We start from the raw sequence: 61,332 nt of genomic DNA on the forward strand, positions 1-61,332 counted from the left end.
TGAGGTAGGCCTAGCGACAAATAGATTTGGAGAACTTTAGATGCCAACAAATGCCTCATTTCATAATATGAAAAATAGACAAATCCCAAAACGACACTAAGATAATAAAAATAAGTCACTACTGGCACTTGGCCTTATAACATTTTAGGAAAGCAAGTAAATCTAGCCTATTTGGTCCCACAAGGACCTTCCCCAGATTCGATCTTCCTGACTCCATCGTACAGGTCCCCCAGCTCGCGCAGACCCAGCAGCAAGTAGGCTTTGGCTAGATGTCCTCCTTCAGCTCCTTCAGCGTTCTGGCAATCCTCAATCCTCTTTATGACTTTACCTTCCAGCTCCACTATTTCTCGCTCCAAATATTCCAACTTCCTGTTTTGAAGTGACTGTCATTCCTTTCCATTCTTCGATCAACCTCACATTCCTCTCATGTATTTCCCGGTGCTCATTGACCCTCTTGCACAGCCTGTTGTATTTGACTTGAGCTTCAGCTTCTTCATCTATGATTCTATTCCCTCGACCGGCTCCTGGCATTACCATTCCTTTTAGATTGTCTTCTAACCATGCCGGGTAGAGAGGTTCGCACCCTGCATGATACCTGTCAGGCTCAATGGTCTTCTTTTCCACAATGATTTTGCAGTGCCACATGTGCTGGGCTTGGCACTTGTAAGGAACGTCGTCGTCTTGAAAGTCTACTCTGAAATGACTCATCTTGGCAACCCTTGGTACAACCTGTTTCATGCCTACTTGCCTCATAACTCGGATAGGGACATAAGGTTATATCCCTCTCAACCCAATCAGCACCAAGTGTGGAGCGTCCTTGGATCTGATGATGAATTCGTCTGTTGGGAACCATTCAAATATCCATTGCACTTGCTCCTTGATCAGATTGTCAAATAAATCCACCCACTCTTTGGCACTTTCCTGAGCAAACCTGTCCAAAATGTAGGTCATCCGCTTGGGGTGATGGAAGGCAATATAGTCATTCCAAGCCCTTCCGGAAATTCTTGGCGATACTGGCCCCTTTGAAGATGTTCTAATAACCAAAACTGCAGCAACAGGTTAATACCCTCGAAATGCTTGACCCCTCTTTGACAGCGCTCCAGAGCCCTGTAGATGTCGGCTATGATCATGGGGACTATGGTGTATGTCTGTCCATTGATCCCTTCCATCAAAGTCTTGGAGACCATGGCCAACCTAGTGTGGATTCTTTCCCTTTTCATTGGGAATACTATAAGGCCCAAGAAGCACACAATGAACACGAACACTCTGCCCTGGATGTGGCCTAGAGAAGTGAGAGAGAGCTCGTCATGGAAGGTCCGGTATGACTTGCTATGGCCATACAGATATTCGAAGGGTATGTAAGATTCCTTCAGGCATCCGAAGTCAGCATTTTTCTTCAGCCCCATCATCTTTAAAAACCCTTTCCCAGTACGGTTCTCCGGCACCAATAACCCGGGGCTATCCCAAGTCAATCCCGCAAGCCCTCCAATTTCTTCTAGAAGTGGTGTCGTTTCTATGTCACCAAAACGGAACACAGCCCTTTCGCTATCCCAAAACAAAGTGGCAGCCTCGATCAACCTATTGTTTGGCTCAATGTCTAGTAGAGAAGGTATATTGCCCAGGTGCTTTCTTACGTGTTTCTTGTCACTTGAGGAAAGGTCCTCCCACCATCTAGTAGCAAAGGTGGAATGTTGCTAACCATACCGAATCTGGGGACCTCATGCCTTATTTTCTGCAAAACAAAAGGGCTAGTCCCTTATTCCCCACCAGACTCGACTATTTATACATTCATGATTAGCATATTGGCATTTAGTTCTCCAAATTAATACACAGAATGTGGTTGTGTCCGTTGGGATTATGGAAACCCCGGTGGACTTTTGGATAAGGCTTTGTCTTAAAGGATTGTTATGTGGACAACATATTAATCCAGCTAGGTTTGACCATGATGCATGCACAATTACGATTAGAGTAAGGTTACTATGGGGGTCTAGACTGGTACCCTCAAGCGGACAACTTGAGGGGGAAAGGCACGGAACCATCGACTGCACCGCTGATCGACTAGTTTTACTGCAAATAAGACTTTTCGAATTTAAGGGTAATAAATTGGAAGAGCGCAACCACTCATCAAGCGTTGCTATGGGATTTTGATACGCACGAGTGGAATATGATGTGGAGTATATGTAACAATAATAGTATGCTATCAAGTATTTGCACATAAGAAAATAGTAAATGCAGTATTTGAATAATTGAAAGATGGTTACAGAAGAAGAAAACAAAGAGACAAGTCAGTTTTAGGGAAATAAAGAAGTCATAAATGCTTAAAAAAATAAACAGTTAAATTCAAGTAAGGGAGAAGGGTATGTGGGATAGAGCATGCTTAAACTGATTCACAAAAAATAAGTTCGTTATGGTAAGATCCTAAACACATCTCCAGCGGAGTCGCCAAGCTGTCGCGCCCCCTTTTTTCCTCCTCACGGAGAACGTCCGGGTTTCGACATTTCATGGGGGAATAACTCTTTTCCTTTTGGAAATTGGGTATTTGAAGAGTCGCCACCTAACGAATTATGGTTCATTAGGGCACCTTGAGCTCATGGACTAGTTTGCATTACCAGGGATTTAGGGTAAGGGCTCAAAATAACCTTGAGGGAAAGGTGTTAGGTACCCCTAGCGGTCCACAACGGTGGGTCCCGGCCGAACTTATACTTATGTGAATTAGTCAAATAAACAGATAAAACAGTTTTACCACGTACTTGCTAGTAAAGGCATGTTTTGACTCATGTATGATTCAAGTAATGAAACAAAGGGAAAAGACTTGAACAAGTGGCACATATATAAAGGAAAGTAAAATTTATTTAAACAATGGGAATTGGGAAAGAGGGGTCCTAGGTTGGTTAGCCTATAGGATCATACCCACACAATGCCCGGTAATCACTCCTCAACGAGGGGCTACACGTGACATTAGCGCGTAGTCATCATATCCCTACTACCCAATTCCCTCCCCTTGGTCATAGCCTAAAGCGTTCTAATAACCTTGAAAAATACCCTATGCGTGCACTACCCGTCCCTTCCTCGTGGCCCTGGAGGTATTAGGACCTCTAATTTTAGGTAGTTCTTGACTATCCTGAGGTGTTTAAAGGAGAAAAGTCTAGGCGTCAATCAAAAATAATTAGGACTGCATTTAGAGAAGGAACAACTAAAGGCTCACATTTACCTCCACAAGCAGGACAAATAAGTGCACGTCTCAAACAATAGTTTCAAGTATTAAGAGAAAAACCCTAGAACATGATATCTAGGTGAGCAAAGATTATACGGTAGTGAATTAAGGCCAAAGTGTCGAAGAACTGAATCCTACTTGCCTACTAATTCCTTTTTTTTTAAAAACCTGTTGAGTATGAGCATTCTCAGATAACAAAATGTTGTTTTATAGTTGCAGGATTTTAATCACCCTATAGACTTGCTAAGCGCATAACAGTGATGTCCTAAGAGCATGATATCTATATTAAATAGAAATGCAGTAAAACGACAACTTGAGATCCTATAGGCATGCTTTCTAGCAGTATTAATTAAGGCAGTGTTTGAAAACTTATTAAAGAAGCGGACAGATTAATTAATTAAGCCGATTCAGGATAAACAAACGTATAGGCATGATTTCTATAGAGCTGATTTTAACCCTGTAGGCATGATCTCTATTATTAAAGCCATTTTAGATCCTACAGGCATGGTTTCTAATTGTGTGGAAATAAAACGAATATAACTAACACATTTGGATCAACATGGACCCTATAGGCATGGTATCTACCCAATTTTACCCACAATATATATACTACCCTCCCTTTTTCACTAATCACCCCGCCGTTTGTTTACAATAATTATTACAGACCAATGAATTGAATAAAAAATTACATAAATAAACAGAAATTAATCTATAGGGAGCCTGCAGTAGGCCCAAATAATTTTCAAGTCTCCAGTACTCTCAAATGCCAAAGTTCCATAGCCAATTTCATGTCCAGGTGTGTCAGAGTTCCCAAAAGACCTCAAGGATCCCGGGCAGTGCTCACACCTAGACTTTCTCAAATAGTAACTGATTATTATGCAGTGTGGAAGTGCAGCCCTGATATGCCAGAGTTCAGAGAGATCTCATGGGTCTCAAGGCAGTACACATATCAGAGGGGCAGAACCTAGTAATCTAAGAGTAAAGTGAGAGTGCTTGACATAGTTTTGAAAAGGTTTTGAAAATAGTACAGAGATGACTTTAGGAGTGAAAAGGTTTTCTGAAACAGGAAACAGTTTAGTGGTAAAGACAATTTGAGAAGAGTACCAAAACTCTTTTGAAAACAGCAGACAATCAATTGGTCATAAAACATCCAGATTCAAAAACACTCAACAAACAGATCTCACATGGGGATAAAGGGATTAGGGTACATAAGAGTCGCATTGGGGGTACATGGATAGGGTACAGAGGAAACATATAGTCAACAACTGCATAAAACACTTAGGGTCTTAGAGACTTAGCAGGCTAGTCATGGATAGTAAATAGTTAAGACATAAATCACAGATGTAAAACAGAAAAGCCCAACATGATTACATAATTAGGGGATTAAACAGATATTCATAAACAGACTAGATAAGTATCAGATAACTAGGTGAAGTGTAGACATGCTAATCATACATTGTACAGGACAGAGTTTAGACATGCTAGGCAAAGAAGTAAGCAGGAAGACAGGTTGAATTCATAGCGGATGAACTAGTGCAGGAATGAAACACATAGGGTTTGGATTTCAAAATTTAACTAGAGACATACCAGTTGAAGAAAAGAATGCAGAATATAAAGCAGATGTGGTCCCAATGTCTAGCCTTGGCTTTCAGCCGGCTAGACCAGTGAATATTACAAGTAGCAGAGGAGAGAAGAGAGCTTTAGAGTGTAAGTGAGAATAGGAGGGAGTTTATATAGTACTCAAAAGCTTAGCAAAATAAGGTAAGGGATCAATTAAGCAACAATTAGAGAAATTCAGGGAATCAATCACATGTAAAATCAGTAAGTCTTCCCTTTAATCAAGGGATAATTAATGGTAAAAGCAGGACATATACTTAAGGAAGGAAATCGAGTACAGAGTAGGTAATCAGGGGCGAATGCACAAGGGTTTCAATTAAGGAAATAATCAGTAAGAATCAGCACAATAACAAATAAGGCAAGGGAAAATTAATTAAGGTAAGCAGTTCAATTAAACCGAGTAGAGAGGTAAGAATCAAAATTTGTGTTAAGGAAAAGTGTTCAAATCAGACCCGGAAATAAGGACTTCAGAATAATCAAGGGTTCAATCAAAGAGAAAATCACGTAAAGAGTTAGCAAGTATCACAAACAACTTAAATAAAGCAAGAAATAATAGTCAGAATGAACATAGACATAGAGGATCAGTAGAAAAGTTGAACCAAGAACTTATTAGAGGCATATTAGGACAAGAAAGCCACGAGACATTCAAATGTCTAAAGAGAAATCACAAGAACCAAGGCAAGAACACAGTCGGTACACCAGTACTCAGAAACCAAACAAAAAATGTCAAAATTAGGGGTTTTAGTATAAACAAGTTAAGGTTGTAGCAAACTTACGAAACCAGGCAAAACACATAAGAAGTAGAAGATCAAACACTCAAAAATTACCAAATGTTTTGGAAAAGAAGTTTCAGGAAATCCTAGTTTAGAGAAAGATGAAAAATCACTCAAAAATCATACGATTCTTGTAAAGAACCACAAGGTTATTGTAAAACTCATATGAAATAAGTCCAAATCATCTCAGATCTGTGCAGATCTAAGAGGTTCAGAAGAAAGAAATTAGGGTTTCGAAGAGAACAACACAAAGGTGAAGAAACATGCTTAGAAACCCATACATCATAGTTGTTGTAGGACGATCTTACTCGGAATCACGCTGGAAAAGCCTGAAACAGGCGAGAAAGGGGCCATAAATACAAGCCAACTAACCCTGGTCCCTTGAGGACCCTGGAGATGGCAATACCAACGTGAGAGAGGCTACTAGAGGCCTGGGGTGGTGAGAAACCACCATAGATAGCCATAGATGAGTGACGGCGTGGTTTGATTATGGTTAGGGTTGAGAGAATTGGAGAGAAGAGAGGGATTTCAGGGCGGCGGATGGTGGGAAATGAAAGGGTTTGGGGGGTCGTTTGGGACTAAAAAAGGAAGGGGTTGTTTGTGGTCGTTGATCTCTATGATCAACGGTCGAGATTGAACGGGTTTTGGGGGCGGATCGGGCGTTAGGGTTTGGGCTGGGTAAATTTAAATTGAAATTGGGTTGGGTATTGGGTTAAATTAAGGCCAAAATTGTAATAAAATAGGGCCAAATTTTAAATAGCCATTTTTAATAACTAAATAATTTATAAAAAATAATAAATGAATTCAAAAATATCTTTGTGCACTAAAATGATTTAAAATAGTCATTTAACATTTTAAAAATATGGAAGACCATTTTATGCATAAATAATATAATTATACATTAGTATGGGCTATTATTGCAAAGATGTGCAATTTAGCCTAAAAATATAAATATGATTACAAAGATGCACTTAAAATATTTAATCACTATGTCGGCATAAATAATGAATTTAGATGGCTAAATCATCATAAAAGTAATTTGAAGGATAATTATTGGATATTTTATAAATAAAAAGAGAAGAAATAAATTGATTTGGAGCTTTTAAAATTATAGAAAAATTATAAAAATGCTTATGCATGCTTATAACTGCATATGTGCTATTTTGAAAATATGTATATGTATTAAAAATATATGAGGAAAAATTAGGTATCAACAGTATTCATAACCTTACTTCCTATGTTTAGTTCAGTTATCAGTTATCAGTTTTAGTTTCAGTATTTACAGTTCTTTCCTTAAGTTGTTTTACATACCAGTGCAATTCAAATGTACTGATATCCCTTTTTTCCCGGGGCCTGCATCTCGTGATGCAGGTAACGATTTACAGGTTGACGACTCTGCTTGCTAGGACATCTCGTATCAGCTATTGGTGAGCCAAGTCTTTCGGGGCATTATCCCTCCCTTTTCCAGTCATTATAGTATTTCAGTTAATAAGGTATACCGGGGACCTTGTCTCGGTAAACAGTTAGCATTTCAGTATTCTTTAGAGGCTTCGTAGAATATAGTTCAGTCAGTCAAATGTTAGCAGGATTTTATGTGTTAGCCTTGTCAGCTACTCGTTTACACTTGCAAACTTTTCAATTATTTTCCGCATCTATGATATTCCAGTCAGACATTATAGCAGATCATCATGGTGTATATTTACATCTAGTTTACATTTATACCACATGTTGATCCAGCCATACAGTTGGTTCGCTCGGTCACATGTAGTCAGGCACCGAGTGCCGTGTTACGCCCAGGCCATGGTTCGGGGCGTGACAAAGCTTGGTATCAGAGCCTAGGTTTAAGAGTCCTAGGGAGTCTATGAATTCGTGTTCAGTGGGGTCACTTTTATGTGTGTGTGCGCGCCACACATGTAAACAGTTAACCACCAAGACATCTAGGATTGTTTCATTTCTTTCGTACTCTAGATCGTGCAGTTAGAGCTATGCTTTCAGGAATCTTTCTAACTCGTGCAAATCGCGTATTTCAGAAAAATGCCTGCAAAAAGAATGTACACCAGGAGGGCCTCATCTACTAGCTAGGGGGCTACGACTAATGTTGCTCAAGAGGAGGACACTCTGGCCCAGGGGGTTGCATCGGGCCTAGTGCCTAGTGCTTCAGACATGGATATCAGGGGAGCTATCCAGTTGCTCATCCAGATTGTTGCTACTCAGGCTCAAAGGTAGGGAACAAGTGTTGTTCATGACACGGGTAGTTCCAGGTCCAGGGAATTCCTCAACATGAAACCTCCAATCTTCACAGGGTCAAAAAAAGATGAGGATCCACAAAACTTCATTGATAAGGTTCAGAAGATATTTCGAGTAATGCATGCTACAGAGACTGAGGCAGCAGAGCTTGCTGCGTACCAACTGAAGGATGTTGCCAACACTTGGTATGAAACATGGGAAGAGTCCCGAGGGGAGGATGCAGCTTCTGCAAACAGATGCGTTTCTTGATCATTTTCTACCCATTGAGGTCTTGGAAGCTAAGGCTTTGGAGTTTGAGTGACTCAAACAGAATGATATGAGTGTGAATGAGTACTACCTCAAGTTCGTCTCTCTGGCTAAGTATGCTCCGGAAATGGTTCGTGATATGAGGGCCAGAGTTAGGCGGTTTGTTTTGGGGCTTTCAGATGACTTGTTTGCTAATGCTAATATAATTGCTCAAAATAATGACATGACCATCACTAAGATGGTTGCCTTTGTTCAAGGGAACGAAGACAGGTTAAAGGAAGAAGAGCAGCTACAGAGAGAGAAGGACAGGGAATTCAGCAAGAGAGCTAAGTCTCAGGAAATTTCAGCCATGGGGGATCTCAAGTAGGAGGCAATCGCCAGTTCTTCAGGAAATCAAAATCAGGACCTGCTCCATCTTCAGCTAGTGCACCAGTGCAGAGGTCCAAGTTTAACAAGAAAAACCAAAATTTCAGAGCGGCAGGCTCACAGTCACAGACTAGTGTGGGCTACAGAGGCCTTGAGTACCCTACTTGCAACAGGTGTGGTAAGAAGCATCCAGGGGTGTGTCGTTTGGGCACAAATGGTTGCTTTGGGTGCGGTCAGCAGGGCCACTTGTTGAGGGATTGTCCATCAACAAAGCAGAACAATGTAGGCAATGTAGCTCAGTCCACTAATTCAGCAGCCCCTCATAACTCTCAGGCCCAACAAGGGCGTGGTGCAGCAAAGTCTAGTAATGCAGGCGGTGGTCGAAACCACTTGTATGCCCTGGCAGACCGTCAGGATACGGAGGCTCGGGGAGATGTCGTCACAGGTATGCTAACGATATTCACTTTTGATGTCTACGCTCTTATAGATCCGGGATCCACCCTATCTTATGTAACTCCATATATTGCTAAGAAATTTGGGATAGAACCACAAAAGTTGTGTGAACCTTTTGAAGTATCCACTCCAATTGGAGAATCAGTTATAGCAAGATGTATCTATAGGGGATGTCCAGTCAAAGTGTATCATCGTCTTACTGTGGCAGAATTAGTAGAATTGGAGATGGTAGACTTCGATGTGATCATGGGTATGGATTGGTTAGAGTCTTGTTATGCCACAGTGGGTTGTAGAACCAAAATAGTAAGTTTTGAATTTCTCGGTGAACCAGTCTTAGAATGGAAGGGTGATGCAGTAACACCTAGGGGTAGGTTTATTTCCTATCTTAAAGCCAGAAAGATGATCTCCAAAGAGTATATCTATCACCTGGTTCGAGTTAAGGATGCAGATGCTCAGATTCCCACTCTCCAGTCGGTACCAGTTGTAAATGAGTTCCCAGAAGTGTTTCCCGAAGATCTTCCCGGAGTCCCTCCCGATAGAGAGATTGACTTTGGAATTGATCTACTCCCCGGCACTAAGCCTATATCTATTCCACCTTATAGAATGGCTCTAGCAGAGTTGAAAGAGCTAAAAGTCCAGTTGAAAGATCTTCTAGATAAGGGATTCATAAGGCCAAGTGTCTCACCTTGGGGCGCACCGGTCTTGTTTGTTCGAAAGAAGGATAGGTCTTTGCGCATGTGCATTGACTATCGTCAGTTGAATAAAGTCACCATCAAGAACAAGTACCCTCTTCCCAGAATAGATGATTTATTTGATCAACTTCAGGGTGCCCAGTGTTATTCCAAGATTGACCTCAGATCGGGATACCATCGGTTGAAGGTTAAGGAAGTCGATATTCCAAAAATAGCTTCAGGACTCGGTATGGGCATTTCGAATTTTTGGTAATGTCATTTGGTTTAACGAATGCACCGGCAGCTTTCATGGACCTTATGAATAGGGTCTTCAAGCCCTATCTTTATTTGTTCGTTATTGTGTTTATTGATGACATCTTGATTTATTCCTGTAGCGAGACTGACCATGCAGAACATCTCAGAATTGTGTTGCAAACACTGCAGGATCACAAGCTATATGCAAAATTTTCTAAGTGTGAATTTTGGTTGAAATCAGTAGCCTTTTTTGGCCACGTCATCTCAGGGGAAGGCATGAAGGTAGACTTTCAGAAAATAGAGGTAGTGAAGAATTGGCCTAGACCCACCTCAGTATCCGATATAAGAAGTTTCTTGGGTCTAGCAGGCTATTATAGGCGTGTCATGGAGGGATTTTCTTCTATCTCGTCCCCTTTGACTAGATTAACTCAGAAAAAAGTCAAGTTTTAATGGTCGGACACTTGCCAGAAATCAAGGAGTTAAAGAAGAGATTGACTTCAGCTCCAGTATTGACACTACCGGAAGGAACCAAAGGGTTCGTTGTTTATTGTGATGCTTCAGGGGTTGGTCTTGGGTGTGTATTAATGCAGCTTGGTAAAGTCATAGCCTACGCATCGAGACAACTCAAGGCTCACGAGAAGAATTATCCGACTCATGATCTTGAATTAGCAGGTGTGGTGTTTGTGCTTAAGATCTGGCGCCATTATTTCTATGGGGTGCATGTTGATATTTTTACAGATCACAAGAGCCTCCGGTACATCTTCAAGCAAAGAGAATTGAATCTACGTCAGAGGAGGTGGCGAGTTACTTAAAGATTAAGATATTGATATCCTCTATCATCCGGGAAGGCCAATGTTGTAGCCGATGCTCTCAGCCGGCGTTCTATGGGAAGCTTAGCTCATGTTGAGGCAGACAAGCGAACTATGATGAAGGAAGTCCACCGCTTAGCAAGTATAGGAGTTCGACTTTTGGACTCCGAATATGGTGGCGTTGTTCTTCAGAACAGGGCTGAATCCTCCTTAGTAGCCGAACTGAAGGAAAAGCAGTTTAGTGATCCCTACTTATTGCAACTGAATGAGGGAATTCACATACACAAGACTACCGCTTTTGAACAAGGGGGAGATGATGGTACTTTGAGGTACAGAGGCAGACTATGCGTTCCAGACGTAGATGGGCTCAGAGAGCGGATTATGTCAGAAGCCCACAATTCCAGGTATTCTATTCACCCAGGTTCCACAAAGATGTATCATGATCTTAAGGAGAATTATTGGTGGAACGATAAGAAAAAGAACATAGCAAATTTTGTGGCTAAGTGTCCAAACTCTCAGCAGGTGAAAGTCGAACACTAGAGGCCTGGTGGTTTAACTCAGAGCATAGAAATTCCCATTTGGGAATGGGAGATAATAAACAAGGACTTCATAAAAGGTCTACCTCGCTCGTTTCAGAAGCATGATTCGATTTGGGTGATTGTAGACCGACTTACCAAGTCAGCTCACTTCTTGCCAGTGAAGACTACGGATTCGGCCGAGGATTATGCCAAGTTGTATATCCAAGAAATATTGCATGGGAAACCTTTGTCCATCATCTCAGATCGTGGTGCTCAGTTCATAACGAACTTTTGGAAATCCTTTCAGAAAGGATTGGGGACAAGGGTGAACCTCAGCACCGCTTTTTATGCTCAGACAGATGGCCAGGCGGAATGCACCATTCAGACTCTTGAGGATATGTTGAGGGCGTGTGTTATCGATTTTAAGGGTAATTGGGATGATCATCTACCCCTCATTGAGTTTGCTTATAATAACAGCTATCACTCTCGCATAAAGATGGCGTCGTACGAAGCTCTGTATGGGCGAAGGTATAGATCACCAATTGGTTGGTTCAAAGTTGGCGAAGCGAAGTTTTTAGGACCCGATTCGATCTATCAGGCGATGGAGAAAGTCAAATTGATTCAAGAGCATTTGAAGACGGCTCAGAGTCGCCAAAAGTCCTATTCGGACGTGCGGCGTAAGGACTTAGAGTTTCAAGTGGATGATTGGGTGTTTTTGAAAGTTTCGCCTATGAAAGGCGTTATGAGATTTGGGAAGAAGGGGAAGCTTAGTCCCCGCTATATTGGGCCATATAGAATCATGCGAAAGATCGGGTAGGTGGCTTATGAGTTAGAATTGCCACAAGAATTTGTTGTTTTACACCCAGTGTTTCACGTGTCTATGTTAAAGAAATTCATGGGAGACCCTTCTCTTGTGGTTCCTACGGAGACTATAGGGGTTAAAGACAACCTGACTTATGAAGAAATTCCAGTGGTTATCCTTGATCTTCAAATCCGCAAGCTCAGAACTAAGGAAATTACTTTAATGAAAATGCTTTGGAGGAATCAAAAGGTTGAAAAGGCTACGTGGGAAGCCGAAGAAGACATGAAGTCCAGATATCCCCATCGCTTTGAAGAGCAAGAAGAGAATATAGACGGTAACTAACCTTCTCCTTCAGACCTTATATTACAATCTCCATGTCTTTCAGTGTTTAGTCAGTTTAGTAGCCATTCAGTCTAGTACCTATTCAGTTCAGTATCTCATCAGTTCAGTAATCGAGTATTCATTCAATTTAGTATGAAAGTGTTAATGAATGTTCATGTTCCCACCAGACACATTTAAGGTCCGGAGTTAGCCGAAGATACAGCAAGGACAATCATTCGAGGACGAATGATCCCAAGGGGGAGATAATGTAACACCCCGTAAATTTAAATCGGTTGTGGATGTATTAAATGAGTATTAACATGATGGTAATAAATTGGTTATGATAATAAGTGTACAAGGCATATCATAAGCGATTTGAGGTCCAAGGAGAGACCTAAGTCTAAGCCAAGTTGGAAAATTACATGATAGACTAAAATTCCAAATGAGTACGCACAAGACCACACTTTGGACGAGCATATCTACAGATATATAAGGCTTTAGGAGATGAACAACCTATCAAATAAAAGGTCTTTGAGTCTAGTAACGCCTCAAACCGTTCTTCATTTGGACTTTCCTACAAGAAGTTATGACCAAATTACCTAAGTCTGGCGGAGGACTGGCAGTGAAGTGCTGCCATAGCATCTGAGCTCCTGAGTGGAGGACTGCTCGGATGCGAACCATCCACGTCCGTGTCCGAAATCTGGGCTTATAAACACAATTTCGGGATTTATTTTCCCCATTCTATTTGGACGACCCTTGGGGTTCTTCTTCACCCACTCAAGAGCACCAACTCCTACCCTCTTCAAGGTAAGCAATTCCCATTATCTTGGTGTAAAATTCCATAATTTCTACACTAGTATTGATGAAATCTACACATAAAATACTTAGATCTTCAAGAGATTTCTTCAAGAAATCAAAGGAGGATTTTGCAAAATTTCTTCCAAAAAGGTAATCCTACACCCTTAGACTTACATGTATAGATTTATTAAGGGAATATGAGTATGAATAAGAAATAGAACTCTTGGTATGGTAACTGGAAGTCATAAATTCCCAATTTAATTACATAACTATTGTAGAGATAGAATAGATGATTATTTAATGGAACTTTGTTGGTTGGGTGTAGATGGATGGTCACATATGTGATTTTGGAAGTTATAAATTGGTTAATCATGATGGTGGGATAAATTGTTGATGAATGGTGGTAGTTGGATGAACTAAATATATATGGTGATGGGATGTAGAGATTTATGCCTACAAGGTGTTTGATAATATGCCTAAGTGGCTTAAGTTATGGAATTTGTTACTAATATTGGTTCCATTGGATGTTGCTATTGTAGATTGAAGGTTCTTAGTGTTGTGGATCATTGTAGTATCACTAAGGGGCGAAATTGAGGTATGTGAGGCTAACTCTTTACGTTTGGGAATGTCTATGATTCTCCCTACGTCCCATTCATTATGACTATTACTAGTTTCCTCAGAAAGTAATTATGCCTTAGTTCCATGAATAGTAGTAGAACTTATATTCTCTAGATGGCATAGTTTCATAATCATTCGATATTCTATGAGTTTCAGTTATGACAAATCAACTTATTATGAATACACATCTCATTCTAGTCCTATTCATTATTCCAGTATCATGTAACTCGGTATGGTTCATTATTTCAGTATCATGTATTGCAGTATGATTCTCAGTTCCTGATTCTAAATTCTTGAATGTTGAACACATGTATTTGGGCCTGAGGTTGTAGTTTATGCTTTATGCACCATTGGGCCTGAGGCCGTAGTTTTGTATACGTATACTTGGGCCCAAGGCCGTAGCTTGCGCACACACACACACACACACACACACACACACACATATATATATATATATATATATATATATATATATATGGCCTGAGGCCGTAGTTTATCAGATAAACAAGTTGTTCATCATTCAGAAGAGGGAGTATTCATAACCTTACTTCCTATGTTTAGTTCAGTTATCAGTTATCAGTTATTAGTTTCAGTTTCAGTATTTACAGTTCTTTCCTTCAGTTGTTTTACATACCAGTGCAATTCAAATGTACTGATATCCCTTTTTGCCTGGGGCCTGCATCTCGCGATGCAGGTAACGATTTACGGTTGACGACTCTGCTTGCTAGGACATCTCGTATCAGCTATTGGTGAGCCCCAGTCTTTCGGGGCATTATCCCTCCCTTTTTTCAGTCATTATAATATTTCAGTTAATAAGGTATACCGGGGACCTTGTCTCGAAAAACAGTTAGCATTTCAGTATTCTTTAGAGGCTTCGTAGACTATAGTTCAGTCAGATGTTAGCAGGCTTTTATGTGTTAGCCTTGTCGGCTACTCGTTTATACTTGCAGACTTTTCAATTATTTTCCGTATCTATGATATTCCAGTCAGACTCTTTAGCAGATCATCATGTTGTATATTTACATCTAGTTTACATTTATACCACATGTTGATCCAGCCATACAGTTGGTTCGCTTGGTCACATATAGTCAGGCACCGAGTGCCGTGTTACGCTCAGGCCATGGTTCGGGGCGTGACAACATGTGTAACAAGTTCGGTAAATATGATGTGTATGTACCGGCTTAAGGGGGAGTGTTAGATATGTACATAATGTAGTCTTGTCCCACATTGGAATGGGAGTAGTATGTCCTTGTATAGTATAGCTATAAATAAGGACCTCTTGTATTGTATTGAACACACAATATCAATATCAATATCATATATTCTCCCGTGCCTTTCTCACATATGTGAACCATCTTTGGTTGGCCAACATCCTAGATCATATTGCCCCTGCATTGGCACCAGCTCTAACGCACAACATGCAAGCATAGTGGCAACTTCCTCCACACTTCAACCCACTGCACAACATGGATCTTCTTTACCAACTTCCATTCTACACCCCACAAGAAGCGATCAACTTAACTCCACTCCTCTACTCATGGCATCCAGTACCCCAACAGTTTCCAGTTCCGATGGATATCCATCAAGCTAAGAATCCCCACCACCACAACAAGCTAGAACCAGAAGATCAAGAGATGGAAGAACAAGTAGCGTAATCCCACCACTATAAATAACATCATTCATAGAGATTTCAAATATCAAAGAAGCCAAAGTCATGTTATTCCAAGCGCTAGAGGACACAAAATACATTTGCAGATGTCCAGTAGCTCTTTACAAATTCTCTTTAGACATCAAGCCCCCCCCCCCCCCCCAGAATGTAAGCAACAGGGAACTTTGTAGTGATTCTAAGCCCATCTCTGAAGGGGAACAATCTTCCCTCCCAGTCGAGTCAATCCTCTCTCCAAAACCCATCCAATCTATTCCAAATGAATCAAGCCACTAGCTTTGTAATCTGGAATATTATAGGAGAAAATAACGATGACTTCAGATGCAGCTTTAGGGATCTCATTGATAATCATCATCCTTGCATGGTAGCACTTGTGGAAACTAGAATGTCTTCTCATTTACCCCTCAAAGACAGCTTCAACTTCTCTAACATGCTAGAGGTCCCAGCTCAGGGACAATCTAGGGCGATCGTCATTCTTTGGGATAACAACATCATTAACATGCTCAAATATCTTACTCAAATCAAAAGATACATGCAATGCTTAAGGTACTCCTTAACCATGATCCTTGGCTTTCTAGTGTAGTTTACGCTAGCACTATTTTTAATAATCGCATTATACTTTGGAATAATCTCAAATCCATTGCTAATTCTTGTAAGGGAAGTTGGTGCCTAGGTGGTGATTTTAATGATATTCTTTCTCAAGATGAAATATAGGGTGGCAGAACCATCAACCATGCTAGGTATCACACCTTCTCTCCAGTATCAACTAAATTAATCTTGATTTGGGCTTTAAAAGCCCCAAGTACACTTGGTCTAACCTTAGGCATAGAAATTGTGGTCTTATTCTTGAACGTCTAGATAGGTGCTTTAGCAATAACCTTTGGCTAGAAAAATACCCCAACACTAATATCACTCACCTTCCTAGAATCTACTCGGATCATAACCCCCTCCTCATTAATCTTAATAACATAACTAGGAGGAACTGCCAAAAGGATTTTAAGCTAGAAACCTATTGGTGCTCCCACCCAAACTTTGTTAAAATAGTCCAAGAAAGTTGGCACGGGAACAACTTTACTGAGGCTTCTAGTAGATTTAGAGAACAAGCAAGGAACTGGGCTAGTGACACTTTTGGAAATGTGATCTCTAATAAAAAGAGGTTACTTTCCAGGATCAATGGCATCTAAAGCTCACCCCATTATCCTACTAGTTCCTTTCTTAAGAACCTTGAAATAAACCTCCTTGATGATTACAATAACCTTCTTAAGCTAGAAGAAGTTCATTGGAAAATTAGATCGCGCATTAATTGGCTCAATCAAGGCGAAGCTGCCACCAAAGTTTTCCATATTAGTGTCTTAAATAGAAGGCGTACTAACCGAATCAACTTTTTTAAGGATGCGGAGGGAAACTGGATCACAAGCCAAAATCGAATCATTGATCATGCGGCTAATTATTTGAGAGCCTTTTCCAAACAGATCATACATATACAAGGTTCAATGCCATCACTCACCAACCCTTGTCCTTTAGTAACGGAGATCTCTCATCCCTAGATAGGCCTCTTTAAAATCATGAAATCATTAAGGTCGTCTGGTCCATGAAACCATTTAAGGCACCTGGGCCGGATGGCATCCACCTTTTCTTTTATCAAAGAAATTGGAACCTTGTTAAAGTGCCCATCCTTGTTGTCACAAAGTCTTCACCACCCAAACATTCTTTGACATTATTAACCATATACTCACTTATGCCATATCCCAAAAATTTCCAATGCTAATGACCTTAAAAATTTTCAACCTATTAGATTATGCAATACTATCTACAAAACACCAAGATTATTATCAATAGAATTAAGCCATTCCTAGGCAAACTCATTAGCCCTTTCCAATCAAGCTTCCATAGGGGCAGACGAGCAAGTGACAATGCCATTATTATCCAGGAAATTATCAACCACTTCCCCAAAATAAAAGGCTCCAGAGAAAAGCTCCTAGTCAAAATTGATTTGGAAAAAGCGTTCGATAGATTGGAATGGTCATTCATTTTTAGAGCCCTCAATTTCTTTAAGTTCCCTCCAAAAATCACTAAGCTAATCATGACTTGCATTTCTACCTCTAAAATTGTTGCTTAGTGAATGGCTCTAAGACCAAATTCTTCAATCCCTCAAGAGGAATTCGACAAGGAGATCCAATGTCCCCCTACATATTTATCTTGAGTATGGAGCTCCTTTCCACTTATATAAGCTACCAAGTGGACATTGCGCTTTACGACCCCATCAAATTGAACCATTCCAGCCCCCTCTCTCTCATCTATTCTTTGCAGATGACCTCACGTTAATGGCTGACTCGAATGAAAAGTCTATTCGCACAATCCACCACTGCCTCTCTCTTTTTAGTCAATTTTCAGGGCAAAAAGTCAACTACTCTAAGTCTAAGATCATTTGCTCAAAAATTGCAACCAAAATTTGAAAAGCCTTGCCACCACTATCTTAAACTGAACATTAGTGACAACTTTAGAAAGTATCTAGGCTTCCCCATACTTAACAGTCTCCCTAAGAATTCAGACTTTCGATACCTTATTGACAATTTGAATAATCGCCTTGCAAATTGGAAAACAAATTTTCTTTCTTTGGCTGGAAGAGCCACCTTAATCCAAACAACTCTGAATGCTCTTCCTAACCACACTATGCAATATTTCCTTCTACCACCCCTTATCCAGAAACGCCTTGACAAAATCCAAAGGGATTTTCTCTAGGGCTCTACCGGTCTATCTAGGAAAATTCATTATATTAAATAGGATAATGTTACTCTGCCTAAGTATAAAGGAGGTCTAGGAATCCGTAAACAATCCCATGAGAATCAATCTCTCCTAGCAAGCCTTGCATGATGATTATTCACACAACCCTCCTTTCTATGGGCTCGTGTTCTAATAAATAGTTATAGTAATCGCACTAAGGCTAAAAATTTCTCATTCATTTAGCGCAATGTTCTTACTGGTTACAGTGGCGGAGGCAGGATCTCCACAAAGAGGGTTTAAAAAAAATTATAGCTAGTGGGAATTGAACCTATGACCTTAAGAAGGTTTTGAACCCCTTGACCACTAAGCTACACTTTTGGGTTGTCTTAAGGGGGTTCAAAACTTAATATATAGAGGTACATATTTTGCCTAATATATACAGTATAATTTTTCGGCAAAGGGGGTTCGGGTGAACCCCCTTCCGTCCCCCTAAATCCGCCCCTGACTGGTTGGAATCTTTGCTCTAAAGGAATTGCGTGGAACATTGGTAATGGCACCTGTATAGATTTCTGAAACTCAATTTGGCTCCCCAACAACCAATCTCTCCGCAGTATGGTTGCTGGGCCCTTATCCCTTCATGAAACACACCTGAAAGTTAGTGATGTATGGAAAATTACCCACTGGGATCTCTCCCAAATCTCCTTTGAACTACCCCCAACCTATTAGTAACCTTATTCTATCCATAAACCCAACCCTCTATAATAACTCAATTGATACTCCTTATTGGTTCTTACCCTCTGATGGAACTTTTTCCACAAAATTGATCCCTTCTCCACCCCTATTATAATCTAACAAATTGCACCTCCTTTGATTGGATCTAGCAGCTTAATACCCTTAACAAAATCAAGTATTTTCTATGGCAATGCATGCATAACAGACTTCCTACGAAATCCTACCTCAACTACATTGGCATGCAAATTGACCCCATCTGGACTCTTTGTCGTTAGGATAAAGGAACTATCACCCACATATTCCTCTATTGCCCTCATGTAATACATTTATGGAACGATATTGGCCTAGACATAAACCTTCTAGACATCGAATACCTACCCTTTACTCTTTGGCATTTATGAAACAACAGAAATAATAATGTATTCAACCGAATCAACAATACCCTCTCTAGTCATCTCGTCTATGTACGAGCTTTAGAATACAAACACGGTGCCACCAACCCCCCAAATAGACTCCCAGTTACCCATAACATAGATTCGTTGGCAACCTCCCCCTACTAACTTCATTAAATTAAATATTGATGGTTCCTTCCGCAATAAGCATAAAATAGGTGGTATTGGAGGAATTTTCATAAACTCTCAAGGAGAATGGATCCTTGGATTTATTGGACCTACCCCTCTTTCCATGGAGCTTCAGGCCTTAAAACATGGCATTCAACTAGCAATGGAGAATAATTGGCCACACTTAGTAATTGAAACTGACGCGGTTAACATCATTGACCTCCTGGAATCAGACATTTATAATCCTCATAACAATATTATCTCTGAATGCAGGTACTGGATAAGGAAGTTGGAGAATCCACCAATCCAACACATCTACCGTGAAAGCAATCAGGTGGCACTTGAATTAGCGAAGCAAGCATCAACTCAAGCTAGCACTAACTACTCAGTTGTTTTCTTACAAATGCCAGAATCACTGAAGGATTTAGTTTTATCTGATACTAGTGTCACTACTACTACTAGAACTATTAGTATTAATGTTAATGTATCAAATAACTTAGCATTGTTGGACTCGCATGCCTCTACTAATTTAGCAGTCACTAGTCTAGCAACCAGTAATTCCCTAGCTAACCTAGACTATGGTCCGATGAGGACCCTCTCATGTATCAACTCTTAATAGTGTTATATATAATATTTTCTGTTTTCATAAAAATAAAAATGTGTTCTCCTTGACAAACAAAAAAAGGTTTCTTTTTTTAGTTTTCCGTCCGGAAACCAGTACCGACATCGGAGTTCGACTAAATCCAAATTGGAGTTCGCTAAATCCAAAAAAGTATTCCTTAACAAAAGTGACCTTATACCTAAAGTTCTAATATGGTTAAGGATAAAAAAGCATTTACCACTCTGTCACAATCTTTATTGGTTTCATGTTCTATCTCCAATTTTTAGTACATTTTTTGAAGAAAATTTATGTTAATCCCCATCCCCTTTTTCATCTCTTTCGCAATTTTAACTATTAGTTTACTGGCCCAATTAATTCAGATTACACCCCATAAATGAATCTTAATTTCTAAGTAATTAAATTAAAGTAAACTATGTGGCTCAACAACAGTAATAAAGCAGTTCTTGATTATTAATTCTGGCTTAATTTCTTTTTAAGGTTGATGAATGATGATGCGTTTTATTAGTAGGAATATGAATAACTGCACTCATGACAAATGATCTTATGATTTCTAGTAATTTTTTCCTATAAAATATAAGTGTTTACTCTTGACAATTATTTAGGAAATGGCAAAGAAAGAAAGCCAATGACTTATTATTTCATATTCCTTAACCAATGCTATATGTTTCAACAAAATACTTCATGTCGTGCAGAACAAATAGAAAGTATCACTAACTTAGTGAAGATACAATAAACAAATTAATGTCAACCAGCATAGTGGTGAAAGTTTTGGCATAGACCTCTTCCTGTATATTAATAAACGGGAAAAGGGCCTAAACTAACCCTATTGTTTGATAAATGGTTTACTTATAGGCTACGTACATCTATCAGTTCAAAAATACATATTCCATCCATCTATTAGTCCAAAAGTACATACTATGTTAATTTTATTGATTAAAATAGGAATTTTTACCTCCTATAGCAAAGGTTAACACCTTATTTATTTTAAATAAATACTATTTAAAAAAATTATATTCTATAGATACCTTTTAAGGTTTATAACAAAATATTTAATTTTGGTTACCTCCTAGCCCTAAGCCACTAAATACGCTTATCAGTTACACTATTTTCTTTCTCTCTCTACTTTGATACATCCCATTCTCTTCCCCCATCCCATTAAAATATCCGATCTCCTCCTCCTTTCACTGGATTTGTGCAAAGCCCACTTCAGAGCAGGTTCACTCTCTGCTTTAGTCGATTTGTGTTTTGTCTTCTTCTATTTGGGAATTTAGAGTTCTATTCGACAGAATCAAACCAACTTCATCAATCCAGAGTAATTCCATGTCGCCTTTCTTTTTCTTTCTTTTTGCTTTGTCTTCTTCTATTTAGGAATTTAGAGTTCTTTTCGACTGAATCAAATCAATTACATCAATCCAGAGCAATTCCACGTGACATCCACGCCACAACTTTATCTTTCGCAATGAAGAAGAACATTTCTTTTAATATATTTCAATGTAATTTCAACGTATTACGCTGTATTTTCATGTATTTATTGTCTTTTTTTCCATTGTAATTCAATGTATCTCGCTGTATTCCATGTATTTTATTGTATTCTCTATCTTTTTTTCATTGTATTTCAATGTATCCCGCTGTATTCTATGTATTTCATCGTATTCACTGTCTCGCTATATGCCATGAATGTATTCATAATTTTTTTAATTAATATAATTTATGTATTCAGATGTATTATATAATTTCTCTGAAGATTGCTATATTTTTGGGGTAATTTTCGGTTGAGAATCTTTTTTATAACTGAAAATACAAAATTTGTGTGTTATAATTGAGTTTGTTGAGTTATATTAGGAGTCTATTATGTTAATTGATTCACTTTCCGTTTTAAAAATAGTGTAATCCCCTATTTCACGCCGTGAATACAGTCGAATACAATAATCTGTCAAACTGTAATCCCATGTTTCACTCCATGAATACAGTCGAATACACTCGAATACAACAACTGATTAGTTGGACTTCCCTGATTCACAACTATTTTTGCTACTGTATTCATGAATACAATAGCTTAAATACATCTTATAACCACATAAAAGGTATCTATAATCCGTAATATAGCAAATGGTATCTATAGATGGCTAATTACTACTAAAAGATAGTGCTTTATGAAAATTTCCCATTAAAATATCCCTATGTTTAACGGCAGACCAGCTGGACCTTCAAATTAATGTGTCGGCGTCTTTTTACTGGGCCACGTGACACTCTTATCCAAAAACAAATATGAGTAAAACTAAAAAAGCTAGCATCAATTGTTTCAACATTTTTCAAATTAGGGATCAGCTGAATTGAATAAAACTCAAATCTAAAAATCAATTCGGGAAAGCAAAATCATAGAATTCAATTCTTTATTTTGCTTATTTTGCCTTTATGTTGATATATATAAACAAGCGGTTGCATGAGGAATAGGTCAAAACAGGAATGTGGAACTTCATCGTTAAGGAACTAAATAAACACTTTGGTCATCGTTTACAGGAGATTTGGGCTGCTGTTGAAGGAAAATTCGAGGAATCCTCCGATGAGTTAACCATTTGGACTTGTAGAGAGCGAAAAAAGATTATAAAGAGAGAAAGACACAATGTTTCAGAAATGGCGGAAGAACGACATTTGATTGATTTTTTTTTAGACTCAAATCATGCTGATTAGTCCATATTTCTACTTGTATAACTCGAAGCTCTTCAAGTATCAAATTAAATTTATAATTTCAATGCTTTATGCCCTCATCTTTTGTACTACAATCTGTTCGCGAGGATCTTGGAAGTGGCGAAAAAGAAAAGATATCAGTGAGGAAAAGGGGTAGACCATAGAAGCCATGGAAGGATAAAACAGAGGAGGAAGAAGAAGCCGGAAAGGTTTTTTTTAAACCTGGATTGTAATAAAAATTAGGACAGGTTCGATTTATGGGACGGGTACTAAACCCATATGTGTTGTCTGACCCAAAATGTCACGTGACCCAATAAAAATATGCCACCTCATTAAATAGAAGGCCCACAAGTTATGCCGTCAGTCGCGGGGGGTAATTTTGTTAATAGAATTAACGTGTACGCTTTTTTGGACGAATAGATAGACGGAGAGCAACTATAAACTATTTAGTGAACGATAGGGATAGTTTTGACTATTTTCCTATTAATAAACAAAAGATACAAACGAGTAGCCTTGAAACGTGAATTTCGTTACGATTTTTAAGTTGTTCAACCATGATTGCTACATTCAAAAGATAATGAGACAAACAACTGAACAAGGTATGTCAATTCAAACACAATATTAATCTCTTAACACATATTGCTCTCCGATAATAATGCCAAAAATTTAATAATGTCTAGACGAGACTACAATGTGACTTTAATCTTTTGTTAATTTTTTTGGACGAATAGAAGAGACAAAGAACTAAATCTTTGTGGATTGTGGCAGCAAAACCACTGCAATGCGAGTTCAAGTCATCATTAATATACCTAAGGTGAGTTAGGTTTATATTCCCAGCGAGCAATATGAGGGTGAAAATCAAGGCAGCCCGATACACTAAGCTCCTGCTATGTACGGGGTCCGAGGAAGGGCCAGATAATAAGGGTCTATTGTACGAAGTCTTACCCTACATTATTGCAAGAGGTTGTCTTCGCGATTCGAACTCGTAACCTCCTGGTAACATGGCAACAACTTTACCAATTGCGCCAAGGTTCCTTCGAATCCAAATATAAATTGCATGCCGCCAACATTTCCCATTGTGGGTATCTTAGGTAGCACTAAATTTCCCTTTGTATCAGTTATACGAAATCGTCTTTTTTAGATATAGAGATGATCATGGAGGCGGCAATGAGAAAAACATAGGATAGAAAGCTCTATTTGATTGAAGGGACAGCTAAAAGGCTAAATCCGGCTAAAAACAAAAATAAGAGATCAAGGAGCCCTTTCCTCTTTTCATAATGAAAAAATAGGAAAGGTCTGCTCGCGCCCATTTAGAGCAGATGGAGATTCTCGGACGGGGGAAAGCGGCACTCGACATCTATTAAACAAGACCAAGAACAAAGTCATACCATGCCTCGGGCCTTGTTATATAGTAACAAAAGAGTTTCACTTCTAAATCCAAAGGGGGATAGAACCAAATAAGAACGAGGAAAAGGCATGACCAAAAGAATTGTGTGAAATAAGTGAATTTATCCAGTTGAGGCATTCTTGATTGATTGAGACAAAACGATTCCCTCAATAAGCTTAACTCCATCATGGAGGCGGTAATAGTAGCAATGGTGGTAGGGAAAAAAATTTAGTGGTGGAAAAACAAATAGAATGAGGGATAAAATGGGTTAGGAGTGTTGAGATGGCATGCCACGTGGCATTCACCTCGTCTAATGCTAGTGTCACGTAGGATTGGATGTCCACCTTAGACAACCTTAATACTTAACAGATGAAGGGTATACTTAAACCAATAGTATAACGGCAGGGATATATTTAGGTTGAAAGTAGAACGAGGGGTATAGTTAAATCTTTTCTCATAGTACAAGGGTATATGTAACCTTTTCCGAAAATTCTATATGATTGATAAGAATGCAGATAACATAGTGTGCGTGTATATATTATATATATCTACCGGTTATTTTTAATTAGAGCAATTGAGTAGGCAGCTATTTACATTAATTCTTCTATAAAAAAATTCCCAATTAAAAGCCTCTTCTCAAGTACATTGGACTGTCTCACACTGAATTTAGTACAATTAGAATCAAAGTCACTAAAGTTAGGGCAAAAGTTCCTGTAATCTACAAATTTTGTTGTTTTAATACAATATAATTTAGTTCACAACAGTAATTGTTCAATTGGGAAGTAAAACACTACAAAATCCTAGCAGTTAGGCACCACATCAGCACCTTATAACCTATGTTATACGGAGTCCGCGGAAATATCATTGGGTGCGTGTCAAATCCCCCAAAATTAGTGTATTTTTGGAGGATCGAACATGGGTGTGACAGTATTTTGGAGAGTCTGTGCCACATAGCTTATAACAGCATTCTGACAAAAATTCCTACCAACAAGTTCAAATTAGACTCTTGAGACCAAAGCTTGGATTTTAGAGTACACAACTATTGAAGGATACACGTCCCTCTGGGGACATCCAACAAAATTGGAATGATGCAGAGAAGATTAGCATGGCCCTTGCGCGAAGGATGATACGCACAAATCGAGAAAAAAAACAACAAAAAGGCAAGAGAAAAAGATGCATATCAGCCCTAAGTTGTAGCCTGGTGTCTAAAACAAAAATAATCTCAACATATGTTTTTGGTAACAACGTTAAAGCCTCGAGCCCTAAGTTGCTTACTGTGAAGGGGAGCCTTGGAGCAATAGTAAAGTTGTCTCTGTGTGACCTATAGGTCACGGGTTCAAGCCGTGGAATCATCCACTGATGCTTGCATCATGGCAGGCTGCCTGCATCACACACCCTTTGGGGTTGGGGCACTTCCCGGACCTTGCGTGAATGCGGGATGCTTTGTGCATCGGACTGCCGTATATGATGTTTATTCCTATCTAAGTGTCTTTCTTGTTGGAGCAGCACCATTACTAAAGAAGAGTTGGGAGTTCATTTATTAACTTAAATAGAAATGAGTCCCAAATTAGAAAGATTGATGAAGACTGTAAACTTTATAGCAGTAAGTGTCGAAAACCATAACGAAACACTTATAGTTAGGAAGTGAAACACAACTTTATTAATCAATTGAGAGAATAAATCTGTGTAAAAGAAAAAATCAAATATATGGCCAAGGAGACAAGCTATTGAATCTAATCAATTCATTTGTCTCAACAACCTAGAACCAAAATTCCAAGACAGCATAATTTATACTCAAGTCTTCTAGAATTATGGACACCAAACAAGCGACATGAAAGAATTAATAGAAAAAGAAGAAATTTTTTTTTATGACCAATCAATAAAAGCACAAATTGATACAAAAAGAATGTGATTGCAAGAATCAGAAGTGCGCTTCACAGCCATTCAACCACACAACCAACAAATATAAGCTGTCAAATATATAAAGTTATTAGTTTATTTTTTTAATTTGTTATTACTCCAGTAATATATAATCTTATTAGAGCATTCAAGCCATTACAAGTACTTAGAAGAGGGGCATATATTTACTGATACTTTAAGAGCCCGTTTGGATTAGGGGTGGGCGTTCGGGCAGTTCGGATTGCATATGAAATTTCAGTTTGGATTTTCACTTTTTGGATTGACAAAATGACAATCCAAATCCAATCCAAATAAGTTCGGATTGGATCTGATTTTTTAAGTTCGGTTTCCGATTAATCGGTTTGGATATTTTGGATTTTCGGTTTTGAGCTTATAACTTGAGATGTTTCTTCTTTTTACAAAAATGAATATCCAAATGAAGTACTCATGTTAAACTGCATGAAAAGTTCTTCATTTTCACCGCAATCATCCAAATGAAATATAAAAGCAATGAAATTATTATATAAAAAATAAGAAAAAAAATACAAACGAGACGTTAATACGACAGATAAGAAGTAGAAATAGTAAAACCATGTCCAAATAGAAAGTACTCTCATAATAACTTAGTAATTAATATTGAATATATATGATAATATCTAATGCGTAGAGTAAGGAACTTATTACTATTGACATATGGATAATGGACTAAATATAAAGTATAAGAATTTCAGATTTTCGGATATCCAAAAATTCGAAGTACCAAATCCAATATCCAATCCGAAATCCAATAATTTTAAAAATTAAATCCAAAATCAAATCCGAAATCCGAAAATCCAAACCAAAAATCCAAGAAATTCGGATTTCGGGTTTGCCCAAAGTATGCCCACCCCTAGTTTGGATTGGCTTAAAAAAGTGGCTTTCCAGCAGAAATAGCTTTTAAGACAAAAAGCAATAAGTTGGGGTTGCTCAGCTTATTGCTTTTGGCTTGTTTTAAGCAGTTTTTAACTTATTTTCAGGACTTTTTAACTTTGCCAAACACTGAAAAAAGCTAAAAAGAGCTTAAAAGCTGATTTGACCAACTTAAAAGCCAATCCAAACACCCCCTAAGATTTACTTTATCCTTATAAAACAAGCAGTCAAGAGCCAGTTATACTCTATGTTCTAAAGCCCATTAAACTCAATGGACAACCAATTATAAGCTATGTTGCTCGGACTCTTCAAAAATATCAACGGATGCGTGTCGTTCCATATGAGACAACTCATATTGCAGTAACATTGAACAGTCTGGGCAAAATTCCATTTGCAGCTAGCTTTCTTTTGTTGCAAAGACCTAAATTAAATAAACAAAAGGTGTCTTGCCTTTTAGATGACGGTATAATAAGTTCAACATGGTATCAAAGTAGGCAGACATTAAAAGATCGCCTAAAATAATTTGAGTTGTTCCACAATATTTGAACCAATCTTTTTATTTATAACTTTCACAACTTTCAAGAAGTCAATGTTTTGAACATTTTAAACTTTGATGTGATGTTCTCTTTGTCAAATAACTTTTCAACCATTACTAGTTAGTTTTACTATCACTAAAATAATATAAAAGTCAACTTAACATCCCAAACTTTGCCTCCAATCAAAAAACCATCATATAAAATGAAAAGATCGAGCAAATACAAGTGTCACCTAAGTTGCTCGGATACGGGTGCGGTTATTGAGTGCGGATCTAGAGGTCGGATCCTTCGAGAGGTAAATTTTAAGATTCTGCGATATGGATCCTAGTACGGATACGAGTGCGGGGATCGGGCTAAAAATAATTTAAAAATATAAAAATATCTCTAAAATGAGAATTTTTGTGGCATACTCACGTATAGCTTGTAAAGTTTAGATTTTTTTTTAATTCTCAAGTTGTAGAAAGGATTGATTTCCTAGATAAGGTATGCTGTTTTCTTAAAATTTACCCTAGTTTTGGTTCTGATTTCTGGAATCAAATTGTATCTCGTCTCGAATTTTCCCGTCCATTGTGGTCAAAGTACCCAAAATCGTTTGACCATATCCGGTACAGATCCCATACCCACACCCATACTAGTGTCGTGTCGACACGGGTGCGACACATAAACTGCCGTATCGGAGCAACATAGAGTGTCACATCTCTGACTATTTAAGCGTTTAAGATGAGACAGTCACACACTTTAACACGAATCACTTTTACTTCTATAAATTCAAAAAGCAGCATATATTGTTGGAAGATGAGTTGAAAATGTAAGGATTAAAGAAAAGAGAAAAGTTTTGAGCTTTGTTCATCACCCACCTGAATCCAGCCCAGTGACTACCGGGGAAAAAATCAGTTCTTGATTCACAAGACCAACAAAATCTTCTAATTCTTGTGGTGAATTGTTCAGAATTTTACAATCTGTCAAAAAGGAAGCAGTGAAATAAATAAAAGTTTAAATTTTTAAACGACATGATACACAAAGTAGTTCATTGTATTTCAGCATATGGGCTTTTGAAACAATAAGAGAAAACAGAAAAAAATTCAGGCTTTGTTAATCATATACGTGATTTTAGCAGTATGACCACCAATATGGGAGAATAAGCAATTCTTGATTCAGAGAACTAACAAACAATTCCTCAATTTGGTGAACTGATTGAAACCATGAACTGTGAAGAGAGAAGCAATGAAATGAAAATTAATGTTAATTATTCTAAACGTGTATGTGGACTGCCAAGTCAGCATTTTTCGCCGGAAAAATTTTGTTGAGTGATCACAATAGAATAGTTAAATGACTTTCTTATTACAAATAAAAGAAAAATAATGTTACTTCATAATTTCACATAGTTTAGTGACCATAAGGAATTGTAAGTCCCATTACTTCACTCTCTGAGAATTTATTTGTTCACGCAACCAAGAATTGTTAAACATAATATTCAAGTTTCTAACCATCTGGAATATTGTGTATACCGATACAATATGATTATACAAAAGAAAGTATTATTTTAAAATGGATTGAGAAATGAATGCCGATTTAGTTGAAATTGCATATTCATAACCCTAAAGTAGATTAAGGATCTATTGGCCGTTATGACTTTGCTTAAGTCAAGTGATTTTGTTTCTAATAAAACAGGCTAAAATATATTTAACAATCATATATAAATTAATAAAGTAAATATAACATGTCATCCTTCAACAATTTCAACAATCAAATATATATTGTTGAATAAAAGAAAGAGAAAGCTCCGCAAATCCTTAAAATAATGCGAAAGCATTAATAATATATTAGAGCCAGTTGTGTTAAAATATTTAATGCATTATTAGTTCATCAAAAGTTTTTCCAAGTGTAAAATGGATTTTAGGAAGGTCAAGAAATAAACTGAAGTTTCCACTCTATTTTAAAAAGAGAAGAAAAATGTAAGGAGATCAAGCCATCAATCTGAAATTTTGGACTACTCTACCTCAACTTCGTTACTTTGGACACGGTCTGTAACGATCCGACTGGTCGTTTTGCTTTCTAGAACTCCGTTCCCCTAAATAAGACTTCATGTACTCGTTTTTACTGATTTATGACTTACGGGGATGGTTGGTTCGGGATTTGGAAAAGTTTGGGTTGAAATCGGAACACTTGGTTCCCTAACGTTGGCTTAAAAGGCCAAGTTTGACTTCGGTCAACGTTTTGAGTAAACGGCCTCGAAATCAGGATTTGAAGGTTCCAACAGGTTTGTATAATGATTTCGAACTTGGGCGTATGTCCGGATCGGGTTTTGGATGACCCGAGAGCATTTTGGCACCTAATAGTGAAAGTTGATTCCTTAAGGATTTTGAAGTTCTTTAAATTTGGTTTGGAGCGGGTTTTTGTGATATCGAGGTCCGAATGGAATTTCGAGACCAGTAATAGTTTCGTATTGTCATTTAAGACTTGTACGCAAAATTTGGTGTCAATCCAAGTAGTATAAGTACGTTTCAGCATTGGAGGTAGATTCAAGAACTTGAAGTTCATAAGTTTTATTCAACTGGTTTTAGGGGGTGATTCTTAGATTTAGCGTTGTTTCGGGCGTTCCGAGGGTTCGATCGAGACCGTTTTATGATTTCAAACTTGTCACTATGTTCGGGCGGGGCCTCGGACGCCCCGAGCGTCAATCAGACGAGGCTTGAGCTAAGTGGGAAATTTGAGAAGGAGCTGAAGCTCCAGTTCTGTCATAACCGCACCTGCGATTGGCCAGCCACAGGTGCGAGACCGCAGAAGCGGCTTACCAATCGCAGATGCGGCCCAAAGGGAGGAGCCCAGGTTCCGCAGATGTGGCTCCTCTTGCGCAGAAGCGATCCCCAGACCGCAGATACGGCCCCAGCTAGCTCGGCCAAGTGCCGCAGAAGCAGACGATCCCTCGCAGAAGCGAGACCGCAGATGCAGTCCCCTAACCGCAGGTGCGGAAATCGCTGAAGGCAGTGCCTTCATTTAATACAGGAATGTGTTATTTTTGACATTTCATTCATTTCTTGGGCGATTTGGGAGCTACCAAAGGGGGGATTTCAGCCCAACATTGTGAGGTAAGTTATTTCAACTTAATGTGAGTTTAATACATAGTTTAGGGGTAGATTACACCATGTAAATTAGTGAAAATTATGGGTTTAGAGTAAAACCTAGGGTTTTGATAAAAACAAGATTTAACCACGAAATTTGTTATGGAATGTAGATGAAATCATATATTCTTGATCCTTAGGTTATGGGTAACAACTTTCTTCAAAAATTTCCAGAATCCGGGCACGTGGGCCCGGAGGGTGAATTTTAGGAACCTTGCATTTAGGGTTGGGAAATTAATTTAATAATTAGAATATGAACTCTTGAGCATGTATTGAATAGTTCTGACCCCATTTGAATAGTTTTGGATCGTTCGGCTCCGATTTGAGGGTTTGAGCGCATTCTTGAATTTGAAAGTAAGCTTTGGAGCAAGGTAAGTCTCATTTCTAACCTTGTAATATGGAATTAACCCCATAGGTGAATTTAATAAATATATGTGACTATCTGTGGGGGGCTACGTACGTACGTGGTGACGAGAGTCCGTACGTAGCTACTATTATGCTAATTGTCCGGGTAGTTTAGGACCCGTATCATGCTATACTTGCAAATGCTTGCGTCCTTGCTTGCTACTAAGATCACTTAGGACATGCTAGAAATTGGTAATAACTATAGACGGTTATACTCACTTATCTGAGAACTTGTATGAATTATTTGACTATAAATGAGCAATGTGTGCTTACTTGATAATAAATTGCTATTTGTGGATCGGGTCGATCGCTTCGGTAGAAAATAGATGCATCTATGGTTCGCGCCTTTCGACCCTCTGGCAGTGCACAGTTTATTATTATATCGGACCGGGCCGTACGACCTCGGCACAATGTGCGCATGTTATTTATGTGGAACTTTTCGTGATTTACACTGTTTGAATGCTTCGGAATGTAACTTATGACATGATATGACTGAGATTGATATGTTGTTGAGAATGAATATTTTTTTCTTCTCGTCCTTGAACTGTCATTATATTCATGCTATTCATGCTTAGCGTAAAAACTTAAACTGTATTATTATTGACCCTAGTAGGTGTCTAGTCGACCCCTCGTCACTACTTCTTTGAGATTTGATGGGTACATGTTGTTTATGTACTCATACTACGCTTCTGTACTTAACTGTACAGGATCTGAGGCAACTGCATCTAGCTACCCGTCCGGTGCACGTTCCTGATACCTGCTCGAGATCTCAGGGTGATCTGCCCCTTTTGAGCCATTCAGCAGCATGCCGGAGTCTCTCCTTTTGTCACTTGCTGTCTATTCCATTTCAGGCAGTAGGATTAGTTATATTTTTGTACATTCTACTAGTTGCCCTAGTACTTGTGACACTAGTTCCTGGCACACACATTTGTAGACTATTATTTTGGGTTGTATTTCTATTATCATGGATTTTTTAATTATCGACTGTTTAAAATTTAAGATTTAGTAAATGTTGGGATTGTTTGGTAAAATATATGAGAATTCACTAGCTGATCAGGGTTGGCTTGCCTAACAACGGTGTTGGGCGTCATCACGACCTATAATGGAATTTGGGTCTTGACATGGTCTCTCGGAGATCTCCTACATTTGATTTGATATAGTAAAACAACATTTATTATAGGGAAGGGGGAAAGAAATAGAGATTTTTTTGCTTTTTAACATAAGATAAATTCAAATAATGAAAGGAAAAACCAAAAAATGGAGGAAAAAGATAAATAGGTTTCTTTGCCAAAGAGAGGTGCCACCTCACTTTTCTATTGCTCTCCTATATATATATATATATATATATATATATATATATATATAAATTTTTTGACTCTCCTATTATATATATTATATATTATATATTATACATATATTATATTATATTATATATATATATACTCGAGCATGTGTGTGTATAGTGAAACTATTGGGCAAAAAATCACTTTTAACCCGCGGGCGAAACTATTTGCATTTGATAGTTGCAAAAGTAATATATATATATATATATATATATATATATATATATATAATATTTTGTATATTTATAACTATATATACACACACAAAAAGTAAACAAAAATATACGTTATTTTAGCTGTTATTTTAAGAACGACTATACAGAGTTATTTTTACGAAACTACTAGTCATTTTCTGGTAGAAAAAATGACATCAGGTAGCCACTCTAAAGGCTTCTATTTAGGAATTAGTCAGTGCATCCCGAGTTTCAGTTTTTCAGTTCAAAATTCCAGGACAAAAATGTCTTACATTTTTCTGAAGTTAAGATTTTTAGTTTAAAATTTCTGGACAAAATAAATACTGGCTAATCTCTAAATAGCATCCCTGAGAATGGCTATCTACGCACTTGTCCCTCATTTCTGGGCTTGCATAAAGCTATTCGTTATTGGGCTGCCAATTGAACAATATTTTTGTCTGGGAAAAAGAATTGGGATCTTTACACAAATAGCCAGTCGGGTTTACTATTTTATTTTGGGATTTTTGCATTCCTATACACTATTTCAAACTTCATTACCCTCCCTACTCAAGCTTTAATCTAATTACATAATATATACAAAATGATCAATTATGTACATTTTTAGGCATTTAATGATAATAATTAAATCCTAAAATCACTCTAACGTCTGTATCCCACTACCCCACGTTTCTCTCTCCACACCCCACACCCCTCATGTATCTTTAGTACCTCCCTCCATTAACGTCTGTTTTCACTCTTCTTCAAAAATCCCTCTATATTTTTTCACTCTTCTTCAAAAATCCCTCTCCATTTTTGTAGATTCAACCTCTAAATACTCTTTCAGAGTATCGTATTTACTTTCTATCCAAATTTGTATTCCGGACAGTTATTGTACTTCATTTGATTTCCTAGCGATTGCTCATGCACTTGTGACACCGGGTTCTGGAGTGATTATGGGATATTCGGTATTGAAACTGTGAAGATTACTTTTTACTAGTTAAATTAAAGAAAATTTATGGTTTCAAAAACGTTAAAATAAGAGTTTAATTAATTGTTTAATGTTGGCTTGCCTGACCGAGGTGTCCGGAGTCATCACGACCATTAATAGATTTTGAATCGTGACAATACATCCAATGATAATTTTTAGTTTAAGGGATTGGATGAGCGGCTATTTTAGATTAATTCTTCAAACGAGTTCTACTCACAGTGCATGTCCCCAGCTTGTTAACATTAATAGTCAATTCATTCAAAATTAACTTGTAGCAAAGCCTATTTTCTACAGATTATGTATGTGTGTAAATGTGTGTGTATTCTTGAAAAAATACAAGTATATATAGAATAGCGCTTGAAAATAATCCAAAGAAATTGAAACAAGAAAGAAGGCTTTAAAACCAACATAGTCAAGCGAGTTGTGATAGGCCGGCACCACTTAATTAAGTAGATGAAGAAAACCTATGGAAAAACTCATGAATATGTTTGTTAATTTCATCAGGCTTTTCTTCTTGAAGAAAATGGCCAACATTTTCCAATATAACCACTTCTTCTAGCAAAGGTACATCTTTCTTCATCCCACCTTTGTGTACATAGTCTTTGACTCCTGGGGCATTGTAAGTTAAGTCCAAATCTCCCACAATAAATTTTACTGGTACTTTCACTTTAGCACCAGTCCATGCTGCTGTCAATTCCCAATTTCTGCATTTCAAAACCAAATCAACTTTTTTTATTTAAAAAAAAAAAAAAAAAAACCAGTTAAACTAAACATAATCGATGGATATATAAAATATGTATAATTCATGTATAATAAGTGTATCTGGTGCACTAAGCTCTCGCTATGCGCGGGATCTGGGGAAGGGCCGGACTACAAGGGTCTATTGTACGCAGCCTTACCCGTTATTTCTGCAAGAGGCTATTTCCACGGCTCAAACCATGGCAGAAACTTTACCAATTACGCCAAGGCTCCCCTTCTATAATAAGTGTATAACTGTGTATAACCTATGTATACCGACTAGAAAAAATATGTATAATTCATATATAATAAGTATGTAAAGGCAGTCCAGTGTACTAATCTCCCGTTACGTGCGGGATCCAGGAAAAGGCCAGACCACAAGGGTCTATTGTACGCAGTTTTACCATGTATTTCTGCAAGAGGCTGTTTCCACGGCTCAAACCCGTAACCTCCTGGTCACATGACATCAACTTTACTGGTTACGCTAAGTTTCCTCTTCTATAATAAGTATATAACTGTGTATAATCTATGTCTACCGACTAGAAAAAGTAAACAATTCAACCGGCTATTTATGTAAAGATAAGAAGGTGGAATAACTTACAGGTCAATTGCTCTGTAATAATTCAATCCTCCAGTGAAGCCAGCTTTTTCATATTTGCTAGCAATATAATCAACTTCTTTTTCTGGTAGCCAAGAGGGCAAAATAACTGGATTGTCATCAAATGGCTTTCCTTTAGGAAAGTATAAAGGTCCAGGGTTACAATAACTCAAGAACTTTTCCAATACTTTCTTTGTGCCTATTTTTGCAAACTCTGCTTCTATTTCTCCAGGCTCCTAAATAAAATAAACATTAATAAATATTTAGAATCATTGGATTTAAGTTATATAGACCGAAAATACAAAGAAACTTTACACTGTTAATGTACTTTAATGTGCCAAAGAAAAAAAAAATAGAATATCAAAAAAAAAGAGGAGGGAAGCAAAGGGAAGGACTACTTCTATTTCTCCAACTCCTAGATTTTTTTCCTTTTTTTTTTCTTTGCTTTAAGCATGTAGCTCAACGGTCGACTAATTTGAATTCGCGCCGAGATAATGCATTATGGGTTTCTATGATCTTAACAACATCAAGAGACCCAGTGTAATCCCACAAATGAGGTTTGGGGAAGGTAGTATGTACGCAGACTTTACTCCTACCTTCAAAGGTTTCTATGATCTTAGATGAAACAAAATATAGTACTCGTCATTTGTGCGTCCTGACGAATATCATAGGCGGATGGTGGGTTCAACTGAACCCAATATTCTTTACAAGAAGCATAGAAATATATATTAAGAAATCAATAAAATTCCAAAAAAAAAAAAAAATACAGCGGGTTTAGGTATGAGAACATAAAGATTGAACCTATCAAATTATCATCTTTAGATAGATGTAGTATGCCTAGGAAGCAGAGGTTCGGCAGGATTTGGAAGCTTATAGGTTCAGGATTCTAGTTCTTTTAAGTTATTGGGTTCCAAATTAATAATTTATGGATATTCAATGAATTCTTTAGACAAATATAGGGTTTGGATCAAAACTACTGAGTTCAGTCGAACTCGTAGCCGAAAGGCTGGCTGCACTCCTGCAAGTAAGTACGCACTGATTTATTTAAATCTTGAATCCGTCTCTATCTACATGTCAAAAAAACATGAAATGATGAAACATCAAAAGAGAAAAGGAGGTAAAGAGAACCTGAAATCTAACAATATAATAGTCTTCTCCATAAACAGCAAGCAGTGTTTCAAGTGGCTTTCTCTTAGGATTTCTAGGAGAAAATGCCACACTCAAATTAACCAAAGCCTTGACTTTGTCTGGCCTAAATAAACACAGAGCCCAAGCAATAATTGCACCCCAATCATGTCCTACAACAAACACCTTCTCTTCCTTAGGTGCAATGGTATTCAAAAGTTCCACTAAATCACCCACTACTTGTAAGCTGGTGAACTTGCTCGGGTCATCTTTCGATACTCCTGTCAGAGGCAGATTCAGAATTTAAATTCAATATTTTAAGCTCTTTCGAAATTATGAGTTGAAACATACTAGTAATATTTAAGGAAATGGGTAAACAGAAATATTCAATACTAGTAATTTTTATCCTCTGTTATACTTTGGATCATTCATTGCATTGCTACTAGAAAATCATGTGTTGCTTTTGTCCTTGAATTTAATAAACACAACTTAAACATCAGAGGCGAATGCAAAATGTAAACTTTATGGGTTCAGATTCGCAAATTATCGCATCTCATCTAATTTAACGGGTTCAAAATTTATTATTTGTATATATTTAATGATTTTTTGGACAAAAATACAGGGTATGAGCAAAAGCTATGCGTTCAGTTGAACCCATAGCTTTTACACTGCATTTGCCTCTAATTAGCATGATGGGTGGATCTCGTGTGTCAAAATACTTCGAAAAAATGGTCTTCTATCTGCTTCTGATATGGTATATAATTATCTTTAATTATACTTCGGTTAGGGTTCATGCTAGAGCTCCATTAGGCTCAAGGACAAATACAATTCGATATATAACTGCAATGATATGAATAATCCCAAAGTATAACGAAGAATAAAATTAAGATATTTCATACAACAGAAAGTCCCCTATCTACTTTTGATATGGTTTAGAATTACCCTTTGTTATACTTCGGTCAGGGTCCATGCCGGAACTATTTTAATTAGGCTCAAGACACAAATACAATTCCATATAAGGGCAAGGATATGAATGACTCCAAAGTATAATGAAGAATAAAATTAAGATATTTCATACAACAGAAAGTCCCCTATCTACTTTTGATATGGTTTAGAATTACCTTCCGTTATACTTCAATAAGGGTCCATGCCGGAACTCCATTAATTAGGCTCAAGAAACAATACAATTCCATATGACAACAAGGGTATGAATGACTCCAAAGTATAATGAAGAATAAAATTAAGATATTTCATACAACAGAAAGTCCCCTATCTACTTTTGATATGATTTAGAATTACCTTCCGTGATACTTCAATTAGGGTCCATGCCGGAACTCCATTAATTAGGCTCAAGAAACAATACAATTCCATATGACAACAAGGGTATGAATGACTCCAAAGTATAATGAAGAATAAAATTAAGATATTTCATACAACGGAAAGTCGAAAGTCCCCTATATACTTCTGATATGGTTTAGAATTACCTTTCGATATACTTCGGTTAGAGTCCATGCCAGAACTCCATTAATTAGGCTCAAGACACAATACAATTCCATATGAGGACGAGGATATGAATAACCCAAAGTATAATGAAGAGTAAAATTAAGATGCCGGACCACAAGGGTCTATTGTGCACAGCCTTACCCAGCATTTCTGCAAGAGACTGTTCTCACGGTTCGAACCTAAGACCTCCTGGTCACATGACAGCAACTTTACCAGTTACGTCAAGGCTCCCTTTCCAAGGAATAATAAAGAGTAAAATTAAGATATGTCGTACCAGTGGTATCTCCAAAGCCACGTAGGTCAGGAGCGACAGCACGATAGCCATGTTTAGCCACGAAAGAAATTTGGTGCCTCCATGAATACCATAATTCAGGGAAGCCATGGATGAAGAGAATTACTGGACCTTGACCTGCTTCTACAACATGCATGTTTATGCCATTCACTACCACTGTTTTGTGCTCAAAACAATCCTCCATTTCTAAATCTTTAGTATAGAACAAAGGAGGGAAAAAAACGTTGATTACCTACGATATGATCAAGTTGATATTTAGTGTGGAAAGAGATTTTTTGTGTCCAGAATGTTCAATATCTTTGGTCTTTCGGGCTATATTTGTACACCTCATAAAGGTTAAATAGTAAAGGGCAGTCCAGTGTATTAAGTTTTCGCTATGTGCGGGAAGGGCCGAACAACAAGGGTCCACTGTAGAAAAAATGATATTGTGTAGCCACTATTAAAATAATAAGCCAAAAAAATATATAAACTTTATATATATATATATATATATATATATATATATATAATAATATAATATATTATATATATATATTATATATATATATATTTCATATGTTATATACAAATTATATAAATTTTATACACTTTTTCGACTATCAGATGCAAATAATTTTTGATACGGGTTAAAAATAATAATACCCTTCTATTATACGCAATCTTACCTTACATTTTTGTCGGACACAAAAAGGTTAAATAGTACTGTTAGAAAATAGAAATATTCGTCTTAATCTGCCCATGTGAAAAAGGTAGGATTCTATCTTCCTGATTTTCTCTATTTTCCATTGGTAGTTATAACAGTGACCATTTTTCTAGGCTTATCTTTCTATTTTGATATATTTTTCACTAATTGTACGTCAATTTAATTGTTTTTTGGAGTCAAATCAGTTTTTATTATTTTATTTTAAATTTAAATATATGTATTTAAGACTTCAACCGAAAGTATTAATATTAGTAAAGTCAAAATTAATTAGTTTTAATCTCGTGAAAAGGAAGTGTTGTTGCTAGAAAATGAATAAGAGGATATCTAATTCAATTTTAAAAATAAAAAAATAATTAGCATGGTTTCTTAAACTAGACGAGAAAATTGATATGTGTAGAAAGGACGTAAATTATTTTGGAAGGGAAGTAATTATAACTTTCCCATCTATGCCAAATATATCTTACCTAACCTTTTAATAGAGAGGGAGTGGAATCACCGCTAGGACGTGATGCAGTGGATAGGGCTGCTCCTCCCTTGATCATAGGTCTCAAGTTCGAGCTCTGAGTATGAAAAAATCTTTGTTAGGGAACGCTACTCCCCGAATGGGGTTTAACCCGGCCCGAATCCGAATATAGTCGAGCTCCAACGCGAATATCGGACACCAGATGAAAAACCCAAAAAGAAAAAGAAATGGAGTGGAATCAAAATTATTGGTGGACTGAGAATTTACTTTAAAAAGTAGAAACATCAAGAGATATTAAAGAGGTCCCATTTTAAAAAGTAGAAACCACCATTCCTTTTTTGCTTTACAGTTATAGTCCTGACTCGTGAAATTTCACAATAATAGCACAAATGTTATTCTGAAGAATTCGCTAATTTGGACAAGTGGAACCAATATGTCCAACATTTACAATTACCATGATAAAATTCATCAGCAGCTACCGATCTTGTGGCGACTAGCAATTGCATGACAACAACTTTATTTCGATAATAAACATTTTTCATGGTAATTTTGTCTTTATTTGAAATCTGGTTCTGCTGGAGTATTCACTGGGGAAACAAAAAGCAAATTTGATTGATTACAAATATCTTCAATCTTCTCTTAAGTAATATTGTCAAGCAAACATTAGCTCAAAGGAGTTTCAAAAGAAATAATAGTAACATTCACTTCAAAATCGAACGTCAAATTTAAAACAAAAGTGAACTTCGTAATGCCTTTACAACAACAACAAACTCAATGTAATCCCAAAAGTAAGGTCTAGAAAAGGTAGCGTGTAGACAGACCTTATCTCCTACCTTATGCAGGTAGAGAGGCTGTTTCTGATAGACCACGGCAACTTTATAATGCCTTTCTTTCTTTGAAATCAAAAGATCATCTGACATCCAATTTGAGAGCTTATTTATTTGGTTATATTAAAGCTTGAAAGCATTGACCACAAAATCTTCAGTTGCTGTTTCACATTATAATTTTCAATTAAACAATCTTCAAGATGTGAATTTTACCATGTCACCACAGCTAATAGTAATATACCTTTGATCACATGAAACCTTTTCACTGTATCTTTTATTGCTCACAAAAATCAAGAGAGTAGTAGTTCAGAGACAGTTTAAACAATGTCAAGCCCAAAACCATTTTAGACAGTCTTGAAAAACTATCACATGCGTTCCATGTTGAATTCTTGAAACATTAACGGCAGTCATTTATTAACATGTTTGTCTACAGAGAGACTAATGAAGAATAAGCTCTGCATATGTCAAAATACTGTTACATCTTCCTTGCTAAGTACTACACTACACTGAGTTCTAATTAAGTTAAGAATAAACACATAAATTTCTGCAGCCAACAGGTTGTTGGTTTCTGATAAGAATTACAGTGGCCGTGCCAGGGTTAATTTTCTGTCTTACTACAATCTACTACCTTGAGTCTCACAACAGTATAGTGAGAGCAAATAGCGGGAGAGGAGAGGCTTACTTGAAAACTAGAGGAAAATATATATCACAATGCAGTACGTATATCTGGTGGTACGACTAATCTGGATTTCCTTCTTTTCTTACTTTCAGGCGTACAACGAGTTCCATTAACCTTTCCCAGCTTCAGGGAAAATCTGGAAGCTGAATTGGGTTCTGAAGGTGAGGAACCAAAAGCAGCCTGAATTTCTTTACCTTTGTTTTTTTCCTTTCTAAAGCCCTGATTGGGTATTGGAGATTTTGCTCTCTTTTTTGATGATCGAATTTGAAGTTTCTCCCTACCATTATCGTTCTTAAGGAGTCGGACATAGAAGGGATTTGCAGCTGTGTAACAAGTGGACTCACGTATTTCACCTCTTTCCAAACCAACATCTCCGTTGTTTACCTATTGTTTTAACAAAAGGAAACAGAGAGGTGAGTACTGCTTTACTCGTAGATAAAATTTCAACGGCAAAGAAAGAATCATAGTACTTCTATCTTCCAAGGTAGGTAACAATGTCACTAAAACTCATATAGAAAGGGTTTTTACCAATTGCAGAAGCGCAGAAAATGTTCGAGCAATATCATGCTTCTCTTGACCCGTAACAACATCAGAAAAAGACTTGGTGCTTTGACCATTTTCTTCCAGGGATAACTTGCACAAAATCCTAGCCCCATATTCATGAATGTCAAAGGGGGGATGTGAGTCCTGTGGGTAAACACTAGCACGATAAAAAATCTAAACTTGACAGGTAACAAAAGGAAAAAAGAGAGAGGAGATATTAGGAATTGCAAACGAACTTGTTCCTCCAAGTTATGCTCAATTCTCTGTTTCCACGTTGAAACGCGAGCAGCCAATTCACTCTGCTTTTCACTTTCAGCAAGGCTAGCAAGAAGAGAATCCTATAAATAGAAAAAAGGTCACTAAAACAATCGTGGAAGACTAACAAAATCTAAGCAACAGATAAGTTTGCCGAGAGTCCACGTTAGAGAAACCCCTTCTAATGCCATTTAGGAAAGAGAAAAAGGCCAGTGCCAGTTCATGAGCATGAATAAAACATCCCCGACATATACCAAAATCCATAACTGTATGAGGAATGAAGATTATGATTTATATTCTTACCAAGTGGGAGCGACAAAGATCTTCAAGGTTGGCATGAGCATTCGAATCTTCATGAGCTTCACTGTCAAAAAATGGACTACATTTATCATGCTGCAAAAACAAAATATATTAGCATTGTAACTCGCCCAAGACAGATTGAACCAGCTTCAGAGAAACATAATCATTAATGTAAGGGAAAACATCCATATCTAGTTTACTAACCTTTTCACCATATGGAGTTGCATCGCTGTTCATGTCTGCATTTTCTGGCATGTCAAAGCCAGAAGGCCCAAAATCGTGATCTGCACTATCATAGTAATCACTTTCATTATTTTCCGTTGGACTATTCAAACCATCATAATCGTTGTTCTCCCCATGAAGAAGTGATTCCCGTAGCTGCAAACAGAAGCTTCACACAATGAAACAATTCAGACACACAAAAGAAGGTACAATAAACTATCAATAAATAAAACCTTCTCATATGGTGGAGGAGATTGCGAGTCGCCTTGTTTTTTCATGGCACAACATTTTCTCTCCCACAGGTCGTTGAGGTCTGCGCTAGTGGTACCATGTAATCTCGCAACTGGAAATTCTGTAGCCAAAGATGAACCTTTTTTGGACACCGCACCCTGCCTTCTATTAGATTTAACTGCTTGAAAGCATGAAACCCACATTAGATAATAAAAATGCTAGCATACAGAAGGAGTAAAGAGAAGGAAGGTTAAGAAACCTTTTTTGTATGGTTTTACTTTCAAAGTGCCAGGTTCATGCGGGTTCAACGGATTCCATGGGTCTTCATCATCTGAGTCGTCTGAATCTCTAGGTTCCGAATATCCATCTTCAAATCGATGTGCATCATCGATGTTATCAGGCATATCAGATGCGAAGTGATCATTGTTAAAATTGCCTGGACCAAACTCATGAAACACTGGAGACTGATATAAATTAGCATCCTGATTCTTTTGAGCTGAAGACTTCTTGCCAGTTCCCTCAAAACGTCTTATGGGAGAGGAAAAGCTCTTGTGGCACTTGGAGTCCAAAGAACGGCCCTCTGCAATGCAGCTATTGTTCAGCCCCTTTCCAGCTATATTCTCATTATTCATAAACTCATCCACTGTTACGGCATCGCATGCGTCCAACAGAATAAAATCTCGGTAAAGATCACACGTGGCTAGCTGCAAATATTAATAGAACAAATCAAAATAACTGCAAACATACTGAAATTGAACACAAAAAAGACATTAACATACCAGGTAAGACTCTAGTTCTCCAGCATCTCCAGTAACATCCAAGCAGTCAGCCTCGCGCACGACCAGATTTGCAGGGGCCTTCACAAACTGGGTAAATGAAGAATCCCTGCATGTCGTATTATCCAACATGTTCTTTGTTTCCACTGCAAAAGGAACAATATAAATCAGGTTATTTGAAGTCTAGGAAACTTACAAAATTAACAGACGCGTAAGGATGCTACCTGAGGTTTCCTCTGAAACCCAGTATGGATCATTCTCTTCATTATCGGCAGCAGGCACCCCGTTTTCATCTGCTTGGGCTGATACACTTGCTGGTAGATCTGGGTCACTGATTTGACAGGAAATGGAGAATCTCAGTATGTAACATTATTGGGTTATGATGCTTAGCAATATTAAGAACTGAATTAGTATTATTTGGTGCACTGCAATATTGATAGCAATGAAAAATGTATCAACAGCCAGTTAATATGAATTACTTACTTCCATTCGTCAGAACAAGCAAATACGCAATGTTAATAAAAGGCTTGACTGCAGAAGAAATAAGAATCTATCCTTTATAAGTAGCTACATAATAAGAATCTCATGACCGATATAATATTCATGAGAAGATTTTTGTTGGATAAAATGAGAAAAATAACTTTTAAATTGGCAAAGATTAGTACTCGGGGTCAGGGAGTATACCTTGTTTAACCTTCATTCCAAATAACATATGTTTAATAAATATGCCAACTAGACTCTTTCCAATAATCCCTCTCCCTTTCATCTCAAGCAAATACAGCACCTTCAACAGTAGAAATAGTCAAGGCACAAATTTGTGTGACACCTACTAGACTCATTTAGCTCCAGTACATTGTGGAACGAAAATAAGAAAGAGTGAAGCAGAGCACCATACTCTACAGTATGTTAACCAAGGTATTAAATCATTGCTTGAAGCAGTGATCACCCACCTTAACCATAAGAAAAAGGATAACTACCTCCCTACAAAAACCCCTGGTCAATCAGAAATCATTGACAGTGTAAAGGCCCTTGCTCACCATGCTTATATAGCTAAAATTTACAAGTACTATTTAACTTTGAAAAGGCAGTTCAATATCAATGGATAAAGGGATTCAGTGTTGGCAAAAGGACAGGGGACGCAATCACAGTGTCACATCTTCTTTTTGCTGATGACACTTTGGTGTTCTGTGGTGCTGCAGGTAGGCAGCTGAGATATCCCAAGTTGCTACTTATTATATTTGAGACTATTTCTGGACTGCACATTAATCTTCATAAACCAGTTATGTATCCAGTCAATACAGTGGATAACAAGCAAGCTATAGCATACATTTTGGGTTGCAACATAGGCTTGCTCCCTACTACATATCTTGGGTTGCCTCTGGGTACCAGATATAAGAACACTACAATGTGGCAGTGAGTAGCCGAAAATTTGAGAAGAGGCTAAATACCTGGCAGACACAATACCTATCTCTTGCGTGAGAGTTAATTGATTAATAGTGTGTTGGATAGTATTCCAACATATTTTATGTCTCTATTCCCTATTCCAGGCAAGGTGTTGTAACAATTGGATCTAGAAAAGGAGAAGATTTTTGTGCGAGGGCAACAGTGATCAGCATAAATTTCACTTGGTGAGATGGAACAGAGTCACTATGCCCAAAGAAATGGGAGGAATGGGCATCAGAAATTTACAGATACATAATAAAAGTCTATTGATGAAGTGGTTATGGAGGTACAACAATGAGGAGAGGGCTTTATGGAGAAGAGCTGTAAAAGTTAAGCATGGAGCAGATACACATTGGCACCCGCACTTCAGAATAACTTCTACTACTCATGCAATAGGGCCTTAGAAACACATCAGTAAATTTATGGCAGAAATTCAAGGAAAACACTCAGATACCGATTGGCAATGGAGAGCATGCTATATTTTGGCTTGATAAGTGGACTGGAAATAGGTCCTTAAAGGAGGAATTCCCCAATGTCTTCAGCTTTGTTAATAACCCTAAAGCTACTGTGGAACAGCTTAGGGAAAATGACACCTGGAATGTCACTTTCAGAAGACAATGCCATGATTGGGAAATTGAAGAGATGCTGGAATTTTGGGCAAGACTGCAAGAACTTAAGGTGCATATACAGGAAAAGGACAGTATGATATGGGGGAGTAGAGGCAATAAGAAGTTTACAGTTAAAGATTGCTACGCAGAGATAATAGGCAGAGGTAGCATCATTGAGAATGGCCTTGGAAGCATGTATGGAGGAAAAAATACCTACTAAAGTGGCCTGCTTTAGCTGGTTGGCAGTATTAGGTGCAATTTTAACACAAGATGGTTTTCAGAAGAAAGGATTTCCTCTATGCAACACAGATGCTATATGTGTGAACGAAATACTGAGAGTGTAGATCACCTGTTTGTGCATTGTACAGTGGCTAGAAATATAAGGGTTTTATTAGCAATAATTTGGTTTAAGGGCATTGCCGAGAAGCTTAAAGGAATTTTTTGTCATTTGGAGCAGTTTTACAGTTAAGTCTATCAGAAGCACTTGGAAGATATAATCTGGACCATCTGGACTGAGAGGAATCAGAGATGCTTTGAAGGAAGATCAACTCCCAAATATACACTAAAAGCTAGATGTTTACTAAAAGCTAGGTGTTTACTAAATCTTTTTGCTTGGAGTAACCATTTTGATGTAAATAGCTCATTAGATCTCTTAGATTTTGTAAGCTCCCTGAGCAGTAAGGGGGGTTTTGCTTATCAGGAGACTTGACTTTTCTGTAATCAATTACATCCTCTGGATGATTGATTTAGCCAAATGTTTCCAGGACATTGTCAACATCCACATGTCATTGTGGACACTATCAATACAACATGTTCCAACAGATTATCTTCCAGTTCGGGAGTCGAATCCAACTTACCAGAGGTGTTCCTAGTGGTCAATTAAGTGGATTGAAAACCATAAGCTCGGTTCAAATCCCACCGAAAGCAAAAACACTAGGTGGTTTCTTCCCATTTGTCCAAGTTTTGATGAACAGAGTTACTCGGTACCATGTGCTGGTGAGTGGTGAGAGGTAGCAGATATCTCATGGAATTAGTCAAGGTGCGCAAGCTAGCTCGGACACCGTGGTTATGAAAAAAGTATTAATCTCCAAAATATGTTAGCTCTAACTGTTATTGTCAGAATAGTGTTCACATCATTACAGCTCTATCATTTAACTAGGGAGAAGACAGAGACAAGCAGGGGCCAGATTGAGATAGTACAAACGGGTTGAATATGGATAAGAACCATATTATCCACTTAGAAAATGGTTAACCAATGGATAACTAATAACAACAACAACAACAACCCAGTAAAATCCCACAAGTGGGGTCTGGGGAGGGTAGTGTGTACGCAGACCTTACCCCTACCCCAAAGGAGTAAAGAGGTTATTTCCGAAAGACCCTCGGCTCAAGAGAATAAAAAGACAAAAGGAGACTATATTAGTTCACCACAGAGATCATAGGGAAAATAGGAACATAAAATGCAGAGCAAAAAAAAATGCACGACATTGCCACTAGCTATCTTAGACAAAAATCCTACCAGACTAGGGTCACAAAGGTACAAAGTAAGGCAAGACTGAACTACCTCCTAGCCTACAACCGTAATACTCGACCTCCACAACTTCCTATCAAGTGTCATGTCCTCGGAGATCTGAAGCCTCGCCATATCCTGCCTGATCACCTCTAGCCAATACTTTTTAGGCCGCTCTCTACCTCTTCTCGTGCCCTCCACAACCAGTCTCTCACACCTCCTTACTGGAGCATCTGGGCTTCTCCTCTGTACATTCCCGAACCATCTGAACCTCGCTTCTCGCATCTTGTCATCAATGGGAGCTACATGCACCTTCTCCAAAATATCATCATTCCTAATCTTATCCATCCTAGTATGCCCGCACATCCACCTCAACATCCTCATTTCTGCTACTTTCATCTTTTGGATATGTGTGTTCTTAAAAGGCCAACACTCAGCCACATATATCATGCCGGTCTAACCACCGCTTTATAAAACTTACCTTTGAGTATCGTTGGCACTCTCTTGTCACACAAAACTCCGGATGCTAACCTCCACTTCATCCATCCTACCCCAATACGGTGTGTGACATCCTCGTCGATCTTCCCTCCCCCGTGGATAACCGACCAAGGTACTTGAAGCTGCCTCTACTTGGTATAACCTGTGATTCAAGCCTTACATCCACGCCCACCTCCCCCAGCTCAGCGCTGAACTCACACTCCAGGTATTCCATCTTCGTTCTGCTCAACTTGAAACCCTTAGACTCAAGGGCATGTCTCCAAACTTCCAGCCTCTCGTTAACGCCGGCTCGTGACTCATCAATCAGAACTATGTCATCGGCGAATAGCATGCACCATGGTACCTGCCCTTTAATATGGTTTGTTAACGCATCCATCACCAGGGCGAATAAGAACGGACTGAGCGCAGAGCCTTGGTATAACCCCATTTCAACCGGAAAATGCTCAGAGTCGCCTCCTACTGTCCTAACCCGAGTCTTTGCCTCATCATACATGTCCCTAATCGCCATAATATAGGGAACCTGCACACCTATTGCCTCCAAGCATCTCCAGAGAACTTCTCTAGGAACCTTGTCATATGCTTTCTCTAGGTCAATAAACACCATGTGCAAATCCTTCTTTCTCTCTCTGTACAGTTCCACCAACCTCCTAACAAGGTATATAGCTTCTGCGGTAGAACGACCCGGCATGAACCCGAACTGGTTGTCGGATACAGACACTGTCATCCTCACCCTCGCTTCAACCACCCTCTCCCATACTTTCATGGTATGACTCAGCAATTTGATACCCCTATAATTGTTACAACTCTGGATATCACCTTTGTTCTTATACAATGGAACCTGTACCCCACCTCCACTCATCCGGCATCCTCTTCGCCTTAAAAATAACATTGAACAACCCAGTCAACCACTCCAAACCTGTTGTTCCTATACACTTCCAAAATTCCACTGGAATCTCGTCTGGCCCGATCGCTCTGCCCCTACTCATCTTACGCACAGCTCCCACGGCCTCCTCAACCTTGATACGCCTGCAGTGCCCGAAGTCACGGCGACTCTCGGATAACTTATGTGTTTAACTACTACATTTGTAAAGCCTCAAATTGGGGTTACTCAAGTTTGGGAGACTAGAAATTCTCCCAAAAGTGGTCATATTCAAGAAGCCATAGATAATATGGATATCCATATTATCCGTCGGATAACCCGTTTTTATCCGTCTCAAATACGGTCGGGTCGGATAATTTATCCGTTTATTGAATTACCTATTTTCGACATGCTCATATCTGACCCGACCCACCCGTTTGCCACCCCTACTCACAGGCTAGTGCACTCAACAAATTTAGAGTTAAACCAACAAAACAAAAAAGAACAAAACTTTTGCAAGACGAGAGAGAAGCTTTAGAAGTAGTTTCCAGGCAAAAGAATCTATGCAAACCTTGCACTATGGCTCGTGTCAAATTTGCGATATTAGGACATCCTTGTCTAATTTCAGACTTCTTACGCGTTACTCAAAGGTGAAGGCCTAAAATGTACAGCTACTATACCTTAATACTGCTGAACACAAGCAGAGGTACTATTACTAAACACCAGACATAGTTTCAACCATCAACAGAACAAGAGAAAGTTGAATAAGTTGTAATCTAGCGTCTGATTATGTAAACACTTAAACTTTATCCAATCAGAGAAAACTATACAATCTACTCAAGGAATCAACTAAAATAAAGACAAAAAATTCAAATAGCAAAAGTTGTAAAGCACCTCTTCTTGGTAATGAATTCCAAACAATGCAATACCAGAGAATAAAGATATTCCACCTTCCTGCTGTACACCTGAACTGACCCCTGAAGCAGCAATGCAGCTACAAATCCCGAAACATCTCATTAAAAGAATTACAAAAATATCCTTTTCAGAACAGTACAAACCCAACGCATCCTTTTTCAAAAATCAAGAATATATCTGGCACAGAGGAAAATATTTTCCATAAAAATGTTTTCATGAAAAATATTTTACTAAAAGACATTTTCAGATTATTTTCCAGTGTTTCGCCGTGTATAAAGTAGGTGACACAAGATCTGAGGCGGGCCCAAGATTTGAACTTTATTGTTCAAGTTCAAAATTCTACCACAATCCATTTAATTTACTGAGTTCAAAATCTATTATCTGTACTTAATTTAGTATATTTATTAACACATCTACAGGGTTTGAGCCAATATTACTACGACCAAATTAACTCATTTGTATACTAGGTCCGCCCCTACACAAGATTATATATAAAGTAGAGCATAGAGTATAAAGATAGTGAATTTACAAACATGAGAAAATAATCGGAAAATCATTTTTCGGGTAAAATATGAGCATTTTACCCAAGCGGAGGAAAATGTACAAGGATAGTGTTGTAGCAAACACAAAAAGATGATTTTTTTTCATGGAAATGTTTGATTTTCTGCTCCAAACACACACTAAAGCTGAAAATGTTACAAACCTTCAGCAAAATTCACATGACCGTCATCATAATTATCTCTAGTAATTTCACCAGAGCATATTTTGAGCAAATATTCTTCAAGATTTTTGGCTAAATCAACACCCCAATTTGATTCTAAATCCCTAAGTGGCTGTACAACACTGTGAAATTTTACATTTTCCTCATCTGCTGCGCCGCGGCCGCTCGCATCTTCTTTACTGTTTATCATCTTGTGGGACTACAAATCCCGCCTTCCATTAGTGAAAAAAGAACCCTAAAATCTACAATTTGGGAATTTTTCAATTGAATTTACAAAGCCCCAAATTTTGGGGAAAGGGTAGATGAAAGTGACGTCGTTTAACTGCTGTTTCTGGGGGAGCGGAGATTTTTTAAATTTTTGGAGTAATGTTTTTCCCGCTCCGAGGTTATATATATATATGTGTGTGATTGTATGTCGGAAAATAGATGGGCCGAGAGAGTCCATTAAAGTTTATTGGATCTTGTTATTAGCCCAAACTCTTTGAGAAACCCAAAGTTAGGGAATCTACATAAGAAATTGACCAATGTATATTTTTAGTCGCTTTAGAAAATAATACCCGACAAAAAGTACATTTTTTGTTTGCATGTATGTATGTGTGTGTGTGTTTGTGTGTATATATATGTGTGCGCGCGCGCGCTAGCAAATGCAATTAATTGGCGACCAGCCAATTTTGTATTTTGCTCAAAAAAAAATTGATAAAGTTTTGTTTTTATGGAATAAATCATAAATTGCACTTCAAAAGAGTCTGCAAAAGTTTATTGCACACTCTTAACTTAGCGAGTGTCTTTTTACCTCCTATTTTTGTTTCAAGTGAGTCTAATACTCCCTCGAAATACAAAATCAATCTTGTTGTAAGAATTTAAGAAATATTTTACACGTGTCGCCACATTAGATGCCATAGCGGAACGACGAAATCAAGGCATAGAAGATCTTAGGGTTCTGCCCTCAATCGAGTTTTAAAATAAGTAAATAGGAACATGAGTCCACTTATCAAGAAATAAACTAGACTCACATAAATAATATTGGCTATGTGACTCACATAGTAAAATTTCTCCCCTCAATCAACAAGCCTACGTGGTTGTGCTACATTTCAAGTTTTACCATTGATTTGTTGTTTTGGATAATTTTGCTCCCAATCAAAGGTACTATGTTAAGTAGAAAGATGATGATTTTCATAGTACATTATTTTAGTATTCCAGTAAAATTTCGAATTGAAGAGCATTTTAATTTTGTTTAAAATGCGAGGCACAACGATCTAAAGATATTGTCAATAAATAAAAATATGTGTTGTTCAATAACATCTCTTAAAAACTTCGCTATTGTTAGACGGTCAATTCAACTCACCCTACGAATTTCGATTATTCAATCATCTCACTATAAACTAAGGTCAATTTTGATTCTGCAATATTTTTTTCTTCAAAAAACTACTTTAAAGAAGCATCGATCGAACCAAACACCTTTATTTTATTTTGTATGCCCGAAAGTTTAGAGCGAGAGACATAAAACAAATTATAAAAAAGAAAATATTTTTTTAGAATTTATTGAAGACAACAACTTATTACAAAGTCATCATTAAAAAATTTACACCTTCATCATCCCTGGTTCATATGGGACACCAGTTTTAGTAACCCAAGAATCAGTATTATCACCACCTTTAAGCACAACTCCAGGAGTAAATTTAGCAATAACATCTGGTGTTGGATTCTTGATATAATTCTTCCAATTGACTCTCTTATCTGTATTTGCTCCTGGACCTCTATTTTGATATTCAACAAAATATAGAGTGTCAAGGGCAAAAGTACCAGCCCATGGTGTCCATCCTTCAGGATCAATGAATCCATCAATCTGAGATTGCATAATTATTGTCCTTGAGTATAACTTCCATGGACGTCCGAGGTATGCCTTGTTACGTGGCGGGTTGATAGCGAGCAGAGCTGGCTCAGCAGTGATCGTGCAGTTCTGTATGATGATCGCACCTGTTCCATGGGCGAAGTCAGAAATTCTAACAAGCAAATTTAAACATAAGGGTGCACTTTTACATGTTTGAAGGTCGGGGTGCACTTTTATATTCAACCAAAATTTGTTTTTGTATATAGGGTGTGCACTACTAATATATCACTATTTTCTAAAGACTTAAACATGTATATATTTGGGAGTGTTGATGACCCCTCTCAGTATAGCATAGTCCGCCTCTAAATGCAAGAATGCTATATCTAAGATTCAAACTAGTGACATGTTTACCACTACAATAAAAAATTATATTCTTGTCGTTTCAACTTATATAGCGTAATTTGATTAGGCACGAAATAAAGAATGACAATTGAAACTATAGCGTCCAATGTGAGTAACATTTTTAAAATTTGTGATTTTAAACGTATATAAACATTTGTGTACCTGTAAAAACTTGTCATTTGGGATGTTCAAGTTAAATTGGTTAAAAATTTAGAAATGCATCATTCCCTTTTAACCGAAAGGAGCAAATATATAAGAAAATTTCTTATTATTTTTCTTGCATGATCAACGAAGAGTATTCAACTGAACCACTAACCTGTTCCAAATTGCTGGTTCCTTCCCTGAGCCGCGATTGTGATCGCCTGCGTCTGCATCTCCTCGGGCTTTCTCGCGATCAATTTGCAGTTCTGGAACACAGCCACGGCGTCTCCAAAGATGAAATCGATGGTTCCGGTGATGGTGCAGTCGCGGTAGAATTGTCTACCAACATGAGTCATAAGAGTGTATTGGTAGCCATCTATTTGACAGTTTTGAAACACTGCCATTTCAGCTGAAACACGGAGTGCAACAGCTTGATGTTTTAATGGTCCTGCTGAGTTCTCGAATCCGATATCCTTCGCCACGAATCCTTGTCCCGAGATGGCTACATAATGTCGATATTTAAAGAAGTGAACAGATGAACAAAATTCATAATATAATATATATTTTTTTTTTTTGCAATTTTAACCTGATCATGAGCTAAATTTTGGGGTTTAATTAATTCCGATGATCATTTCCTTATCTAGTGTTTGGCCATGTGCATCAGTCGATAGAGGGTTCAGATAAAGTAAGTAGCTCGCAAATAGTTTGTTTTAAAAATTTGTTTTGGGTGAAGTTTGGTTTGAAGATGAAAATCTGTTTGGACATAATTTTTCAAAATATATTTCACTTTTTTTTTTTTTTTGAAAAAACATGAAATGTGACTTATAGCCATAATCAAAAATACCCAATAACTCTGAAGAAAAAATTCATACAAAACAAGCGAAACATATCTGAAAAAAATTCATACAAAACAAGCGAAACAAATTTACAGAGAAGGCAAAACCGCATGAGTTTAATGAGGGAAAAGTAGGTATATGGATTAGTTGGGTCATAATAACAAAAAGTGGCTTTTTTATAAAATACAAAATTTGGGGCAATTTTTGAATTTTTTTTTAAAAAAAAAACAAACAGTAATATTTTGGGCTAAAAACACCTCTTGAACTGGTTTTGGGATTTGAAAATTTGCCAAAATATGAATAAAATCTATATACAAACAGATATTTGCCAAAAAAAATTGAAAAAAATTTGGCAGAATATATGGCGAAACGGGGCTTAATAACTTAGGCCCCGTTTGGCCATGAGTTTTGCCAAAATAAATTTGGGATTTATTTTCAAAACTCATGTTTGGCCATAAATTTTGCCCACATTTTGGCCAAATCCCAAATCCCAGCTGATTTTGGGCCAAAATCCCAAAACTTGAGAATTATATACATGTTTTTCCAAAATAAAGTTGGAAAATATGTTTTGAAAACATAAGTCCAAACATATTTTCATCTTCAAACCAAACTTTACCCAAATCAAATTTTTCAAAATAAATTTAGGATCTATGGTCAAACGGTGCAATGTGGTATGTAATGAGTCTAATGACAGAAATCTGTACTTACCAACAGTGGCAGTACTGAAAACTGGGAGACCATCTAGGTAATTTTTGTTGCCAGTTATCTTGGTCTTATTTGGGCCTTCACCAATAAATACAACATTGGTCATTGTATTTGCAACTTGAACATATTCATTGTAAATACCAGCCTTGATAAAAATGACATAGGGTTGTGCATTATTTGGGGGCACAGTTTTAAGAGCCTCATTGATTGATTTGTGTTGTCCACTTCCATCTTGAGCAACGACGACGTTTGGCTTGATGGCCGCGACTTGAAGAAGCCTACGGTTACCTGCAGATGCAGATCCAGAAATTAAATATAACGGGTTAAAAAAGGACAGCTCGGTGCACAAGGTATCCCGCGTTCAAGCAGGGTCCGAAGAAGGGTCGCACCCCAGGGGCAAGGGCGGCCCTTCCCCAAAGCAGGTAAAGCATCTGCTTTAGGCCCCACATTTGTGAGGGACCTCATTTTTGAACATGTGTTTGATTTCTTTCTTTTACAAATATAGAGAAGAAAGATCTACAATTGCTATGATTTCTACCAAGAAAATTGCATTTGAAACAAATATCAAATCTGAATTTTGTACGAAACGTGTGATACATAGGAAGAAATGTCTCAAGGAGGTTAATGGATTAACTATATTGTCAATTGAAAAAGACTTATTAGGAGAAATTGATTATAAGAAGATTATTAATAATTTTGCATCTAATAAAAGCTGGAAAAATAGACTTCATAAAAAAAGTTAAGGCCCCTCGTAAAATTTGGCTATAGGCCCCAAAATTTATCGGGCCGCCCCTGCCCATGGGGTGTAATGTAGGCAGCCTATCCTGACGCAAACATCAGTGGCTGATTCTACGGCTCGAACCCGTGACTTATAAGTCACGCGGAGACAACTTAACCGTTGCTCCAAGGTTCCCCTTCTTACACTTGACGGGTTCAACCTTTAAAAATTATTTTACTTTTAAATGAGGGTATAGTTACCTGCTTCAACGGTTAACAGTCGTCTGTTAGTAATGCCTAGGATTTGCAAATCCTCCACCTGTTCCTCGAAGCTACTAACAATATCAAGGGCATTAGTGGAAAGTTCGTGAGCATTTTTCAAGAGGTTCTTCATTTTGTCACCGGTATCACCGGTCGTATTAGCGAACGCGTCAATACAAGTTGTCTCAAAAGTAACAGCAGAGCTAAGCCATGACCTAAGATCATAAATATAATCCTTGACCAAGCTTTTAACGTCGGAACTATCAAATTTATTAAAAGACCTCTTGATTTCTTCGATTGAACGATCAAGTACCTCATCACAAACTTTTAATGCATCTTTAGTCCTTGGATCATTTGCAGCTTCCTTAAATGGAGCAGAATTCTTGATTGAACTAGCAATTTCATTAATAGTACTATCAAATGCTGTTTTAATTAATTCTTTTGGATCACTTGTATTTTTGGCTGAAGAAAGACTTTTTTCACAAGTTTCTTTATATTGTGTTGGTTGACACATGACTTGTACATTTTTGGTAGAGGTTGAAACTTGAGAATTTGAAGAATTATCACTATCTTTTTTGGTAAGTGTAACAGCAGCACCAACAATACAAGCTACTAAAAGAATTGAAGCAATTCCAGCAATTGCTATTTTCTTTTTTCCAGCATCCGCCATATTTATTTATTTATTTGGGGATTTTCTTGACGAATGGATAATTGTTTCTTCAATTTTAATTTTGGTTATTTTTATTGCAGAGCATTTGGGGATTTTTGACAATATTTTTTGCTTCCCCTGGGCTCTGCCAGTGTAAAGAAATTTAACTCGTTTGAAAAAATGGAGTAAGTATTTATGCATGTGGAGATAGAAGAAATAAGGGAATTATTAGTTGGTTCTGTTAGAAATTTGTGGAGAATATTTTGTTTGTTTATTTGGTTGTGATAAAATTCAGGTTTACCATTGACTTATGAGTGAAATTCTTATGTTCAGTTTTTCAACTAATTGCTTTTTCTTGCTCCATTCATTTTCCTTTTTCTTTTATCCACCATAAAACCTATTTATAATTACACTAATAATGTCTTTCTTTTTTTGCCCCTTTTTCATTTCTATCTTATAATTAATTGATATTTCTTAAAATCTTTCTTTTAGATTAAAGAAAATATCAACTAAATAAACGAAGTTTTATTAACAAACTAAATCTAGTAAATCACATAATACTTCTTAAAATTACTACTGGGGAGGGTAATAGCTATATTTTTATCTTTCTTTTTTATTAAAGGTTTACGTTAACGATTGATCTATCAAAATGTACATTTCAATACTGAATTTAACAAGAAAAGTGAAAAATAAGATGCTTGTATCGAACAATTGGGGTAATTGTTAGGACCGAAAAAAAAGTCAGGTGTCATACGGAAGCTAGCAAAGCAAACCTTGAGCGACGATAAATCCAACAACAAAAGAGAAATCTACAAAAAAAGACACAAACATATAACGTGGTTCGGTCAACTAACCTACGTCCACGACGGAGATGAGCAATCCACTATATAAAAAGAGAGTACAAAATATTGAGAGAACAACCTCACGAAGAGGCAAACACAAGTGGCACACTAACACTTGTCTCGTAAAGTTATCCCCCTAAACACGACTCTCAAACCCATGTAGCTACATTGTGGATGCTACTGAATGTGAAAGAAGGATCCTCAATTTATAGAAGTTCAAACATTTTCCTACAAGAAAAAGGACTAGCCAAATATTGGAGATTTATAATTTTCTTTTACAAAAAGAAAAACCCAGTTAAGGTAATTATATTGCCCTTTTCCTTCAAGAGATAGAAAAACCAAATATGGTAAGAAAATTATGGCAAACACCTAACAATTCTCCCCCTTGGCCTGAATTTTCTGACAAAATAAACTTGATCCACCTTCTTCACATAGCCTTCAACGGGTCGCATCTCCAGATCTCCGCCACAAAGTTTGTCTCAACGTGCGTAGCATTCCGGTCAAATTTCTCAGACAAAAAATCACGATTATCGTCAAATATGTTGCAGCTAGAACTGAACACGCCAAGATGAACCTGTCTTGAACCTCGCTCGAAGCTAGCTCTGATACCACTTGTTAGGACCGAAAAAATCAGGTGTCATGCGGAAGCTAGCAAAGCAAACCTTGAGCGACGATAAATCCAACAACAAAGGAGTAATCTACCAAAAGAGACACAAACATTTAACGTGGTTCGGTCAACTGACCTACGTCCACAACGGAGATGAGCAATCCACTATAACAAAAAGAGAGTACAAAATATCGAGAGAACAACCTCACGAAGAGGCAAACACAAGTGACACACTAACACTTGTCCCGTAAAGTTCTCCCCCTAAACACGACTCTCAAACCCCATACGGCTACATTGTGGATGCTGCTGAATGTGAAGGAAGGATCCTCAATTTATAGAAGTCCAAACCTTTTGATGTGTCCTTTCTTGCCACAGTGGTTGCATGTAATATTATAGTATTTGGACCTTGACTTACTTCTACTTTTACCTCCATTCCTTGAGCCTCTTGTTCTATCTCTCCCCCGGTCTTCTGTAACCAAGATATCTGCTTGTGAGGACGAACCCTGAGATTTTCTCCTTACTTCCTCGTTCAACACACCACTCTTGGCATATTCCATGGTCACCTTACCTCCAGGAGCTGAATTTGTCAAAGAAACACGAAGAGTTTCCCAAGAGTCTGCCAGAGTATTAAGAAGCCAAAGTCCTTGTATCTCATCATCAAAATNTTTGGATCGTCCATGCTCATGCTCATCAAACCCCATATGTAGGCGTAGTATCCCTTTTATCTTTACCCCCTTCCCTTCTTAGAGGCGAAACCAATGTATAAGTTACAGTTTCGACTGAACTCGGTTATTTTAGTTCAGATTATGTATTTGTCTTAGAAAATTCACTGAATATGTACAAATTATTAATTTAGAACCCCATTAACTTAAATCGACTAAAATTCTGAACCCCTAAGCTTCAAATCTTGGCCCCTCCTCTGTGTTAGGATCGAAAAAATCAGGTGTTATGCGGAAGCAAGCATAGCAAACCTTGAGCGACGATAAATCCAACAACAAAGGAGAAATCTACCAAAAGAGACACAAACATTTAACGTGGTTCGGTCAACTGACCTACGTCCACGGCGGAGATGAGCAATCCACTATAATAAAAAGAGAGTACAAAATATCGAGAGAACAACCTCACGAAGAGGCAAACACAAGTGACACACTAACACTTGTCCCGTAAAGTTCTCCCCCTAAACACGACTCTCAAACCCCATATGGCTACATTGTGGATGCTACTGAATGTGAAAGAAGGATCCTCAATTTATAGAAGTTCAAACCTTTTCCTACAAGAAAAAGGACTAGCCAAATATTGGAGATTTATAATTTTCTTTTACAAAAAGGAAACCCAGTTAAGGTAATTATATTGCCCTTTTCCTTCAAGAGATAGGAAAACCAAATATATTAAGAAAATTATGGCAAACACCTAACAATTCTCCCCCTTGGCCTGAATTTTCTGACAAAATAAACTTGATCCACCTTCTTCACATAGCCTTCAACAGGTCGTATCTCCAGATCTCCGCCACAAAGTTTGTCTCAACGTGCGTAGCACTCCGGTCAAATTTCTCAGACAAAAAATCACGATTATCGCCAAATATGTTGCAGCTAGAACTGAACACGCCAAGATGAACCTGTCTTGAACCTCGCTCTGATACCACTTGTTAGGACCGAAAAAAAAGTCAGGTGTCATGCGGAAGCTAGCAAAGCAAACCTTGAGCGACGATAAATCCAACAACAAAAGAGAAATCTACCAAAAAAGACACAAACATATAACGTGGTTCGGTCAACTAACCTACGTCCACGACGGAGATGAGCAATCCATTATATAAAAAGAGAGTTCAAAATATCGAGAGAACAACCTCAGGAAGAGGCAAACACAAGTGGCACACTAACACTTGTCTCGTAAAGTTCTCCCCCTAAACACGACTCTCAAACCCCATGTGGCTACATTGTGGATACTACTGAATGTGAAAGAAGGATCCTCAATCTATAGAAGTTCAAACCTTTTCCTACAAGAAAAAGGACTAGCCAAATATTGGAGATTTATAATTTTCTTTTACAAAAAGGAAAACCCAGTTAAGGTAATTATATTGGCATTTTCCTTCAAGAGATAGGAAAACCAAATATGGTAAGAAAATTATGGCAAACACCTAACAGTAATTAGTGAAAGCCTCTTTTTAAACATTGAAAAAAAATTTGGGGAAATACCTTCCGTTAGTAACACCAAAAAATTGTTGAGTTTTTAAAGCTAAAATAAGCTTAAACGAGGGTGAATGGGAAATGGAAGGAAAATGAAATATTTGAGTTTCCTTCCTTGACAAAGGAACATTGTCCCATATTCTAAGAGGAAAAGATTTTTGATGGGTATATATACAATTGCTCTTCTTCTAACTCTTAAAGAGTTAAGAAGAAGGCAAGCCTCGCGCCGTCTTCGTCACTCGACTCGGCTCCGGTCAAATGATCGATTGATTGATTCGACCAAATTTATTTGTTAATAGGAAATATTAACGTAATATTATTAAATATCTAGTTTTTGTAAACGGAAAATTAATATTAAATCCAAATTATCTGTTTCTTCAACGTCCCTTTTCTATTTTTTGTAACGGAAAACTAAGTTTCCTTCCCGTCCGTTTCCGTTTTTGTAACGGAAAATAAGGTTTTGAATTCTCATTTTATTGTTGCGAAAATAGCCATTTACGTTATGGTCATTTTGCGTAAACGGTCATGATAGCCCTTCTGAAGAGTTGCATCTCTTCAATTTGAACTCAACATATTGGCTATATATAGCAGCTCATTCTCTCAGATTTTTCATACGAATTTCTGAATTCTCCTCCTTTCTTCTGCATTATTTTAACTACAAAAAAAAATAATAGTAAGTGTGATTTGCTACTGATCTTTGTGTTCACTGAAACGCTGGGGTTTGAAGTACCGTTACACCAGTATCTAACTCGTTCTATCCTGGGAGGAAATAATCCACAACCTTGGGTACTAGGGGGAATTAAGTTCCTTAAGGAAACACTGTGAATTCAGTGGGCTCAGAGTAAATTCTGTTTCTTTTACATTTCAGTTTATATGTTATTTTATCTTCTCCAGAATTATTTTACAAATACAGTTTACTAAAAAAATAAGTAAGAAAACAACATATTTTCTTGAAATAATTTAGCTTCCGTTCGTACAAAATACTAGTGTACTTCTATTGATGGATATCGTTTGAAATCATGTGTGGGCTTTCCTGTGCCGAGTGTTTATTGAAAACAATATCTCTATCCTCACAAGGTATGGGTAAGGTATGCGTACACACTACCCTCCCCAGACCCCACTGTGTGGATAATACTGGGTATGTTGTTGTTGTTGTTGCATTTGAAATCATGCGTGAGCAGAGGCATAGTTAGATTTTAGAACGACGACTTCAAGGTCTAATAATTGGGTTCTAAAATTAATATTTATTTATATTTGATGAATTATTTAATACAAACACGTTATTGGAGGAAAAGTTACTGAATTCGATCGAATTCGTGCTCGGACATATAGCTCCGCCCCTATACATGAGATTGCTGTAATAAAGAAGGGCGAAGAACTGGGAATTATAGAGTACCACCAGCAAACTTGCGGATTGTAGTGTCTTGACAGTCTATTAAAAATAGGAGAAACTTTAAAAAGCAGTTTTTTATTTGAATATTTCTGAAAATTAAAACGTGCTACTATGTGTAAATTTTTTATATATATCGATTGTAATCGGTTAATTACATTGTTTTTCAGGTACCCCACACATGTTGAAGTTTTACTTAAAATTAGTTTATTCAAATAATAACTTGATGTTATAAAATTCTATTGTAATTGTGCATAAAATTTAGCAAACGTGAAAAATATGTAGCAGTAATTATGTTTCAGTGAATCATACCATGTTTTTCTTAAACTATCAGGGATTAATGGGACGGATAAGATCTCTTCATCCTTAATCGTAAATCTCCGAATTCAAGCTCAGAGTGTGAAAAAAATCTTGATAGAAAAACGCTTCTCTATTTTATGGGTCTTACGCGGTATGAATTTGAATTACTCGGGACCAATGAATACCGGACACCATATAAAAATCATTTTTTTTTATTTTTAAAGTAATTTTCACTTTCTTTATTGGCAGAATAGCCTAAATGGCACCTATACTTATGCCACTTTGTCATGCCGGTCCCCAAACTTGACAATTTGCCAATTGAACCCTTACACTCCTTCAAACCGTGTATAATAAACGCTTATGACAGGAGGCTGCCAGTGCGTGTAATACAATCTCCTCCACGTTGGTTGTCACGTCAAAAATAACAATGTGTAGATGCCATGTCACATGGTAGATTAAAAATAATTAAAATAAAAAAAAAAAAAATTCAAACATTAATTCCCTAATCCCCACCCTCATTGATTTCTCTCTCCCCTCACGTTCTTTCTCCTGCCCATTTTGTTTCTCTCTCTTCGTGTTCTTCCTCCTTTCCCCTTCCAATTCTTCACTTTTTATATTGTAGAAATAATATTAAAATATGTAAAGAAAAGAAACCGAGGAAAAATTATCTTTTTTTCTAGATCGAAAAGTGGGAGAAGAAGTTCGGTGGTCCATTTCCATGGCTGAAGGCGTTAGGTGGCGGAGAAGAAGTTCGATGGTCCATTATTCGTTTAGCTCAAAAATTAATACCCGCTGCCCCTTTAGTATATTTTTGACTTGTTCAGGATTCAAGAGTAGTAAAAAATGACACCATAGGAATACAGAGATGTTTAAGGGAACTCTAGGGATTGAGTTTTTTTTTGGAAGGGACGAGCGGGGGAGTGGGGAAGAAGAAGTAGCATACAGGGGAAAAAATCGAAAAGGGAAGAGCCGGGGTTGTTTTGGGGGGCGGGGAAGAAGAAGAAGCATACAGGGGGAAATAATCGAAAAGGGAAGAGGAAAGGGAGGGGTGCGGTGTTTGTTGGATGGGGTGGGGTGGGGTGAGGGTGGAGTGCGGGGGGGGGGGGGGGGTTTAATAGGAAAAGAAAGGTTAAAGGTTGGGGGTGCGTGGAAGAACTGAAAGAGACGATATCTCTTTTGCTTTTTTTACTTTTTGTA

General features: G+C 37.6%; 3 protein-coding genes across 3 annotated transcripts; all 3 read right to left on the reverse strand.

Annotated features, from left to right (window-relative positions):
* Positions 1-33,764: 33,764 nt before the first annotated feature.
* LOC109241283 (bifunctional epoxide hydrolase 2-like) lies at positions 33,765-38,021 on the reverse strand. Its single transcript, XM_019408007.1, has 4 exons — positions 37,701-38,021; positions 35,927-36,204; positions 34,802-35,034; positions 33,765-34,166 (listed from the first exon to the last, which is right to left on the reverse strand). The coding sequence occupies exons 1-4, from the start codon at positions 37,900-37,902 to the stop codon at positions 33,908-33,910; spliced, it is 972 nt and encodes a 323-aa protein (XP_019263552.1). The 5' UTR covers positions 37,903-38,021; the 3' UTR covers positions 33,765-33,907.
* Positions 38,022-40,150: 2,129 nt separating this feature from the next.
* LOC109241284 (condensin-2 complex subunit H2) lies at positions 40,151-49,646 on the reverse strand. The gene is made up of 11 exons (XM_019408008.1): positions 49,254-49,646; positions 48,530-48,629; positions 42,942-43,048; positions 42,721-42,863; positions 42,201-42,645; positions 41,944-42,119; positions 41,693-41,866; positions 41,492-41,581; positions 41,170-41,271; positions 40,919-41,077; positions 40,151-40,774 (listed from the first exon to the last, which is right to left on the reverse strand). The coding sequence occupies exons 1-11, from the start codon at positions 49,459-49,461 to the stop codon at positions 40,418-40,420; spliced, it is 2,061 nt and encodes a 686-aa protein (XP_019263553.1). The 5' UTR covers positions 49,462-49,646; the 3' UTR covers positions 40,151-40,417.
* A 1,070-nt stretch (positions 49,647-50,716) lies between these two features.
* On the reverse strand, positions 50,717-54,981 carry LOC109241285 (pectinesterase-like). The gene is made up of 4 exons (XM_019408009.1): positions 54,165-54,981; positions 53,190-53,474; positions 51,821-52,147; positions 50,717-51,248 (listed from the first exon to the last, which is right to left on the reverse strand). The coding sequence occupies exons 1-4, from the start codon at positions 54,832-54,834 to the stop codon at positions 50,854-50,856; spliced, it is 1,677 nt and encodes a 558-aa protein (XP_019263554.1). The 5' UTR covers positions 54,835-54,981; the 3' UTR covers positions 50,717-50,853.
* Between the last annotated feature and the right edge of the window lie 6,351 nt (positions 54,982-61,332).

Source organism: Nicotiana attenuata, unplaced genomic scaffold (assembly GCF_001879085.1).
Source record: "Nicotiana attenuata strain UT unplaced genomic scaffold, NIATTr2, whole genome shotgun sequence".
Lineage (NCBI taxonomy): Eukaryota > Viridiplantae > Streptophyta > Magnoliopsida > Solanales > Solanaceae > Nicotiana > Nicotiana attenuata.

Excerpts from the sequence above, each read along its gene's own strand:
- LOC109241284 (XM_019408008.1), bottom strand. The coding sequence starts at position 49,461 with ATGATAAACAGTAAAGAAGATGCGAGCGGCCGCGGCGCAGCAGATGAG. Across the intron at positions 48,630-49,253 it reads TCATGTGAATTTTGCTGAAG|CTGCATTGCTGCTTCAGGGG; the intron begins GTTTGTAACATT and ends CGGGATTTGTAG. Across the intron at positions 42,864-42,941 it reads GGTTTCAGAGGAAACCTCAG|TGGAAACAAAGAACATGTTG; the intron begins GTAGCATCCTTA and ends TTCCTTTTGCAG.
- LOC109241285 (XM_019408009.1), bottom strand. The coding sequence starts at position 54,834 with ATGGCGGATGCTGGAAAAAAGAAAATAGCAATTGCTGGAATTGCTTCA. Across the intron at positions 53,475-54,164 it reads ACTGTTAACCGTTGAAGCAG|GTAACCGTAGGCTTCTTCAA; the intron begins GTAACTATACCC and ends CTGCATCTGCAG. Across the intron at positions 51,249-51,820 it reads GAACCAGCAATTTGGAACAG|GTGCGATCATCATACAGAAC; the intron begins GTTAGTGGTTCA and ends CCCATGGAACAG.
- LOC109241283 (XM_019408007.1), bottom strand. The coding sequence starts at position 37,902 with ATGGAGGATTGTTTTGAGCACAAAACAGTGGTAGTGAATGGCATAAAC. Across the intron at positions 36,205-37,700 it reads TGGCTTTGGAGATACCACTG|GAGTATCGAAAGATGACCCG; the intron begins GTACGACATATC and ends TGCCTCTGACAG. Across the intron at positions 35,035-35,926 it reads ATTATATTGTTAGATTTCAG|GAGCCTGGAGAAATAGAAGC; the intron begins GTTCTCTTTACC and ends TATTTTATTTAG.